This window comes from Sphaerodactylus townsendi, linkage group LG15 (genome assembly GCF_021028975.2).
Source record: "Sphaerodactylus townsendi isolate TG3544 linkage group LG15, MPM_Stown_v2.3, whole genome shotgun sequence".
NCBI classification, from domain to species: domain Eukaryota; kingdom Metazoa; phylum Chordata; class Lepidosauria; order Squamata; family Sphaerodactylidae; genus Sphaerodactylus; species Sphaerodactylus townsendi.
Genome location: NC_059439.1, coordinates 1,200,777 through 1,271,025, shown reverse-complemented (window position 1 = coordinate 1,271,025; position 70,249 = coordinate 1,200,777). Strand labels below are relative to the sequence as shown.

The window sequence follows — 70,249 nt, the reverse complement described above, 5'->3', positions numbered from 1 at the left end:
TGGGGTGCTGTGTGGTTTCCGGGCTGCATGGCCGTGTTCCTGTAGCATTTTCTCCTGACGTTTTGCCTGCATCTGTGGCTGGCATCTTCAGAGGATCTTCAGATGCCAGCCACAGATGCAGGAGAAACGTCAGGAGAAAATGCTACTGGAACACGGCCATGCAGCCTGAAAACCCCACAACAGCCCACCTTCGTAGTAATCGATTTCTTGGCAAGTTGAGCGGGTATGATCTGCCCCAGAAGCAAACTCACAGAATGGTACAAATTCACACGAGGATGCATCCAATTCTGCTCACAGCCAATTCTACACCATTTTAAAAAGCCCTCTTCTATAAGGTGGTTTGACAGTATCCTCACCCCCAGGCAAGAGGCTGTGTACTCATTACCATAATCTCTGCCCTGCAGCTGTTCCTCTTGCTGGTGGCTTGTTTGTTTTTGAGGGGCAGAATGAGAAAGTTTGACTTTTATCCTAGAAGCACATAGTTGGTTTAGACAGCTGTCTTCCTCCCACTGCTAACCACCACCACCACCCCCAAATACACACTTCCGTGTGCATTTGGGTTTTTGAAACTTACCTTTTAAGGCTTATCTGTGTTTTGAGACGCTGATGTGAGTGGGCAGCTGCTTGGGTCGGTCCAATGTGTGATGCACCGCAGAGATCCAGCTGGCTCCCAGCCCTCAATAACCAGACGCTAGAGGTCTGGCTTGGACTCAGACTGGGCGGAGTGGGTCCAGCTGGAGATTGTTAGGGTATTTGGCATCCAATGAGTGTTTGAGTTGTGTAGGAGCGTCCTTGGGTGAATGCTGAGCAGCTGTCTAATTGGAGTGACCTCTGCCAGCTGTTTAATTGGGGCTGGGCTTCTACATTCTTTCTACCTACTGCTGCTATTGCTACCTCTCTCTCTATTCATGCACTTTACTGTGTATGATTCTTCTTCCTAATATTGCTGTGTATGTTTTATGCTAGTGCTTGTGCACTCACGTTTTTTTTTTTACTATTTTAAGAACATAAGAACTAGCCTGCTGGATCAGACCAGAGTCCATCTAGTCCAGCTCTCTGCTACTCGCAGTGGCCCACCAGGTGCCTTTGGGAGCTCACCTGCAGGAGGTGAAAGCAGTGGCCTTCTGCGGCTGTTGCTCCCGATCACCTGGTCTGTTAAGGCATTTGCAATCTCAGATCAAAGAGGATCAAGATTGGTAGCCATAGATCGACTTCTCCTCCATAAATCTGTCCAAGCCCCTTTTAAAGCGATCCAGGTGAGTGGCCATCACCACCTCCTGTGGCAGCATATTCCAAACACCAATCACACGTTGCGTGAAGAAGTGTTTCCTTTTCTTGGTCCTAATTCTTCCCCCCAGCATTTTTAATGTATATTTTCTTTTGGTATATATGTTTTGTAGCCTGCTTTATCTATTTAAACTCTACATAAAAAGAAGCAACTTTCTTAACAACTCTGCTGTGTGCATTATCCGACTCTGCTAAGAATAGGTTACGTGAGCAAGCCTTCAATCAGGTTTTGCACCCAGGTCCTATCAGAGATGGCTACACCTTGCTGGGGCAACCGAGTACCTTGATCCCGTCCCTGCACATCTGGTTCCAAGTCAGAGCCACTTAGCTGTTTCCAGACAAACCTTTGTAATGACAGCCTCAAAGAACTCAACTGGGACTCCTAGTTAAGTAGAAGGGTAAACTTGGGGAGAGTGGGGGAGCAGGAGCAAGGTCTGGTGTGCACAAAGAAGCGGGAAGGGATAAAGAAGTCATGGACAAACTGGAAGGTCTAGTTGCTGCTCTGATGAACCCTGGTTCAGTGGTGGGATCCAAAAATTTTAGTAACAGGTTCCCTCGCCAGCCCCCCCCCCCTCAGCAAAGGGGGCAGAGGCGTACCTAGGCAAACCTGAGCCCTGGGCAAAACCTGAGTTGGATGCCCCCCCCATGGGCAGCCACCCCACCACGACCCCCCCCCATTTTTTTTGCACCAGGTCATTTCTAAATCATTATCACATTATAGAAAATGCCCCAACTCACAAATCTGAGCACAGCAATGGTGAAACACACAGGTTCTTTGATAGAGACTGGTGAGATAAAAGGTACGAAAGGCTGAGAATCAATGAATTGCAGTACCTGGAAGGGATTAACCAAGTTCAAGGAGTTACATTATTAGTTGCAATTGCTGTATGGAACCTTCACGTTCGAAGGCAGGATGCCTCTCGGGGAGGCGAGGGCGTGGAGGTGGAAAAGCGGACCCAATTAGTAACCCCCTCTCGGCACACACAAATAATTAGTAACCCCCTCTCGGGAACTGGTGGGAACCTGCTGGATCCCATCTCTGCCCTGGTTTCCCTGAAGCCAATCCACACTCTCTTTCTCCAAAGACCACCTGGGGCCACTGCAGGCAGGGCTGTATTGCAAAAAGTAACGTGTGAGTGCGGCCAACTAGTGTTTGCAAATGTAGATCACACCAAGTGCACCACCAGGCAGCCGCCTCTCCCTGAGTGTGCACAGACTGACAAACCTACGTTTGCTGCCCCTGAATATAGCAAATGATCTTTGTGGCCTTCTTGTTCATCATCACAGCTTCACCATCCAGATGTGTGTTGGAGTGTCGGGGAGAAACATACCTGCCCAAATGGGTGAGTGTTTTCCTTGTAACTGGGGGAGAGAGTTGGGTGGGGCTGTCTGGTGGCTGCCACGTTGGGGCTGATCGGGTGGGTGAGGTTTGCCAATAGTAAGACCTTTTCTGTTCCTGGAATTGGGCAATATATGGAGGAGAGGTTTTTCCAAGTGCTCAGACTGGGGGGACAACTTTGCCTGCAGGCCCCCGGCTGCTGTGTCTGTCCTTCTGAGCTCTCTGATCAGTGTTGTTTTTCAGGATTCAGTGGCTCTTCTAGTGTCACCGGGAGAATGATGGAAGGTGGTTTCCACGTGGGGCTGGTGGGATGGTTTCCCTGTTGCTCCTACTGCAGCTGATTCAATCAACACGGAGACCACAGGGCTTCCACTTGGCAGTTTTCACCACTTTTCCTCCAGTGCCTTCCTTCTGTATCACTGGCCTTTGATGCACAGAGCTTACCGTGAGGAGGAGGAGAAGGAGGAGGAGGAGGAGGAGGAGGAGGGACATTGACCTCACAGACTTTGCTTCGGGGTACTGCTGTTGTCGCCCATTGCCCTCTTCCCCTGCACTTCTCACCCTGTCTGCAGTGGGCAGGTGCAGAGGCGTAGCTTTAAGGGGACACAGGGTGCGCAATGCACTAGGGGCGCTCCCCTGTGGGGGTGCGGCGAGGGTGTTCCAGGGGCATGGCGGGGGTGGGACAGGGGTGTTCCCGGGGCAGGGCAGGGGCAGAGCATGCACCAGGCACTCCCCCCCCCTTGCTACATCTCTGGGCAGGCATTACCTTTTACCCTGGGGTTTGGTGGGGTTTCTTATTGCAGGGCTAAGGCATCTGAGAGCGTTTTCATTTTTTTAAAGTTAGCAATTGAATATTGTAGTAGTGTTATACCAACTTCTTCATTGGGCTCTCTGAATTCCAGGTTTCATTTTTTTTTTTTAAAGTAAGTTGGTAGCCCTTTCTGCTGTGGAGATTTATGTGGAAAAGCATGCCTCCACAACAAAATGGCAAGGCTTAAATGGGCCCTGCAGAGGACCGGGCAGCGAAGGTGGCCATCCATAAAGTAGCCTCTCCAGTTTTGCTGCCATCTTTCTCAAAATCCCAGCAGAGCAGGTTGGGGAAAGATTGCAGGAAAGACAGGGAAACGTACGATACGCTTGGAAGCACAGCGGTGTTCAAGGGAAGTGTGGAGGGGGGGGGAGAGATGCTTCCAATCAGCATCCAAGCAGAGCAAAGAACCCCACAATCCCGCACTGCTGTCGTAAATGTATATATCATTTTTAGTTAAACCATCATTAACGGGGTCGCATCTCCCCCTCCGCTCCCATCTTCAGAACGGTTTTAGAATTATCTTTCACTTATTGCAAATTGTATTGTTAAATATCTAAAGCAGTGGTGGCGAACCTTTGGCACTCCAGATGTTATGGACTACAATTCCCATCAGCCCCTGCCAGCATGGCCAATTGGCCATGCTGGCAGGGGCTGATGGGAATTGTAGTCCATAACATCTGGAGTGCCAAAGGTTCGCCACCACTGATCTAAAGGCATAGATGAATCCACTTATCTGCCTTTCCACGTAGCCCTTTAAAGTGAAGGAAAACAATTGTGTAGTGATTTGTTAATCTATCCATCGTCTCTTCCTGTGAAAGAATGTTTGTTTTCTCATTTTTCTTTATGTTTTCCTTATCTCGAACAGCAGTGGCTTGTGCCTGGTCTAGCGGACTTCACCAGTCTGCTGCCTTGCTTAGGAGAAAGCTTTTGCCGTTATGAGAGCATAAGAACATAAGAACGAGCCTTCTGGATCAAACCCGAGTCCATCTAGTTCAGCACTCTGCTACTCGCAGTGGCCCACCAGGTGCCTTTGGGAGCTCACCTGCAGGAGGTGAAAGCAATGGCCTGCTGCTGCTGCTGCTGCTGCTCCCGAGCACCTGGTCTGCTCAGGCATTTGCAATCTCAGATCAAGGAGGATCAAGATGGGAGCCAGAGATCGACTTCTCCTCCATAAATCTGTCCAAGCCCCTTTTAAAGCTTTTAAAACCTTTTAAAAACCTTTTTAAAGAGCAATTAGCCAACTTCTAGCCCCAAGAAGAATTTTACACACAGGAGTCTGTTTATTACTTCTCTGTTCCTGAGCCCCAGGTCTGGTGGCTTGGGGCTGAGGGGAGGTTCACCACCGCTGGTCTATAGATAAGATAACTTGGAGTGGGTCTCTGAGCAAGAATCTGAGAATTCAGCTGCCGCTCTTGGTTGCTCTCAGGGCGACTGAACATGGAAGTTGTCCGCAACAGCAGCAAATTACGGGCCTGCACACAGCCAAATCTCGGTTGACATGTCAAAGGTCTTAATGTGTTTTAACCAGTGGAAGGATGAGGATGGCGTGGGAGGTGGAGCCCGTGGCCGTGGCTTGTTGGGAGAACATCTTCTGGGCTTGCAGAAGGCTCCCACTTCAGGTCCAGCTAAAAGCGGCCAGTGATGTGAAAGGCCCCAGAGAGCGGCTACCGGTCTGAGTAGGCAAGACTAGATGGAGGGATGCCCGGTTCATCCTCGGGCAGCTCCCGGTGCGTCTTCACGAGTGAGCTTGTAGGCACAGAAGGCATAAGAGGAATATACTCTGAAAAAGCAAAGGTTTTCTTTTTGCCCCCCATTACTTTCTTTCTGTAATGGGTAGTTGGCAACCATGATGCAGCTGAACAAAGAAAAATGCAAGCTTGAAAATCTATCCTTTTTCTGTTACTAGGCAAGCTTGATAGCCCAGCAGAATGCCCCTTGTTCAGAGTTATACAGAATGTGCAAATTCAACTGTTTTTAAGGTCTTACTGCTCCCAGACAGATACCTTGGATTTGCCCTTCTTCTAGTGACAGAAGAGAGAAACATAAAAATGTTTAGGCTCTTTGTTTAAAGAAAAGGGCAACAAAAGACAATATAGATTAGAAAGAAACAGGGCTCTAGTTCATCTTGTGTCAAAGAACCAGCTGCTGACATCTTCCAATAAGGGTCTTGGACAACTCCAAATGTTTTGGGGAAAGGGAAAATCTCCACCTTCCTTTGTGATTGATTGATGATGATGAACTTTGGGGTGGATTCTTTTTACTGCTATTCTGACGTAACCTATAAAAGTAAGAACACACTGTCATTTCTTTGGTTCCCGATGCTGTTCTTGTCTGTCTGTTGGCGTGAATAAAATATTTATCTGATTTTATTCCTTTGTCGGCTTAAGCTTTTTGGCTTAAATATTTTGAACCCGTTACCCTGTTGTAACAAGCTGAGTGAAAGACCCCCGAGTGAGCCTCAGTTGGCCCTTTGCCGTCTCACCTTGTTGCTTTCCTAGGCCTGGAAACAGAGCTACAGCTGGACAGCATGAAGCAGAAATTTTGGCGACGCGTTTTCCTGGAGCAAACCGGCCAGTCGAGCCAAGTGTTCCCCCTGGAACTGTCGGGAAAAGTGTCCCAAGCCTGCCGAAACATCACTGCCTACCTGCGGGTATGAGGCTGAGGGGCGGGCAGGAGGGGGCGGGAGGGGTGCTGAGAACCTGAGTGGACCAAGGGACCTATCCATCCATCCATCCATCCATCCATCCACCCACCCACCCACCCACCCACCCACCCATCCATCCATCCATCCATCCATCCATCCATCCATCCATCCATCCATCCATCCATCCATCCATCCATCCATCCATCCATCCATCCATCCATCCATCCATCCATCCATCCATCCATCCATCCATCCATCCATCCATCCATTTCTAAACCGTCCACCCCCGAAGGGCTCTGGGCGGTGTACACTAGGCCATGCTGGCAGAGGCTGATGGGATTTGTAGTCCATGAACATCTGGAGAGCCGCAGGTTGCAGACCCCTGGGAGCTGAATCCCCCCACTGCGGTAGAGGCTTTGCCGGGTGGCCTTGGGCTGACCCCCACCCTGTCCGCTTAACCTTCTTGACAGGGTCGTTGTGCGGATAGAATAGTGGAGAGGAGAATGTTATGCAAGCTGGTTTGGGTCCCCAATGGGGGAGCTGTAGGCGCTGCAGGCAAAACACACTTCCATGAGTTTTACTTGTGGGAGAGAAATGCTTCCTTCTGCTCCCAATTCTGTGGGTTTTCTTTCTGTCCCTGTCTGTGAAGAGCACGGTTCTGCTTTTGCTTCAGCGTCTCCTGGCCTGGCTGCCTCCAGAGCCTCGCAGGCAAAAATCACGGCACTCCCAAGTTTGGGCGGACGGCTGAATTCCTGCTTTTGGGATGCAGCTGTTGCAGGAGGGAGGGGGCACCCACCATGCGGAGGAGCTTGGGGGCGGGGAGTCGTTCTTTGTTCAACTGACTTCTTGTGAATAGGCGGGGGTTGGCTGAATTGCCGCTGCCGGGCAGAGTCTGAAGCTGGTGGTGTTTGGGTGTGTGAATAAATGGATGCGGAGGGCGAGAAAGAGTGGGCATTTTGCAGCATGCTGAGATTGGACAGGAAGCAGAGGCTGCCAGCAGCCAGCGTACTCTAATCTGGAGAATCAGGTTTAGTTTCCCGCTCCACCACATGAGTGGCAGCAGTGGCGTAGGAGGTTAAGAGCTCGTGTATCTAATCTGGAGGAACCGGGTTTGATTCCCAGCTCTGCCGCCTGAGCTGTGGAGGCTTATCTGGGGAATTCAGATTGGCCTGTGCACTCCCACACACGCCAGCTGGGTGACCTTGGGCTAGTCACAGCTTCTCAGAGCTCTCTCAGCCCCACCCACCTCACATGGTGTTTGTTGTGAGGGGGGAAGGGCAAGGAGATTGTCAGCCCCTTTGAGTCTCCTGCAGGAGAGAAAGGGGGGATATAAATCCAAACTCCTCCTCCTCCTCCTCCTCTTCTTCTTCTTCTTCTTCTTCTTCTCCTCCTCCTCCTCCTCCTCCTCCTCCTCCTCCTCCTCCTCCTCCTCCTCTTCTTCTTCTCCTCCTCCTCCTCCTCCTCCTCCTCCTCCTCTGGTGAACTGAGTTTCCCCCCCCACTCCTACACATGAAACCTGCTTTTTAGTTACACAGGAATGAAAAGCTGGCTGGCAGGTGAAACGTCTCTTCCCCTGCGGTGGACTCTAATCCGGTGAACTGGATTCATTTTCCCACTCCTCCACATGCAGTTAGCTGGGTGACCTTGGGCCACTCACGGTTCTCTCAGGACTCTCTCAGCCCCACCTTACCTCCACAAGGGGCCTGCTGCGTGGAGAAGCAGGGAAGGAGTTTATAAGCCCCTTCGAGGCTCCGTGAAGTCGAGAAAAGCAGGGCTTAAATCCAAACACGTCTTTTCTTCTATAGGACGAGGGAGATTTCAAGGACAAGTTGAGCCCCATCGTGGTCACCTTCAGCTTCGGTTTGGGATCTGCATCCGGCGCGGGGGAGCTGGATCCTGTGCTGTCCGGCCAAACAGTGATCCGGGAGCAGGTGCGATTCCTCATTTCCCTCAAAAGGACCACTCTGCACCGTCGGTTACTTGGGCCCCCCATGTGCAAAAGGTGAAAGAGGGAGGGAGAGTCAGACACCCCCCCCCCCGCCAAGCAGTGACCAGAAGCTCTGCTGCTTGGCCTTGATTAAAGAGAGACCCCCCGGCATGGGTGGGGGGTCCCTTGCAGAGCCTTCTGGGGAGTGGGCTGTGACCTGCCCTGTGCAGAGGGGCCTCTCAGCCCTGGAGTGCAAAAGCCCACCAGTCCTGCCTTGGGCAGCGTCAAGCTTTAATCAGGCTTAACCTTTGACCTGAGAGTGAGCATGGGGGAATTGTTCTCTGCACATGCTCAGATGCCTGTTTCTTTGAGGTAAAATTAGCAAAAGTATGCAGGTGGGCATTGTGTGTTGTGTGCGCGTGTGCGTGTGTGTGTGTGGGATTGGATTCCATTCCCCCTATTCCCAGCATGGTGTTGTGGTTAAGAGCAGTGGACTCTAATCTGGAGAGGCGGGTTCACTTCTTCCTTCCTCTGCAGGCGGCCTGCTGGGTGGCCGTGAGCCTGTCACAGTTCTCTCTAAACTCTCTCAGCCCATTAGATGCCCGTTGTGTGTGTGTGCGTGTGGGGGGTGGGAAGGCAATGGTATGCTGCTTTGAGATTCCCTAAAGATAGAGAAAAGCAGGAAGAAAAAGTAGCCGTTCTCCTTCTCTGGCTGCTGTTAGACGCCCCGTGGAGGCCGAGCAAGTCTGAGTGACCAGAAAAAGTATTTTCTCCTGACTGTGTTAAATTTTCTTTAAAGTGCAGGACAGAGAGAGAGAGAGAGAGAGAGAGAGAGAGAGAGAGAGAGAGAGAGAGAGAGTATATGCATATATACACACACACACATATATACACATATATACACATATATACACACACATACACACACACATATATATACATATACACACAAATATATACACATATATACACACACATACACACACATATATACATATACACACAAATATACACACACACATATATATACATATATACACACACATACGCACATATATATATACACACACATATATATACATATATACACACACACATACACACACACATAAACATATACACACACATACACACACATATACACACATACATATATATACATGTACACACACATACACACACATATATACACACATACACACACACATATACATATACACACACATATACACACACATATACACACACATATACACACACACATATATATACACACACATACGCACATATACATATACACACATACATATATGTGTGTGTGTGTATGTATGTATGTATGTATCGCATATTTATCGCATCAGTATCGCATGTATGTATGTATGTGTATACCTACCTACCTACCTACCTACCTACCTACCTACCTACCTACCTACCTACCTACCTACCTACCTACCTACCTACCTACCTACCTACCTACTTATATGAGTTCTGAATGCAGTTCGCTGGGACCAGTGGAACGGTCACTTATGCGCCCAGTGCGGTGCCGCTTGCCCCCCAGACATCTAACGGGGGAGGGGCTCTTCCCTAGATGCCCTCTATTTCAGCCCTGCTCTGTAGGGCTGTGAGTAATAAGGAAGCTGCAGGATCCAGGCCGTCCTCATCCAGTCACGGCTTTAGTCTCTGTTCATTCTAATCCACAGACCCGCATCGTTTTGGATTGTGGAGAGGACAGCGTTTGTGTCCCGGATCTCAAACTGTTTGCTTGCACGTAAGCACCTGTTCCTTTGACCCTCCGGGGACACGCATGCTTATAGGGTTTCATATCACCCCACTGGTCTCAGCTGATGCCGCGGTGCCAACAGACCAGTTCCTGTGGGCAGATCTCCCCAGGGTCTCAAGCTGCTACTTCCGGGAATCATCCAGCTGTTTTTTCTTTAAGACCCATCTTTGAAAGGATTCCCAGCAGCAGCAGCTGACATGAAGACTTAACAAAGCAAAACAAGCAAACTAAACAAAGAACAGGATCCGTTCCAAACCAGTCTAAGTCCCAAAACTATCACCAGTTAAAAGTAGCTGAAAAATTTAACCCAAATCCAGAAACTAAGAAAGAATCGGGGTGGGGGGTCCATCTAGGGCAGAGGTGGCGAACCTACGGCACGCATACCAGAGGGGGCGCTCCAGGCCCCTCTCAAGGGGCACGCACGCCATCGCCCCAGTTTGGGCACTCGGCAGAGATGTAGCACCAAGGGGACTGGGGTGTGTGCGATTCACCAGGTGTGCACCCCTGTGGGGGCGTGGCAAGGGCATTCCAGGGCTGGATGGGGGCAAGGCAGGGGCGCAGGGCACACACATGCCCCGGGCATAGTTCCCCTTCCCTCTGCCCCTGGCACTCCAAAATCCAAATCCAAAGCCTTTATTAGGCATATAAACCGGTGTGTGTCCAGAATTCCAGATACAATAAGAAGATCATTATTGCACAACTTGCAGTACACAGAGGTGGAATATAGCAAATAGCTTCAGTGAGATTTCCAAATATTAGAGTTATTTTGTGAAGTTTAGCCATTTTTATCTTCCTCAGAAAGGAGCATAAACTCCTGTTGGTAGTACAGTTCTCAAATCAGTTCTGATGTTGTTGTATTTTGAGCAGTGAAGCGGAATATGAGAAAGTGAATCAGTTGTACTGTGGACAAAAAATCGGCGAGTCACGCCAATTGGCCATTTTGTGGAATACTCAGAGAAGCCTACCCTGAAGATGTGTACTGATCGGAAAAGAGTTGCACTTTGCTCTAGTCAGTGACCCATCTGTAATTGTGGCTAAATACATGTTCCAGGTATATAGCAGGGCTAGATTTCTGAGGGATAATCCCAAAGAATATTGGAGAGCAAGAGCTTTGCGCTTTGCTCAGGAGAAATTGCCCTGGCACTCGATCTCTAAAAGGTTCGGCATCTCTGATCTAGACAAAAGCCCACCGGTCATCTCTGATCTAGACAAAGCCCACCAGTCATGCACTTCCAGATGCCCTTCCCTTCATGTCCCCCTCGGCTGGGTCCTGAGGTTGAGGGCCGTGTCCTGCTGTGGGCCATCATGCAAACGCCCAGATCTTTTTAGCTCGTACAAGTGCAGTTTTGTTGAGCAGCGCAGCAGCTGTTTGTGTCTGGCCGGGCAGTTGTTCTGAACTGGAACCCTGGAGATTTGTGCTAGAGCTGATCATAAGGGATACGAAGGCAGTCCTTCACGAGGGTCTTTGATGGTTCGTATCCTATTAATATTATATAGCATATCCCCATGAGAATAGGCTACGCCAGTGTAAAATTGCTGCTGTCGAGACTGTCCAACATGAACTTTTAGAGCATCCTATCTATGATTTTCCCCGCTCCACGTATATTCATCCCTTGATAGAGAGGTTAAATATTGACATGTCATCATCTGTTATGAACTTCCTACTCAATGGTTCTTGCGATCTTATCTGTGAAAATGTTGCGAGGTTTCTGAAGCATTACCTGGCTAAGCGTAATTATTCTCCACAAAACAGTCCTGGTTGTTTTAGCTCTCTTTGTGTTCTGTATACAGGGTCTGTATTTAGATATTTAATGCATATTTTAAAGTATTTTACTGGGTTCAGTTAATAGATAAACGTTCCCCTTTTTGTTTTTAAGATTGAAATTTATAATGCCAATAAAGGCTTCTGTTTAATGCAATATTATATAGTGCTATTTTAGAATGGAATTATGTGGTAAGAGGAACGCCCAGGGACAAATCTGGCTTCTCAATATCTTACCACATTCAAAAAGATTCTGTGAGGTTTGGGAGAAGTTTCTTTCATTGTATCAACACCCCCACCCACCCATCCCCCCCCCAACCCCCAGAACTATGAGTCTTACCCAATGGCTTTAGTTTTTTAGAAAGTAAAAGAGTCAAATAATAAGCCGATCTGGCCGAATCACAACGTAAGGATACTTCAGAAATAAATCGAGTCTTCAGACTTTTTACTTGCGTAGCTTTTGGGTTGAGGTGAATCAGTCTGATTCAGGACTCCAGCTCAGATACATTAGGGCCGAATTTCCATCAGTTTCTCACCAGCATGGCCATATTGGCCATGCTGACAGAGGCTGATGGGAATTGTAGTTCCTGAACATCTGAGAGCCGCGAGGGTTCCTCTACCATGGCCAGGTGTCAACTACAGCCTTCTCCAGGAGGCTAAGTTAGGGACTATGTTCCTTATCATCCCCTGCCAGCATCATGCTGGCAGGAGATGATGGGAACTGTAGTCCATAACATCTGGAGGGATGCAAATTTGACACCTGTTGCTCTAATTGGAATCTGTCAGGGTGGGCATTCAGAGTGGTGGGAGTGATGGCCGGTTTTCCCCTTTATGCCTACAGTTCAAGAGAGGGGCTGTCACTCCCTCGGCTCCTCTGGGTGCCTCTGAGCATGGAAGAGCATCCTTGAGATCCTTTGCCAAATCCCACAAAGCACCACAGCTCTGTTTCTCTGGAACCATCCCGGATGGCCCTTCGTAATTGCTGATGTCTCCCAATTTTGACCACTGTCCTTGTCCTCGATGGTTGTGTCTTAGGGAAGACCACCTCCTTATCGGGGCAGAGAACGTGGTCCTCATCCAGGCAACAGCGGTGAATGCTGGCGAAGGGGCCTACGAGGCTGAACTGGTCGTGGAGCTGCCCAGGGGAGCGTACTTCCAAACGGCTCACAGCAACTCACAGGTAAGACTGCCGACCTCCAAATGAGGAGACCGGAGATCTACCACTCTTTAGGCAATAAAGAGGAGATCACGGCTGTTTTGGAGGGTGGAATTATATCCTCCTGAAGCCCATCCCCAATTCCCACCCCAAAAAAAATGTCCAGGTATTTCCCCACCCAAATCTGGCAAACTTGGGTCAGAAATGGGCCTGGCATCCAGAGAGAAGTCTTCACACAGCAGGCTGAACGTTGCACGGCAGAGCTGAGCCAGGAAAAACTGGGCACGTTTGAGTCCTTTCCTTGCAAGCGTGGAACTCCTGCGGAATCTGTTGTCTGGGAGCTGAAATTTAGCAGTCTTTTATATTTCGCTTAGCTGGCAAAGAAGCTTGGGATCCGAGCGGGGCTGTCCTAGCAACAGCTTGATATGCGCCATGTCCACTGAATATCGCACTGGTTTCAGAACGCCAGATGCAGATGGCACACATATGGCCAGAAGAGCCTCACTCCGCAGCTCCGTTATGCGTAGGAACATCTGTGTGATGCCTCGGAGCAGTCTTGACATTTGCTGGACCAGCCACCCCTCCCATCCTGTCGAGACCTTGTCATGTTCCTTCTCTGAGCCAACTCCCCCACTGTCTTGCCTACAGAAGCTGATTTGCACCTCAGAGAAGAAAATCGAGATCTCGCCATGGCTGCATGCAACAAGCAATCCCTATGAAATCCAGCTGAGGTAAAGTTTAGCCGTAGGCTTTCGTTGCCCTGGAAGCCACATCCTTTGGTCTTCGAACCCTGCCCCAGCTTGCAAGGAGGGCCAACTGTGGGTATTCCATCACGAATGGATGCACTCTGCCCATGGTCGGGGGCACTATTATTTAGACTTCAGAACTGATCCTAGAATAGCTTCTTCTAAATAAATCCCTACAAGATGACTGTTGTGTTCATGGGAATGTTAGTACACACTGAAATCTCATTAGCTTTGTAAGTGCCTCTGCACCCAAGGACATCCTCACCACTGCGGAGAGATCTATTTTTGGTTCTTCCATCTCCAGCCAGTCCCATATTTATCTGAGTAAATTATCTTCAATTGTCAAGGTGTCAAATGTCAGCAGGGCAAAACTGTATCAGAATATTTATTTATTTATTTATTTATTTATTTATTTATTCATTCATTCATTCATTCATTCATTCATTCATTCATTCATTCATTCATTCATTCATTCATTCATTCATTCAACTATTCAATACTATATCGCCCAACCCCCAAAGGGCTCTAAATGCCAGAACAACATAACATTCAAATAACAGATAAACATATAAAAATCAAAGTTAACCTCTAAATAATATAAATTAAAATGCAGCAATTAATACATAACATAACAATGCCTGCAATATCCCTCTTAAACCCTCCTCAGAGGGGAAAAGAAAGGGTGGGTCCAACAGATGGTAAATTCCAACAGAATTTTCCCTCTGTGAGATGCAACCTGTTACCTTGCAATTTTGTTTGAAAATAAGCACCCACGTTTGTGGATTACAGCAAACGATTTCTGTGCCTTCCCTGCTAGGTGGGGACTGTGCCGTTCTCAAGACCGGAGATAGATGTCTGGCTTTTGCATCCTTTGGTGAACCACCGGGTGTCAATTAAGTGATAGCGATAGCTTAGTGATCGCTGACTATAGTTGAGACAAAAATCTCTAATAATATGGTGTTGTCCGCATCTGGGCCTGGGCAAGTCTCCAAAAAAATCACTCCAATAGAGCACTCAAATGTTGACTTCCCAAAGATTGGGCCAAGTTGTTGGCTGGCAATTTCCCTGGTCCGCCATTCAGGATCAGGGACTGTTGGGGTTATTCCTCTGCTTCTGTCCTCTGCGAAGGAAAGAATTAAAGTTGGATCCACTAATTTTTATTTCTTTTAGAGCAGAGGTCTGCAAGCTGTGGCTCTCCAGATGTTCATGAACTACAATTCCTATCAGCCCCTGCCCAAGCATGGCCAATTGGACTATTATAGTTATCGTGGACTGATACCTTCTGAGCTGGGGCTCCTGCCAGCATGGCCAATTGGCCATGCTGGCAGGGGCTGATGGGAATTGTAGTCCATGAACATCTGGAGAGCCACAGCTTGCAGACCCCTGTTTTAGAGGATCCTGAACAGAGTAGGCAGGGGAGCTTGAAGGCTAGGTTGCTGCACTGGTTAAGATCAGCTGGGTATTCTTCTGTGGTAAACTGTTCACCCTTTCCCTCACAGAGAACTGTTGAATCTTAATGTACCGACCTTGTTACATTACAAACAGCACCAAGTGACTCTTTTCATATTTACAGTTTCCAGGTTTCAAGTTTCAAGCAGAACAATAAACAGTTTCTGTGGCGACAGGAATACATGCACAGAAAGAGAGAGATTTTAGTCAACACACAGTGACATGCAGAGGTGGGATCCAGCAGGTTCTCACAGGTTCCCGAGAGTAGGTTACTAATTATTTAGGTGCCAGAGAGGGTGATTTGGCCTCAGGTGATTTTTTTGCCTCGTGGACTTCTTTGCCTTAGTTACGCCTCCCTCCTCAGCAGTAGCTGCAGAACTGGAAGCAGTCTACAGTGAGACAGTGCACCTGGCGGCGCCTTCCACTGCTCGCGCATCTGCTTCCGGGCACTAAGGATCTGGCAAGCAGTGGCTGCCCTGCCACAGCCCTGCCCAGGGAATGCCCTCTGCCTCTCGAATGCCCGGCCACTTCGCCATGCCCTCGGGCCCCAGCCCCATTGGCGCTACGCCACAGTTTGAATCCCACCACCATGGGAACCTGTTACTAAAATTTTTGGATCCCACCACTGGTGACATGCCCCAGGACACTGTGTTCAGATGATTTGTTTATTATGAAACAGCATCAGGAATCAGCATTTAGACTTCCGTTGCCAGAACTAAACCTAGCCAGTATTTCAAGCGCTATTATACCCTTTGTCACACAACCCCACCCCTGACCACCAGTGCCCAAGGTGGGATGGCATCCCGCCTGTCCCACGGTCCAGAAACAAGGCAGCCCCCCCCCCTCTCTGGGGTCATAACAACCTGCGTTCCACACTACTGCAAGAACTGCACCAACAAGTATCTTGCTGAAAAGGCAGTGCTCAAAAGTGGAAGTAGAAAGACCGAGCAAATGCAACCCTCGTAATTAAGAGGGAGGGGAAATGAGGAGAGAAAGGAGAGACATGGCAGGATCAGACCAGAAATCATGACTGTATGTAGGAGTTGTATGGTAGCCTCGAGCACCACCGGTTGGGGCGTTACCTGTAGGAAAGGAGGTCATTTCTTGAATGAAAACACCTGAGGGTTGGATTATAATGGCAATGTATTTATATAACAAGCACCACCTGCGGGCTAAGGAAGTCAGGTAACTGAGGACGACAACGAGACTGGGGAATCTTTTCTAAAATGTGCTCAAAGATTTGGCTTCTTAAGAATTAGGGTTTTTTTGGTATCATTTGAATATTCCATTTTATATTAATACTCTTCTTCATTCGTTTTCAAACAATACATTTTCCCCCTTTTCCCCCTCCCTCCTGTATTTTTTTTCTTCTATAGTTTTATCAAACAAACAGCAGTAAGTTCATTCTTTGTAATCTCTTCTCCCATATCTCCTCATTGACTCCAGCTTTAGCCAAATATCTTGAAGCTAGCTAAATATCTTGAATTATTAACCGAACCCCAACAGAGATGGATTATTACAAGGGCCAGATCCAATACCTTCCCATTGGCCATTACAAAGGGTCGCTACTTCTATCCATACTCCCTCTCCAGGACTCGGGGTTTTATTGTCCACACTGTAAAAATCCTCAAGTGGAGACTCTTGCTCAAGCATTATTCTTGACTGTCCTGGGAGATATGTGGGCATTAGGAATTTCTCTCCCAGGCTGGCCCTAGGACAAAATCTGAAAGCCACTCTGGACTGTTCTGTTGTGGAGCTTCTGTTAAAACAAACACAGAGGCCATGCTCTTTGGAAAAGTAGCAAAATTTCTTTTACAAGTGACAGAACTTTCTAAGTAAATGTATACTGCTATAAGGTCTTCCTGTTCATGCTTTGAATGTGTACTTCGATTTGTATTTCAAAAATGTCTGGGCAATGCTCTAGAACCTATTTCTTTAAAATGCCAAATAAAGGTATAGTTGTTGTTGTTGTTGACTTCCAGCTTCTTTCATCCAGTCCGCATATATTGTCCATATCTTCAAAATTTCTCCCTGTTTATCTTGCCACAGTTTATTTTTTGTTCTTATATCGAAAATGTCCAGTGTCCCTTGTTCCCAGATATATTCCAACCATTTCTGGATTGTCCATTTTTTTTCTTTTCTTTCCAGCCTAAAGCTTACATTGTTGCATGTGCTGCTTTGATCATTATTTTATACATATAGCTGTATTTTTAATCTACCCTTCTATCCTGCTTCTTAAGAGTTGGTATCCATCCTCTCTTGATTACCTAAAGACACTTCCTCTGTCTGGTTCCTGAATAAAAAGGCTATTGGGCTTTCTTATCATCTTGCAGCCAGGAGCTTTCCTGTGTTGTATTATTCTGTCTGGGGGAGGAAACTCCTACACAGGAGGTTATTTCTTTGGGAGCCTGGGAGAAAAGTTTGCTGGAGAAATCGGCAGGCCGCTTGTTCCCTCTGGGCCTGTAAGTTGTTGAAAGTTTAGAACAGAGACCTTTGCTTTCCAGATAGCCTGAACTGTTTCATCAGCCTTCGCCAGCATGGCCACCATGCTGGATAGCTGATGGGAATTGTAGTTCCTGAACATCTGGAGAGCCGCAGGTTCCCCTACCCCTGCTGTCTAGAAACAACATCAGCGAGGCTCCATACAATGACGCTAAAGAGTTTGTGGGAGAGACCTTCAGTCAGCTGGACATAACTGTTGCAGGTGGAACGCTCCCCTTTGAAAATCTCTGTCCGCATGTGGGGCTCGTGGAGCCTCGAATGCAACAAACCCAACACTCTGGGCCTTCGTTCCTTAACTTCTCTTCCTGTCCCTCATAGATCCAGGTGGGACATGATGGAAGTCAGAAGTGTCAGCCAACTGGAAGAGGGCCGGGTGACAACGCTGCTTTCAGGATGCAGCTGAGGGAGGTGGGGGTCAGCTCGGCCTCCTGCAAAGCCCCCACACTCCAACCCATGAGGAATGAAACTTCACTCCTGAGTCAAGGGCCCCTGCTCCCCCCCTGCCCAATCTGGAGTATCGCGAGGGATGCCACGCCTCTGGAAGCCTCATGAGCTAGGAGTTCCTGTGAGGTGCTCCAGGGCTGGGCTTCTTGAGGCTGTGAAGAGGAGCCGGGCTGAGAAAGGAGCCTCCCTCCCGGTGGTTTCACTGCAAACTTTTCCTGCAGCAAAAACAGAGACAACCCCAACAGCTTAATTTTGACGCTGCTGCAGCACGCGGCTGGTCAAGGCCACGTGCAAGGATGGAGCTCGGGTAAGTGTGGGCCGCAGGCAGGTGCTTGTGAGAGGAGGCCGCTGGGAGTGGGTTCAGCTGGAGCCTCCCCTCTGGATCACATAAGCAGCCCGGCTGTGGGCATAGCCCAGTGGCATGGCGTAACCTTTCGAGACCGTAGCGCCCCCCCAATTGCAAACCCAAAACCCACTTTCTATTTATCACCAAGCGCCAAATACACGCAATTTAACCTGGAATACTCGAGGTTTTAGACAAAACGGTTGGTCTCCGCTGGTACGCATGCTACTGGGAGTAAGCTTATGGTAGCTCCGATGGTTTTGCTCTTTGAAGCAACCATGCAACCTCTTTTCCAACGGGTGAATCTACAGCCCTAGGGAGGGCGTTTACATCAGAAGCAAGCCCCATTGCCAGCAACTGAGCTTTTACTCCCCAGGTAAAGGGATTGTGATTTTAGTTCTTCACATGGAAAATCAGTGGGGCTTCAACATGCTTTCAACAGGGGGTTACCTGCTACACTGCTTCCCTGCAAAATTAGGGTCTTGTAGGCTTCCACGCTAATAATCGAGCCCAGTGGTCCAGGCCAGCCTAGATGTGTGTGTGTGGGGGCGATTGTTTCCATGTGCCCACAGAGAGGGCTCTGAGTGCCACCTCTGGCACCCGTGCCATAGGTTTGCCTCCACTGGCATAGCCTGTGTTTTCTGAGGAAAAACCTTTAAATACACTGGCCTGGTAGGTGCACATACAGCCTATGGCAGTGGTGGCGGGTTCTTTGAGCACTCCAGATACAGGACTACATTCTTTCATCAGCCTTCGCCAGCATGGCCAATTGGCCATGCTGGAAGGGGCTGATGGGAATTGTAGTTCATAACATCTGGAGTGCCAAAGGTTCGCCACCATGGGCCTATGGTCTGTGAGAAGCACTTTCTTGTGGTTCTGTCCACAAATAAGACACAGCTCAATGGGGGGTGGCCTTGTGGGGAGAGGAGAGAGAAGGGCAAGGCATTTCCTCCGGAGGCAAGAGGGAAAGAGGGACCGTGGATGCCCACTTTCATTTGGCTTCTCCCCCAGGAATTCTGCCCCAGCCAGTATTCTGCTCCCACTGGTCACCGGGGACCCCAAGAACGAGAGCAAGAGAGCGGATGACCATGGGCTCCAAGTGGAGCACATTTATCAGGTACAGAGAAACTCTTGCTGGTAATGGGACATAGTGGGTGGGAGCAGATCCCCAACTAAGAGCTGATATTTACCCCCAGTTGATCCCTCTGTCTCTCCCATCTCTCCTAACCCAGTTGCAGAATGAAGGTCCGAGTTCCGTTTCCGGGGCTGAGCTCCTGGTGAACTTTCCCAGTTGCTTTCAGGGAAGCTTCCGACTCGACATCACAAACGCGGGGACTCACAGAAGGCTGCGACCAGCTGCTCTCTTTTTCCCCTTAACGAGAATTCAGTCCCCTGAAGGTGAGAGCGGCCCAGAGGAGCCAGGCCAAAGCACAGGCCGGACGACGAGCACCCGGCTTCTTATTGGCTTGTTTAGAAATGCGTTTGTCTGCCTTTCTCTTAAATAGGAGCCCCCCCGCAGGTTAAAGCTTCATTTTCCCCTCCTCCATTGTATCTTCACAACAACAGCCGTGCCAAGCATTGGGAGAGAGATAGAGACTGGGTCAGAATTGTCTGGCAAGGGCAGAAGAGATTTGTCTTTAAACTTAATGTAGGCCTTTTCCTTGCGGCGGCTCATTTCTTTTCCACACCCAGGTAAATTCCTGATTTTGGAGAAGGGTAGTGAGTTTGCCTCCATTGTATTCCCCTCTGTTATCAGATCAGATTCCACTTTATTTCAGAGAAAATGGTATACTTGGATCTTTAGAAAGGGGTTGAAGCTATTGGTTTCCCCTTGAATCACCTCCTCATGCCTCACAAAGGTGGAAGCCTTCAGACTAGTCAAGAATAGGCTCTGATCTTTGATTTTCATAATTTGACCTCGTAAGGCTGCCAAGAGACAACCTAAGTTCCTCCTAATTACATTATTAATCTCCATGCGAAAGCAGAATTACATGGCAGCATATCTTCATGCCTGGTTGACTAATCCTTCCCACCCAGAGGAGAGACTCAAGCAATGCAAGATGTAATGTGCTGCCACTGGGGCTCTGCTGGAGGGAAGATTTTAAGAATATGGAACGCTCTAAAAGAGTTTTGTCTCTCATGGATGGATGACTAACGGGTTGAAACACTTTGACCATTTTCCTCTCGTTTGTATGCCCCAACATACAGATACGATGAGACATTATGGTTACATGAATTCCATTTCTTATGCAAAGTTCTCCGCGTGGCATGAGTAAGAGACCTAACTCCCTGAACAGCTCTGATGTGCTCTTTTGTAGAAACTGTTGCAAATTTTATACTGGAAATTAGTAGTTTTAACTGGTATTTCTTAACCTTGTTTTGTTTTAAAATTTTGTCCTGTTTTATATGCCAATAAAGGCTTGTGTTGTTGTGTTGTTGTTGTTGCTCCCCTATTGGTTGATTCGATGTCAACGTAGGTTTGTGTCCTGCGTAAAAAGCTGTACCTGTAAACTGCAGGTTTTTATGCCAGACACAAACCTGCATGATATCAAATCAACCACTAGAGGCAGCGAACACGGGCAGAAAAGGAAACTCCCAAGAATCAGGAACATACAAGCAAGGAAAATAAGAATGCAGAAAAGCCCTTTGTCAATTAGACTGTTATTGTTATCCTTGCGATGTGGTTCCTGCATTGTTTGCCACCTTGAATGTAAAGAGATGAGTTGAGAAAGAAATATGCCAGACACAAACCTGCATGATATTTTTAAATTGTACCTTGTTCTTCCAGCCTTTCTCCACTTTGCAACAAACAAAACATTTTTTACACAACCAATATAAAATGGCCTCCAAATTCTGAAATCCGCCCAAAGGTAAAAGCCAGCATCCCAAAACCAGCAAACCACCAAATCTGAATAGCATCCAACTGGCTGGTGGATTTTGATTCACAACCCTTCCGAACAAAGCCATGTAGATAGCTGGCAGGAAATGTGGGTGGATGAGACCCCGGAAGGGACCATTCCTAAGTTCTGGAGCCATCGTTCCAAGTCCTGGAACGAGCAGCCGGGAGGCCCTTTCTTATGGGAGGGGATGGAAGGGAAATGTGGGCATCAGGAATGCCCCTGGTGTTCAGGCTGGTGAAGAGTCTTTTGGATATGTAGACCACAGGTCTGGTAAGACCTGAACATTAAAAACCTGCCCTTTAACCTCAGCTTGGAAACAAACAGAGGTGGTGATCGAGGTGGTGATTGGAGGCGGTGATGGCCCCTAACCTGGATCACTTTAAAAGGGGCTTGGATAGTTTATGGAGGAGAAGTCGATTTATGGCTACCAATCTTGATCCTCTTTGATCTGAGATTGCAAATGCCTTAGCAGACCAGGTGATCAGGAGCAACAGCCGCAGAAGGCCATTGCTTTCACCTCCTGCACGTGAGCTCCCAAAGGCACCTGGTGGGCCACTGTGAGTAGCAGAGAGCTGGACTAGATGGACTCTGGTCTGATCCAGCTGGCTTGTTCTTATGTTCTTATGTTCTTAAACAGGCAGCAGCCAGTGACCACATTCCACGATCAGTGTTTTCCCCGCCTTATATCTCCAGGGTACCCTAAAACAAGAGCTCTTGTAAGGGCAAGAGCTCTTGGTCACGATCGCCCTCCGGAACTCAAACTCCACCTAGGCATGGAGGTTCTAAACGAACAATTGATAGACGTATTGTCGAAGGCTTTCACTGCCGGATTCAATTGAAGTTAGGTTATTTTCCGGTTGGTATTGTGGTTCGTGGGTCTTGTTCTATTGAAGCTGCTTGCAGCCTGTGGTTGGTATCTTCAGAGGTAGAATGACAAAAGGGAAGTCTGTTACGCACTGTGTTTGGTGACAGACTTCTCTCTGTGATAAACCTCTGAAAATGCCACCACAGATGCAGGCAAAACGTTAGGAACAAGATCCACCAGACCACGGCCACAACAGCCCGGAAAACCCAATTGATGTATAATTTTATTTACTTTTTAAAAAACGTTACTGTGGGGAAGTTGGTCCAATCCTCTGGAGAGGCAACAAACTGCCTTTCACCTGAGTTTTATCCTTTCCTTGTAGCTGGAGGTGGTGGGGCCCACAGCCGCTCACAACCACAACGAGACACTTCGGCCTGTAAAATGGTGCGAGAAACATGATGTGATTGCAGAGGCTGACCCAGCAATGCTACAGGGACCTGTGGTGGTGGTGAGACTGGGGGAAATCTGGGAAACAGGAGAGTATCGTCCATCCTATATATATAGCGTGTTTCCCCGAATATAAGACAGTGTCTTATACCCTTTGCTCCCAAAGATGCTTATGTCTTATTTCTTTCTTAGGAATGTGTCTTGTCACATCCTGCATCTGAGCTCCCAAAGGCACCTGGTGGGCCACTACGAGTAGCAGAGAGCTGGACTAGATGGACTTTGGTCTGATCCAGCTGGCTTGTTCTTATGTTCTTATGTTCTTACAGCTTTTTCAGTGTTCTGTCTGGTTACATGCTTCCAAACAAAAAACTTGGCTACGCCTTTACTTTCGGGGATCCCCATATTTCACACTTCAGCAAACCTACCATGTCTTATTTTTAGGGATGTCTTTATATCTGGGAAACAGGGTCACATAGCTTGTTATTATACATGTCTCCAGTCTAGGTCAATTGGGTTAATAGAGTGTAGACTGGAATTATATGGCATAAATGTTTCCTAAAATACATTGTATCTTATATTAATTTTGCTCCAAAAAGATGCATGAGGGCTTGTTTTCAGGGGATGTCTTAATTTTTTCCATGATTTTGCGCCCACAAGTGATCCGAGAAGGCTTGGGAAATCTGTAACTAAGGCTTATTTTTGGAGTAGGGCTTATATTTCAAGCATCCTCCAAAAATCTTGATAAATCATGCTAGGGCTTATTTTCGGTGCTGAGCAAGAGGGGAAGGTACACACCAAGGTGAAAATGAAGAAAAATTGTACCAACAGGCTACAATAATGACTTCAAAAAAATTAGTTCTCCCACTGAGGGACATTTCGAGAGGCATAAGAACAAACCAATTGCAGAGCGTTGTCCTCCCTGATTGTAACCATTATTATACTTTGAAAAACCCTGACCTGCCTTTAACAGCCGTGAAGTTTAACGAGGCCAGTTGGTTTAATTATCTAGAATCTGGCTAGCTGTTCTATTTACATTGAGATTACACTGCCGTGCCGTTCTAACTTATGTTTATATATATTACTCCAATGGGAGAATGTAAACAATTTTTTCCAAAACATTTGGTTACTGTTTGTAAAATTATAAAATTACTTTGGTTACTTAAAAGCAAATTGCTACTCCAGTGGGAGAACTAATTTTTTTGGAAGTCATTATTGTAGCCTGTTGGTACAAGTTTTCTTCATTTAGGGCTTATTTTCGGGGCAGGACTTATTTGGGGGGAAACAGGGTATGAATAAATGTCCTCCCAAATGTCCTCTTGTTCAGGTCTCGCTGACTCAGGGTCATGGCTTCCATCTCTTCGTGGTTCTTCCTCCTGCCTTCAACTTTTCCTAGTATTATTGTCTTTTCCAGTGACTCTTCTCTTCTCATAATGTGACCAAAGTACAATAGCTTCAGTTTAGTCGTTTTAGCTTCTAGGGAGAGTTTAGGCTTGACTTGATCTAGAACTCAGTGATCTGTCTTTTCATCCGTTCTTGGTACCCATAATACTCTCCTCCAACACCACATGGCAAAGGAATCTACTTTCTTCCTGCCAGCTTTCTACACTGTCCAACTTTCACACCCATACATAGCAACGGGGAATGCTACGGCATGAATTATGTCGATCGTGGTCAGCAGGAACATATCCCTGTACAAGTCTTCTCGTAATCCTGTTTTGGCAAAGTATACTGAAGACAAAACATTTATTATTACTTTATGAAAATATGCATATCCCATTAGGGCCTGCAAGGGGACTGATGGAACAAGAATAAAATGGAGCGCAGCCCCCCCCATAAGTTTTTTTAAAATCCATCTAGTGAACTTAAATTGAAATGTAATCGATTGAAATCTGATCTCCCTGCAGAACTGTAGCAGTTGGGCTTGTGCTGCCATCCTCTGCCAGGTGGGGGCGCTGGAGAGAGGGCAAGGCGCTTCGGTCACGATCCATGCCGTGCTGGGGCCACAGAGTTTCCAGGAGGTAAGCATGGGGGGCGGGGGGAGGGACTCACCTGCTTCCCTCCTTTGCTACACCACACCCTGCTCTGCTCAGGCTCCACCTCCAAAATCTCTAGGTCTTTCGCAGATCCTTTCTAGGTTCACCTGCTTCTCTGATAGCCGATGGATCTTACTGCCTGCCAGCATGGCCAATTGGCCATGCTGGCAGGGGCTGGTGGGATTTGTAGTCCATGAACATCTGGAGAGCCGCAGGTTGCAGACCCCTGCTCTAGGTCTATCCCATCCTGAAACTGGTAGCCCTACCTGGTGAGCAGTCGTCCAGTAATCTCTCCTGCTGTCCATTTCCCCCTCCTGCCTTTTCTGCTCTTCCTTGTGTTCGGCCAACAACAATCTGCTGGCGGTCCCTGGCCCCAAAGATGTCCAGCTGTCTCCACCAGGATGAGGGCATTCTTGGTCTGGGTCCCAGCCTGTTGGGATACTCTGTCCACTGAGACCAGGGACCTGTGGGGTCTGATCACAGAATCTTAGAGTTGGAAGGGACCCCAAAGGCCATCAAGTCCAACCCCCCTGCCGTGCAGGAAGACACAATCAAAGCGCCCATCCAGCCTCTGTTGAAAAATTTCCAAAGAAGGAGACTCAACCATGCTCTGAGGCAGCATATTCCACTGCTGGACAACCCTGACTGGAAGTTCTTCCTAAAATTTGGGGAACTTCTGGAAGTTCTTCCTAAAATTTGGGGCCAGGAATGAATTTTCCTCCAGTCCAGATTGGCCGGGGATCTTGAAGCTTTCTGCCCTCCTCTGGGCACAGAGTAGGGGTCAGTGCGGGAATGGGGGGAGGTAATTGGGAATGCCCGGAGTTGTGCAGAGGGTTGGACCAGATGACCTTGAAGGTCCTTTTCTACATTCCTCTGAGTTACGAGGCTGAACTGACATGTTCCTTCCCCTCTATATATACATAAGAACATAAGAACGAGCCTGCTGGATCAGACCAGAGTCCATCTAGTCCAGCCCTCTGCTACTCGCAGTGGCCCACCAGGTGCCTTTGGGAGCTCATGTGCGGGAGGTGAAAGCAATGGCCTTCTGCGGCTGCTGCTGCTCCCGAGCACCTGGCCTGCTCAGGCATTTGCAACCTCAGATTATACCCTAATCATGAGACTCGTGTGATGTTTGTCCCTCCTCCTCTCACAGCGCCCACTGGAGCACTTCCTCATCCAGTCGCAGGCCTGGTTCCGCACTTTGGGAATGCCCTACAAGATACAGCAGGAAGTTCTACCCAACGGGACCTCCCTGGTATGTCTGGAAATCCACACTGCTGCCATGAATTTTTCTACAGATTCCCAAAGCGTTGGAATGCTTATGTTTTTTTTTTAAAAAAACCACTTTAAATTTATTTAAAACATTTCTATGCAGCTTCCCCACCTAAATAGGGTCCCTGGCAGCCCCACCCAACAGGTCAGTCGGCTGGCCAGGTGCCAAGCTGCCCTGCCCTGCCCCTCCCATCGAGGCTTCCCAGCAGCACAGGCAGGATTGAAAAGCACCCACTGGTGCTGAGAACCCTAACCCCGCTGGACCTAATAGCCGGTGGCGCAAGCCAAAGCCCCCGATGACCGGCGTAATGGGGCTAATGGCCGGGAGGAAGATGACTAACGTTGGCTCCTCTCCAGCCTGCCCCCCATGCCAGCAGTGGGGGAGGGGCGTGGGGCGCTGACGTGGCTTCCAGCACCACATCCCAGCGTGGCGGGGGGGAGGGTGATGGCAGCTGCAAGCCAGCGGAACGCCCCTCTGCCAGGACAAGTGTCCCAGGGAGGGCAAATGCACCGGTGACACACTGTTTGCACAAGTGGATTCGCCCAGAGGTGGGATCCAACCAGTTCTAATCTAATCTGGAGGAACCGGGTTTGATTCCCCGCTCTGCCGCCTGAGCTGTGGAGGCTTATCTGGGGAATTCAGATTGGCCTGTGCACTCCCACACACACCAGCTGGATGACCTTGGGCTAGTCACAGTTCTTCTGAGCTCTCTCTTCTGAGCATTCTCTCTCCTACCTCACAGGGTGTTTGTTGTGGGGGGGGGGAGGGCAAGGAGATTGTCAGCCCCTTTGAGTCTCCTGCAGGAGAGAAAGGGGGGGGTATAAATCCAAACTCTTCCAAACTCTTCTTCTCACCACTTCTCTAGAAGTGGTTACTAATTTTTTCTGAGTGCCGAGAAGGGGTTACTGAAGCAGCCTCCCTGCCCAATAGGGACTGGAGGGGCGTGTGTGCGGCGCCGCCACTGTTTGAACCCCACCACCATCGGAACCTGTTGTTAAAATTTTTTGGATCCCACCACTGGATTTGCCCCCACTTTTGAATGGGTCCGTGAGACGACGAGCATTTAAATATTAAAGCGGCATTTAAAATAAAACATATATTAACCAATTCAATAAAAACATGTAAACACACATAACACCACAGCCAGGGAGGACAGCCAATAATAGTGCTTGGGGGCATGCCGAAACAGACAAACAGCAAAGACTTCACTTGCTGATGACGGAAGAACGCAATAGAGCCGTGGTGGTGAACCTTTGGCACTCCAGATGTTATGGACTACAATTCCCATCAGCCCCTGCCAGCGTGGCCAATTGTAGTCCATGACATCTGGAGTGCCAAAGGTTCGCCACCACTGCAATAGAGGGATTCCGCAGAATAATTTTTGGCACCATAAAGTTTACAAAGTTTTGGCACCACAAAGTTACAAAGTTTTGGCACCACAACCAAAAAAGGCCCTCTTCCGGATTGTCATCTTCTAGTCTCAAATAGCGCAAGGGGGGTGGGGGGTGGGGTGGCCAAAGCAGAGTCTCCCAAAATGACCAAAGTAAATGTGTGGGTTCATATGGGAGAAAGCAGGCCTTAAGTTAGGCTGCCCCCCACCCCCACCCCCACCCCCACCCCGCTGTATAGGGCTTTTATAGTCAATACCAGAACCTTGAATTTGGCCCCAAAGCTAATGAAATTGGGGGGGAGGGGGCCTATTTTAACTTTGAAATGCCAACTTGATTGACACCTACATCATGGCTCTTTCCAATGGCCTTAAATTAATGTAATCCTTTTTTTTCCAGCATACCTCATTCTACCAGCAGCCATAAGGGGGAATGTGGCCGGGGTGGGGAGCGAAGGGAGAGAAAGGGTTAATACTTGCGCATGGGCCTGTTGGTTTGACAGGCTGCCTCCCCTGGGTGGCTTTCATTGATTGATGGCTGTTCCTGTCCTCTCCTTGTTTACCTGGGTGGCCGTGCGAATGCTGAAATAGGGCATGAATTTGAATCAAGAATCCCTCCCAACCAAGCCCCGTGTTCCAGCAGAGTCTACCTTCCACAGCCACCATTTTTTCAGGGGACCTGCTCGTTGTAGTTCAGGAGATCAGCTGTAATCTCCTGCCTCCACCTGGAGATTGGCATCCTTAGGGCCGGAAACAGCACTCTGACCCAGCAAAGACATTCACTGGCAAGACATCATGTGCTTGGGGGGGGGGGGGGCATGGCTCTCACCGGCCTGTTGTGGCTTTGATCTGTTGTGGGGAGAGGCAGGAAGCAAACAGAGGTGGTGGAGGTATTCTAAAAAGATAATTGGGCTGTTCCAAATTCTCATTTTATATGCTTGTAAACTCCTTTTCCTGGGGGTGGGGTGGGGGGGGGGTCCTGTTCTGTATGGGTTTCCCCCCCTCTAGTGGTCATTTTGATATTACACAGGTTTCTGTCCAGCAAAACTTCCTGCTGGTTTAAACCAGGCATTTGGCCAGCTGGAGTAACATCGATATCGCGCTATATGGTAAACATCTGGTCTCCCGTGGGCACAAGAAAGGGGGAGGGGTGGGAGTTTGAAGCCACCTGCCATTATATACGGTTCTTTTAATTATGGGTAGTAATTGTTTTAATTGATTGTAATGTTATGAATGATGTTGGACACCGCCCTGAGCCCTTCAGGGGAGGGCGGTATATAAATTCGAATTAATAATAATAATAATAATAATAATAATAATAATAATAATAATAATAATAATAATAATAATAATAATAATAAACTATTTTTAATTGATACAAAAACAGTAATACACAGCAAACAAGATCAATTTGCTGGATTTTGTATTATATCACACGTCGGACACTTCCCAAGCGTGTAGGACTGTGTGATGTATCAACGAATAATGTGTGCATTATTGTTATTGTTGTTGTTGTTGTTATTGTTGTTATTATTATGGTAGATTTCACAGCTGCCAGATCTTTAGCTGGTTGTTGGCCTTCATTACAATTCGAGCCTCACCCAGAGGCCTAGGAAGTTGTAGTGTATCGGCGTAGTATTCGTGCGGATCCCAGCAGGGCTGCCTTCTGAATTTGACAGATGTTAATTTTGTCAATTCGAAGATGTCTTGTGGTCAGGATCACTTTGAGGGGGGTCAGTTCGTGAGCAGTCTCTCAAACTTGCCCCCACTCCCAGGCAGAGACGTTGGTGGAGAGGCTGAATCCTGCTGCAGAGAGGAACATCCCCGTCTGGTGGATCGTGGCAGCGGTCTTGGCTGGCCTTTTCCTTCTTGCTGCCTTCATTATTCTGTTTTGGAAGGTGAGTGACTTGGGCTGGCCCAGAGGTCTGCAACCTGTGGCTCTCCAGATGTTCGTGGACTACAAATCCCATCAGCCCCTGCCAGCATGGCCAATTGGCTGATGGGATTTGTAGTCCATGAACATCTGGAGAGCCACAGGTTGCAGACCCCTTGGCTGGCCCAGCCCAAGGACCCAAAGAAAGGACAGCATTAATCCACACAGGCGTTCCTAAGACAGAAAGCACACACCTGTGGGAATTTAAAATTAAAATATTGTGGAAATTTGGACAGGCTTTTAGAATTTTGATTTAAAATTACATTTTAAGTCTTCAGATTTCATCTTTGATTTTTGAAGGACAAAACTAAAAATGTCCTCTTGATACCCTTCCAGGTAACAGTATTAGATATGAACTCTCCAAAATCAGTATTTCATACCGTGTTTTTCTGGGTTTTTTTAAAAATACAAATATGGTAAAACCTACAATTTAAAAAAACCATTAGGCTAAAAAATGCATGTGTGTGTGTATTGGAATTCAGTTTAGCTTTTTTTGGTGTGTGTTGCCAACTCACAGCTGAGTTATGGCGACCCCTGGTGGGATTTTCAAGAAAGGAGACATTTGGAGGTGGTTTGCCATTGCCGGCCTCCGCATCACGCCCCTGGTATTTCTTGGAGGCCTCCCATCCAAATACTTGCCAGGGCTGAGGGTGAGAGAGTGTGTCTGGTCCAAGGTCCGCCAGCAAGTTTCAAACCTCCAACATCTTAACTCCTACACCCATGGTGGTGAACCTATGGCACTCCAGATGTTCATAGACTACAATTCCCATCAGCCCCTGCCAGCATGGCCAATTGGCCATGCTGGCAAGGGCTGATGAGAATTGTCGTCCATGAACATCTGGAGTGCCATAGGTTCACCACCACATTCCTACAGCATGCTGGCTCTCCCAGATCAGTTGTTGTGCCTAAACCTCCGCCCCATCTATTCCAGCTCTAGTTTTGGCAATGTATGGACAGCCAGATGTGCTGGGCGCATTTGAATGGAGGATGTTTTCTAACACATCTGTGGCAGCTTAAATCCATATGCAGCTGCTGCAATAGTTTGCATGGGTATATCTTTCACTTGCTTGTTGGTTTCTGCTGGCTTGACAGATTATGTTTTTCACCACCACCATTTTATCCTTCCTTCCTCCCTCTTTCCCTTCCCAGACTGGTTTTTTCAAAAGAACACGCCCTCCCACAGAGGACGAGGAGTTGCTGGCAAATGACCCCCAAACATAATCTGTGGTCCCGTCATTCTGTACATCCAGGATCGCCTTACGTCGGATCTCATTCCCTCTTGGATCCCTCCTATGTCGGTGCCAGGGAGATGCCGGCCCAGCCCTGCAGTTGCCTTTCTCCTGTTGCTCCTGGGCCCGCCCTCTTCGTTGGGTCCCTTTCTCTTCATGCCACCCATCAGCACCAGCTGCGTCCAGGACTTGGGGAGGGAGAAGGTTATAATTCCACTGTGCACCCTGAGGACAGGAGGAACGACTTCTTTCTTCCCCCATCCATCCTAAAAGGCCAGCCATGACTGGGAGGTGTTTGACTCCTGTAAAGTGCTCCCAGCCAGCCTTTCACCAAGCAGAAAAAATGGGGGCTGATGGGAATTGTAGTTCATAACATCTGGAGTGCCAAAGGTTCGCCACCACAGGACTATCGGAAATGGAGTCTGCAAAATCATGCCATTTCTATTAGATGCCTGTGAAAATAATCTCACGCCACCACTGAAATCACCAGCAGTCGAGTCAAAGAAAGTATAATGCGTTTGTTGGATTGTCGATTCCATCGCAGCTTACGCTTTTCCAGTCTTTGGTTTGTTTCATTTGTCGTCTTCCGATCGGCACGTGCTGCTTTGAACTTCACAAAGACAGATTATAGCATTTTAAATAAATACAGCAAAACTGTTTCCAAATGACCTCTTCAGTAGAAGTCCTCTCCTGCAGGCCATTTGTGCAACAAACAATGTGTATTCATTCCTCATCCATCTCCAAATGGTTCCCCACCTATCAGGATTTCCTCCAGTATTCAAGGATGAGTCTTCCTCCCACAGTTAGATATTTCTGGCTTTGAATGTTCTCCAGTAAGCCCGAGTTCAATGGTGTCTCCACCAACCATCCCCGTGTACCTTTAGCTCTGTCTGACCAAGGGATGTTAGATCATTTTGGAGTCACTTCCAAGCTAGGACTCGGGGGTGGAAAAACAGGCTGGTTATACACACAGTGGGTCTGCTGTGGAGGATACTGAAACCATCTTAAATGGTGGTAACTTAAGAACATAAGAACAAGCCAGCTGGATCAGACCAGAGTCCATCTAGTCCAACTCTCTGCTACTCGCAGTGGCCCACCAGGTGCCTTTGGGAGCTCACCTGCACGATGTGAAAGCAATGGCCTTCTGCTGCTGCTGTTGCTCCCGAGCACCTGGACTGTTAAGGCCTTTGCAATCTCAGATCAAAGAGGATCAAGATTGGTAGTCATAAATCGACTTCTCCATAAATCTGTCCAAGCCCCTTTTAAAGCTATCCAGGTTAGTGGCCATCACCACCATCTTGTTGGTGGTTCCTTGTTGAAGGGGGCATCTCACCTTGATGGTGAAGCATTTTTCTATTTCATAAGCAGAAGTTGCCATTTGCTCTTGAAATAAACCACTAGTTTGGCTGTTCAGTTTATTCTGAAATATGAAGTATTCTCTACCATTGGAAGCCAAAACTGCTTGCAAATGTTCGGCTCAAGGCCCCATCGGTGTTGTGCAAGGTACATACTTTTGTTTTTTATTTACTCTTATTTAAATTTGCATTCCACTACGTTTCTCACTTGGACTTGTGGCAGATTGCACAGAGTGAGCCAATACAGTGGGCAGGATGGGACATTCAGTAGGGTTGTAGAACCAACCAGAAGTTTAAAAAACAGAACGGAAGTAAATCACAAGTATGGATGTGACTTCTGTTTTCTTGCTGTCAAGTCTCATCGGACTGACGGTGACCCCTAGCTCTCAAGGCAAGGAACGTTCAGAGGTGGTTTGCCACTGCCTGTCTCCACCTCATGACCTTGGTATTTTTGGAGATCTCTCATGCAAACAGCCACGGAGGCAAGACAGCCAGAGAACCAGCCCTGCCTGCAGTTGCAAAGAAGGAGGAGCAACTATAAAGGGAGAGCCAGGGCAGGGGTCTGCAACCTACAGCTCTCCAATTGGCAGTGGCGTGTCTACCTAGGGACAAGGGGTAACCCTTGTCCCCGGGCGCCACTCTTCTGGTCACGTGGGGGGTGCAAAATCAGCCCCCCACGTGTCCTGCTGCCTCGTCGTTTTTGTGTGCCTCAACCCCGGACTTCCTACTGCCTCCAAGCGCCCTCAACCCCCCTGGACTCCCCCCTCCCTTCCTCCCCCCCCTCCGGCTGGGGTCCCAGCTGGCAGCCTGCAGTCTCTTCTGACCTCCCCTCCGGGCCTGGAGGGGAGGTCAAAAGAGATTGCAGGCTGCCGGCTGGGAGTCCAGCTGGCGGTGGGCACCCTAGACCTTGCCCATGTCCATGGTGACATGGGTGGGGTCGAGGGCAGTGCGGAGGTGGAGCCTGGGGGCATCAGGGGCAGAGCTGGGGTGGTGAGGGGGCAGAGCCTGGGGGAGCATCCTGGAGACAATTTGTCTCCGGGCGCCATTTACCCCCAGTACGCCTTTGCCAATCGGCCATGCTGGCAGTGGCTGATGGGGATTGTAGTCCATGAACATCTGGAGAGCCACAGGTTGCAGACCCCTGCGCCAGGGGAAAGGACGGGGGGGGGGGAAATCTGGTGAGAAGGGATAAAAGGGGCAGCAGGGGCCTGGATGGCCTAAAACCCAGTAAGCGGTTGCCGGGCACTGGGACCGTGTCTTGCCCCTGGACTGTTCAAGAACAAGACTCTGCGTTCAGATGATTTCTTTATTATGAATCAGCATCAGGAATAAGCATTCAGTCGTCCAGGTCCACAACCAGAGCATGAGCAATAAATTGCCCTCCATGATACACTCCACATCACCTAACCCTACCCCTGACTACCAATTCCCAAAGAGGGAGGGGATGGGAGCCCACCAGGGTCCTGAGACAAGGCAGTCTGTCCTGGGGTGAGAGCGACCTACATTCCCCGCCACCGGCAGAACCACGACAGCAGGTGTCTCATGGGCTGAGAAGGCCAGGTTTGGAAAGCCAAAATACAAAGCGAGAAAGTACAACCAACCACCGTAAGTAAGAGGGAGGGGGAATAAGGAGAGAAAGGATCTCACGTCCCGGGTGGGAGACATGGCAGGAGCAACCCATAAAGGGGCTGTTCATGACATACTGCCCCCCTAACAATAATCTAGGGGACCCCAGGATGGTGAGGGTATTTGTGATGGAACTCAGATGCCAGGCAGGGGGCCTGAACATCAGAAGCATCAGCCCACTCATTCTCCGCCCACCCCCCCAAGAGAAGAGTTTTCAAGGGACCAAGCGCTACAGGTGGCCACAATACAAAGGTGAGTCCAAGATATGGGTAACTTCATGGTGGCGCTCCTGCTGATCCACACGTGGAGGAGGAGAAGGAGGAGGCACATCCACTTCTGGGGGCCACCGGTCTGCAGGAGGCTGGAATGAAACACCGGATGTACGCTGCCCAAAGTTTTAGGCAATTTCACCTCTCTAGTCAGCAGCTGGGAAGGGCTCACAGGGGTCTGCAACCTGCGGCTCTCCAGATGTTCATGGACCAAAGAGTTCATGAACACAGAGTCTTGTTCTTGAACGTCCAGGCCTGCAACCTGCGGCTCTGCAGATGTTCATGGAATACAAATCCCATCAGCCCCTGCCACCATGGCCAATTGGGGCTGATGGGAATTGTAGTCCATGAACATCTGGAGAGCCGCCGGTTGCAGACCCCAAAGGCACCTCAGGACCTCTGTGGGCAGTGTAGGCTTTTGGGGAAGGGGGGGGGGTTGACTGACAACATATGTGAAGCAGTAGCTGGTTGTACTGGACGCACGACAGGTGCTGCGAATTCCACTCTCCTGCTCCTCCAAAGTCACAGAAGGTCACATTGTGGCCAGATGTGGTGGGAGGGGTAGACCATGATGGTGCAAAGATGGGCCTGTGCAAAATGATATGGATCGCACAGACCAAGGAAGCCTTTTTCTGTGATCCCTGTTTGTCAACCACTGACTGGATCACTCAGAGCAGCGCGATGGCAGCAGGTTGGCGGGGAGCCCCTGGGACTTCCCTTTGTGCTGGGTGGCAATGCGCAGGTGTGGGGCGCATGGGGCAGGTTGTGGCTGCCGACAGCCCAGCAGCTGCTTGTGTGTGTGTGCGCGCGTGACCTCAAGAGTGAATTGTGTGATGGTGGTGTTTTACAAACCACAGATGAGACCTGGTGCCAGAGGTCTTGGGGGGGGGGGCACCCTGTTGGGTGAAAAGGGCAGGGGGGGGGGCTCCCAAGCAGGCTGGCTCTTGAAGGGGGCCGAGTTGAGGCCGGATGAACTGCGCCCCCTCCCATCCCGGCTCCTTCTAGCCCCCCCACCCTGGGGGGGGAGTGTTTCAGGCGCGCTGGGCAAAAGGGCCGTGGGGCAGAGCTGAGCGCCCCCCCCCCCCGCCTGCTGCCCCCATCCATCCAGGCCCACCTGAGGCTAGGGCGCGTCGGGCGCGCGCGTCCTGTTGCCAGGCGGAGATCGGCGGCGCGCAGCCTCGCCTCGCCTGGGCGCGCGGAGGTGCCGCCGGGAGCCTGCAGGTGGAGCCGCCGCCGCGTCTGCGGGGCCGCGCACCGGGCCGGCGGCGCTGCTGGCGAGCGGGCGGGCGGGCGGCTCCGTGGCCGGAGCGCTGGGGCGGATGGGCGGGCGCGCCATGGGCGGCTAGTGGCGGCGGCGGCGGCGGCGGCGGGAGGAAGAGGAGGAGGAGGAGGAGGAGGATGCCGCGGCGGCTGCTGGCGCTGGTGCTGCGGGGGGGGGCGCCGTCGGCGGCCCTGCGCCTGGCCCTGCTGCTGCCGCTGCTGCTGGGCCCGGGCTGGCAGGCGCACGGCAAGGCGCAGCCCGGGGAGCTCCGCAGCCCGCAGGGTGAGTGTGAGTGCGGGGGCCGGGGGGGGGGTCTTCCGTGATGACATCATCCCTCCCCCCTCCCGGAGTGCCCCCCGCCCCCCTCCACGGGGACAGGCTTCCCTCGGCCGCCCTCCCCCGACGGGGAGCCCCATTGTCTGCTTGGAGGGCGCGCCTTCTGGGCCCGGGCGGCTCCAGGAGTTGGGGGGGGGGGGCGCCCCGCGAGCCCCCTCCTCCTGCCTTGGCCCCCTGGCCTTGGGGCGAGCTGGGACCTCCCTCCGCCTTTCTCCCTTCCGCCCCCCTCCCCGCTCAGAGCCGAGCCGCCCCCTGGGCACGCCCGTCGGTTTTGCGCGCCGCCGGGGCCCGTTTCCCGGGCCAGGTTGCGCCCCCGACGGGGATGGAAGCTCAGATTCGGCCCCCCGTTCCCCCCCCCCCCACGCCAGCTTTGCAGATTTGCCCCCTCTCGCCTGCCTGGCTTGCCGCCGCCTGCCAGCCCCCCTGCTCACTCCCCCCCCCTTGCAGGGAGTTGCATTGGGGGTGGGGGTGGGGGTGGGGGTGGAGGCCCTGATCCATGACACCTCTGTTAGGAACTGTGCAGATGCGGTCCCTGCAGTGCCGGTCATAAGATCTCGCCAGTGGATCTCATGCTTTGAAAAAAAAAAGGTGATCAAAGAAGGCCCCTGAATCAGATCGGGAAATGATGCTGGGACTGACTCGGGTGGGTTGTTCAATCCGCCCACCCAGCAGTTTCCCCAGTCCAGATCTTTTTGACCCGAGGGGTGGGGGTGGGGAAGCACAGATCGGGGTCATTGTGCCCCCTCTTAGGGTGGGTGCGATTTAGTTCCGGAGGGAGGATGGAAACTCCTCTGGCTGGCCGGCCTGATCACTCCCTTCTCCTTTTGCTTTGGAAACAAAGGAAAGATGGCAGATCCCAGGGACGGATCTCCCAGGTCACCGGCAGCCTGACCCAAACTTCATCATCTGTCTCTTCCTGACGTTTCCCACCCATCCCTTACCCTGCTCCTTTTCCCTTACTGAGTGCCTTCCTCCCAAGACCGTTTCCACACTGACTTAATTCCCATCCTTGGCACCTTCTCGGCGCCACACACCTTCGTGGCACGGGCCCTGGAGGAGCATTGGCCCCCAACCTTCTTGGCGCAGGGACCCACAAGTCCCTGGTGACCCATTGATTTATTGACTGCCACGTTTGGACCTGAGGTTTTGGGCAACAATTGTTTTCACGTATTTGTCCCGCAACACATCTCAACGACTGGCTGCCGCTGCTGTTTTATGTTGGTCGCTTTCCGCTCGGGTTTTGCAACGGGTTTCTTTCTGCTTGACCAGTTGTGTGACGGTGGCTTCCCAGCCTTAGCTGGAGCCTCTGAACAAAGTGCGCCCTGTGGTTTGTTGTCCTGTTGCAGTACTAACAAAAGTTGACTTGGGATAAGATCCATCATATTTGTGGTTTGCACCCTTGAGGCAATGTAGACACCTTTTTTTGGCTAGTTTGGCACCCAAATCTTTGCCATCTTCAGAACCTGAACAAATGCTGACAGAAGCAGTTTCTTCCAGAGGAGTTTTGCATGTCAAATATATATCCGTTATCAGCTACCTGTTATACTGTGTTTTCCCAAAAATAAGACAGTGCCTTATATTAATTTTTGCTCCCAAAGATGCGCTATGTCTTATTTTCAGGGGATGTCTTATTTTTCTGTGTCTGTTCGTTGGGCATGCTTCCAAACAAAAACTTTGCTATGTCTTACTTTCAGGGGATGCCTTATATTGCGCACTTCAGCAAAACCTCGACTACGTCTTATTTTCCGGGGATGTCTTATTATTATTATTATTATTTATTATATTTATAAACCGCCCTCCCCCGAAGGGCTCGGGGAAACAGGATAGTACTAAAGATGTTACCCAAGCAGAGTTTGACACAGCAAAAGCAGTGTGTCGAACCTTGAGGGCTGTTTTTCTCTTTGGCTGTTAAAATTTTAATTTTAAACAGCACTAAGTATCAATTCATCTCTTACACACGCACGCACGCACGCACGCACGCACGCACGCACACACACAGCAGAATGCACAACCCTGTATATGTCCACTCAGAAGTAAGGCTCTGTCTTCAACAGGGCTTACTCTCAGGTAAGGGGCATAGGTCAGTAAATAGGATTGACTTCAGAGAAAACACACAGAAGTAGAGAGGGTGGAAGATTGGCCAATTCCTCACCTGGATATACAGTACCACAGGGCCTTCTTACTTCTGTAAAGTGGAGGCTGAAAAAGTAGTTGAGACTTACTGGGCTGCTGTGTGGTTTCCGGGCTGCATGGCCGTGTTCTAGGACAGTGGTGGCTAACCTATGGCATGGGTGCCAGAGGTGACACTCAGAGCCCTCTCTGTGGGCACATGCAAACAGAATCGTCCCCCGCCCCATACACATGTAGGCTGGCCTGGGTTGCTGGGCTCGATTATTAGCATTAAACCTAAGACCTAGTTTTGGAGAAGCAGTGTAGGTAACCCTGTTAAGCGCTGTTAAACCCCACTGATTTTCATGCGAAGAACTAAAGTGCGATCCTTTACCTGGGAGTAAGCTCAGTTGCTGGCAATGGGGCTTGCTTCTGAGTAAACCCTCCTAGGGCTGTGATTCACCCATTGGAAGAGTTGCACGGTTGCTTCAAAACAAAGCCACCAACTACCACCAAGCTTACTCCCAAGTAACGCATGCCTCTGAGCCACCCTTTTTTTCTAAACTAAAACCTCAGTCTTTGGGTTACATTGTAGTGTAGGCACTTTGCGATAAATAAGTTGGTTTTGGGTTGCAATTTGGGCACTCGGTCTCGAAAAGGTTCGCCATCACTATTCTAGGAGCATTCTCTCCTGACGTTTCGCCTGCATCTGTGGCTCGCAGCATCTTCAGAGGATCTGATGGTAGGATCTGATGCCAGCCACAGATGCAGGCGAAATGTCAGGAGAGAATGCTGCTAGAACACGGCCCTACAGCCCGGAAACCCCACAGCGCCCCAGTGATTCTGGCTGTGAAAGCCTTCAATAATAAGTTGAGATTTACTTGGCCTGCTTCCTATTTAACCGAATTTTCAGATTCCCAACTTGAAGCTCCTCTGTATTATTACGCTGTTTCAGAATTGAAGAGTCCCTCTCCCACCCCTGATATTCCACTGGACTTCCAGTGGCAGATTTCTCCTTTTGGGAAATGCATCTGTTCTGTTTTCTTCGGCTCATCACCATCTAGGATCCCTTTCAGACACATCCTGTCTCTTTCAGTGACTGCCGTAAGGAAAAGAATGAGGCAGGTGTGTTGCGCTGGTGAGATACAGGCGGGGGGTGGGGGTGGGGGTGGGCACATCAAGACGATCCTGATTGTATGAGAGGGAGGGGCAAGCAGCAGCATTCTGTCATCGTGTCACCAACCCCACCCAGTGAGATGGCAGCTGTCAGAAGCTAACAGTGCTAGTTGGTCGCTCATGAATCAACAGCGCAGACTTAGTTATCTTTTAAAATGAAATGGGGCATTAGTGTCACTCCTGACAACTGCTAAGTATGCGTCGCCTTCGTGGAGCAGCACCCAGCAGAACTCCAGAGTGCCCCCCCGCCCCGGGTCTGCATCGGCTATCCCTTTGCAGAAAACTGCAGGTGTAGATTTTGATAAACGGTGATCATCACGAGCCAAGGAGAGCTCCTCGGTCTTGATGTTTCTCTCCTGTAAACAAGCAAAGTATAATCACCTCCTTGCTGTTGGCGTGAGCCCCTCCCTACAGCAAGCGCACAAGTGCTCTCCTGTACACACACAGAGCCGCTCTGGGTTGCCAACCTCAAGTGGGGGCAGAATCAGTCTCCCGCTATTAGGATTGATTGATCTTCCGACAACAGAGATCAGAGTCCATTTGGAGAAGCTGACTGCTTTGGAGAGGGGGCCCGCCCCGATCGTGACATCATACCTGAGCCCTCCAGGGGAAGGCAGTATACAAGTATAATAAATAAATAAATAAATAAATACATACATACATACATACATACATACATACATACATACATACATACATACCCTGTTGAAGTCGCTTCCCACCCCAAACTGTGTCCCCTTTCCAGCCCCTACCCCACCCCCCCAGTCTCTGGCAGTTTCCCCACCCAGCTCTGGCAATTGCTGCAGTCCCAAAGTTTACCTTGTCTCTCCTCCAAGGAGGACCCCAGCAGAGTGGCTGTTCTGAGCTAGGCGAACCGGCATGGCTGCTCCAGTGGCGTAGTGGCGTAGGCGGTTAAGAGCTCGTGTATCTAATCTGGAGGAACCGGGTTTGATTCCCAGCTCTGCCGCCTGAGCTGTGGAGGCTTATCTGGGGAATTCAGATTAGCCTGTGCACTCCCACACACGCCAGCTGGGTGACCTTGGGCTAGTCACAGCTTCTTGGAGCTCTCTCAGCCCCGCCCACCTCACAGGGTGTTTGTTGTGAGGGGGGAAGGGCAAGGAGATTGTAAGCCCCTTTGAGTCTCCTGCAGGAGAGAAAGGGGGGATATAAATCCAAACTCTTCTTCTTCCTTCCCTGGCCTGCCAGCACAAGGGCCGCTTCAGCCTGGCTCGCGACAGACGGCTGGCTGACTGGTTTGCTAGGCCCTACCTCACCCACCCCGGAGATGAGGAGAGGCTGCAGCGTTTGGGACTCTTTAGTTTGGAGAGGAGACGTCTGAGGGGGGATATGATTGAAGTCTACAAAATTATGCATGGGGTAGAAAATGTTGACAGAGAGAAATTTTTCTCTCTTTCTCACAATACTAGAACCAGGGGGCATCCATTGAAAATGCTGGGGGGAAGAATTAGGACTAATAAAAGAAGGAAACACTTCTTCACGCAATGTGTGATCGGTGTTTGGAATATTCTGCCACAGGAGGTGGTGATGGCCTCTCACCTGGATAGTTTTAAAAGGGGCTTGGACAGATTGATGGAGAAGTCGATCTATGGCTACCCATCTTGATCCTCCTTGATCTGAGATTGCAAATGCCTTAGCAGACCAGGTGCTCGGGAGCAGCAGCAGCAGCAGAAGGCCATTGCTTTCACCTCCTGCCTGTGAGCTCCCAAAGGCACCTGGTGGGCCACTGCGAGTAGCAGAGAGCTGGACTAGATGGACTCTGGTCTGATCCAGCTGGCTCTTTCTGATGTATTATGTTCTTAGATTCAGCATGGGTTGGGCTGGGCATCCAGGCAAGGTGGGGGAGGGCGTGGCTGCCAAAGGCTTACTAGGACCTGCAAACCAATTTCACAGGCTTTGCTACCTGCTTGTGGGTTGCGACCCACAGGTTTGGTAACCTAACGTCTCCCTCCTGAGGTGGCCGATGGCAGCCAGGGTGGGGGTGTGTGGGTGTGCCAGCCAATCCCTGCGTGCTTCTGACAATAGATCTTCCTCCCGGTTGAATTTTTCACGGATCCTTGGTGTTTCTCTTCCGGGGTCTGTGTGGCAGAACACAGACCGTGAGCCTCTTTCTCCTGCGCAGCTGCCGAGTGACGGGTGGGAATTCTTGGGGCAGATTGTGGCAGGAGAGAGTTTGAAGCAGCAGCAGCAGCAGCCCTCCCTGCCTGTCACCCAAAGGATGTCACTTCCTTTTGCTTCCCTGAAGGCCTGGGCAGACTCTGATGCTTCTAGACACTTGTGTGCCTCCTCTGAAATGATCACTCTGGTGTCAGCCTTCCTCGCTCGGTTGTGCAGGGTGTGTGTGTGTGCGCGTTTTTGCCGCTCTTTGCTTCTGTGAACCTTTGCATCAGCAGGTAGAAAATGGGAATTGACTTGGCACAGAGAGCCAGAGGCTCTTTTGCACAACTACATTTTTGGAAAACCTGCCTGTCCGTTGTGCTTACGGCTCACAGTAGCCATTCTGACGAGAGACGCTGTATTAAAGACCTCTTTGGTGGGACCATCTGGTCCATAAGGTGGGTGTTGGATCGCAGCAGGCCTCTTTGCAAGGAAGGAGCCTTCCTGACCAAGCGTGGCACCAGCTGTGGATGGCGGTGTCTTCTGGATGTTTGGGAGGTCATTTTCCTGTTAATATTTTAATCCCTGGCCTGTTATATAATTGCTTCTTTGGCACTTACGACGTTTTACTTGCTGAGGGTTTGACTTGGAGGCTCCTTCCACCGAGATGCAGCACCCCGTGGCCAACTTCCATGATGGCCCAAATTTATTTGCTAAGGCAGTAACCCTAGCAATGCTGGTGTTGTGTTGTCCCTTCATCTTTTCGTTTTCTGCAGACTGTTACATAGCTCCTAGCTTCAGATGAAATGTCATTTCAAAGGGTTGTGTTTCTGTATCGCCCCCTGGGCCTCTGAGATTGTCCCTTCTGACCTCTGGTCTGGGACCTTTGCCACCCACCTTGAAGAAGAAGAAGAGGAGGAGGAGGAGGAGGAGGAGGAGGAGGAGGAGGAGGAGGAGGAGGAGTTTGGATTTATATCCCCCCTTTCTCTCCTGCAGGAGACTCAAAGGGGCTGACAATCTCCTTGCCCTTCCCCCCTCACAACAAACACCCTGTGAGGTAGGTGGGGCTGAGAGAGCTCCAAGAAGCTGTGACTAGCCCAAGGTCACCCAGCTGGCGTGTGTGGGAGTGCACAGGCTAATCTGAATCCCCCAGAGAAGCCTCCACAGCTCAGGCGGCAGAGCTGGGAATCAAACCCGGTTCCTCCAGATTAGATACACGAGCTCTTAACCTCCTACGCCACTGCTGTTCCTTGGAAGTCTTGGGCCCTACACGAGTGGACTTGGTGACGGTGGACTTGGTGTGTGTCCCTTTTCATCACTGTCCACCTGAGCGTCATTGCAGGAGCTCGGTTCTTCCCACAGGCTGAGATGCGCTTTGGAGAAACGGTGCGGGCCCAACTGCCGATTCTCTGCCTGGAAAACAAGGAGTCGTCGGGATCCGTCTCTGACCATTACTGGTGGGAACTGCAGAACTGGGAATTAGGAGTACTTGTAAATAGTCAGTTTGCAACAGTTTGAATTGGCTGCAGGATTTGGGCTTCCAAGATGAAGAACCACCTGAGAGCCACCCGGAGGGAGGTTCTTCCCAAGCTCATGGGGGTGGAAAAGGGGGTCTCAGGTCTCCTTCGTTCAGGCCGGAGCCGCTGCTTGGACCCCCAAGTGACAGATTCCACCTCAAGGAATGAGCCAAGTCAGGAGCAGAGGGATCGCCAATTCTGCTGGCCTCCCTTCTCTCTCCGTTTTTGTCCAGGTATTCCTTTGTGCTCCACACTTGAATCTGCTTTTTGTGCCAGGGCAGTGTTGGAATAATAATTGTGTGTGTGTGTGTGCGTGCGTGTGTTTGCATTCTGGAAAAATGTGCGTTTCCTCTCCCGGTGTGACTACAGCCTTTGTGACAAACTGGGGGAGGGCTGCTGCGTCAGCCTGTTCCTCACTGAACATGAGTCTGTTCTCCTTGGGTTTTCCTTTGAGTTGGCCACTTTCCAGGGAGGGGTCAGTTTGTGTGAGGTGCCCGGGCAGTGGTCCAGCCCAGGCCCGGGGGCTTGCTTAGCTACGTCCAGCGGTTTCAGACCATACTCTGACTTCTCCGTGGCGCTTTTTGAACAGCGTGATTCATGACGTGTCTTTTTCGCCTTTGCCTAGAGCTGGACCCCAGAGGGTGTCCAAATGTCCCCCTGATCTGTTTAGAGAGATCCTGTCTCTGGGATTTCTCACATTCCTCTGTGATTACAGGCAGGGGTGGAGATTTGGAGCTGGTTGATTCAGTACTGGTGTGGATGGTGGATCTCTTCTTCCCAACAAAGAGTTTTCTAGTGTTGGATTGGAGTGCCTTCTTTTAGGGTGCGGGTGTATATTGACGACACTGATCGTGTGTCTGTTAATCCAATCAGTTATGATGTGTTGAACTTCTACATCGCCAGTTTCGTTGCCCCTCCTTAAGTGTAGTTACTATTAGGTGTATAGGCTATTAGGAAATGTTAGTGAATTAGTTAGGCTATTTAGTTAGGGACTGTAGTTTTCCCTATGTTAGTTGGAGTAGTGTAGGTACTAAGTAATTCAATAAAGTTATTCTTGTAGCAGTTATAGGGCAGTTTAGTTTCTCAGGGTAGTTTTTAGTTATTGGAAATGTATGTCTTGTATTGTTATTGGTTGTCTTGTTAAAGTAGCTTATTGGTTATGTACAGTTACGAAGTTTTATATTGTGGTATGTTGATGCGTTGATAACATTGTTGAGACGTATCAATATACTTCTATTGGTTGTTGTGTATTACTGCTGTGATGTTAAATTATTGATCCATTGTATGTATTGATTTATTTTTAAGATACTAGGTGTTGTATGGATTTAGCTGCATCTTTGTTAATGCTGCTGTCTGATTTTTGAAGTTATATAGCCTGTATTATCAAGTCACCATCTGGAATTAGCTTATTTAGTCATATGTATTTATTATTGTTATTATGTATTTCGTTATATTGTTGGAATGTATTGTTTACTGTGTTGTTAGCTGCTCTGAGCCCCTCGGGGACAGGGCGGGGTACAAATACAATTGAATTGGGGGAAAAATGATGTCAGAGGAATTGAGCTGTGAGCAGACATACAGCTGCTGTTTTCTCTATTCTTATTGAAAATATTTGCAAGCCTGCCTTTCTTCTGAGCACCTCAGTTGATAAGGACCTGAAGGGCCAGACCAGATATGGGAGCCCAGTGGTTAGAGCCCCACCATATTCTTGAAAACTAAGCGTGCCCTGATTGTGGAGTTCCCAGAGCACATCTGGTCTGGCCCAGACTTAGCTTCGCACAATTGGCTGCTGTTGGCCGGCTAAGAGCAGAGCTGCATATGCAGCAAACCAACTGATGGAAATCTTTTGCGCCCACTGGGACGTGGGAGGGAATATGAAGAGGGTTCGAAGCAGAGAGCGAGCAAACATTGAGCATTGTGAGGAACCCAAAATTAATGCCATCAGCCTTCCACCGATCCAGCCTGAAAGCGGCACACGCACAAACATTTCCGCAAAGGCAGACAGCTGAGAAAGGGTCGTACAACCCCCACAAACCCCAGACCCCAGAATTGTAGCGACGGGCGCTGATTTTGTACTGATCACGGCAGCGTTATTCCTGCCTTGGCTGTTGGTTTCTGTGGGCTTAGACTGGAGCAGGGGTCTGCAACCTGTGGCTCTCCAGATGTTCATGGCCAATTGGACATTTCGAGAGGCATAAGAACAAACCAATTGCAGAGCATTGTCCTCCCTGATTGTAACCATTATTGTATTTTGAAAAACCCTGACCTGCCTTTAACAGCCGTGAAGTTTAACGAGGCCAGTTGGTTAATTATCTAGAATCTGGCTAGCTGTTCTATTTACATTGAGATTACATTGATGTGACGTTCTAACTTATGTTTATATATATATTACTCCAATGGGAGAATGAAAACAATTTTTCCAAAACTTTTGGTTACTGTTTGTAAAATTGTAAATTTATTTTGGTTACTTAAAAGTAAATTGCTACTCCAGTGGGAGAACTAATTTTTTGAAGTCTTCATTGTAGCCTGTTGGTACAAGTTTTCTTCATTTTCACAATTGGCCATGCTGGCAGGGACTGATGGGATTTGCAGTCCATGAATATCTGGAGAGCCGCAGGTTGCAGACCCCTGGACTGGAGTAACTCCGCCCACCCTGAGCTCAATGGCCTTGGTGGGCCACCCCAGTCTTTTCACATCTTGGGGCGAAGTAGCGTTGGCCCAGGTGAGCCCTTGGACGGGAGACCACCCGTGATGTTCAGGGTTGCTGTGCAGAGGCAGGGAATGGCAAACCACCTCTGTTTATCTTCTGACTGGGAAACCAGAAATTGGTTGTGACTTGACGGCACTTCCCACCACTAACTCTGCACGGAATCGCACTGCTGGACTCCTCCACGATTTTTCACAGCTATGCTCAGAACGTTTACGAGCCTGCAAACATTATTGCCAGGCTGCGTAGCCTTTGTTTTACGTCATCAGTGAAATGAAAGGGAAAGCAGATCCTTTTGTAAAGGTTCCCAATCTAGTAATCTTTGGTTGTGTCTTGCTGCGTGGCAGCGGGTTGGACTGGACGGCCCTTGTGGTCTCTTCAAACTCTATGATTCTATGATTCTAGTCCAGGGGTCTGCAACCTGCGGCTCTCCAGATGTTCATGGACTACAAATCCCATCAGCCATGCTGGCAGGGGCTGATGGGATTTGTAGTCCATGATCATCTGGAGAGCCACAAGTTGCAAACCCCTGTTCTAGTCCCTTGGCTGAGGATACATATGTTCCATCCTTGTTTGTGCTGCTTGACCCTGTCTAAATTCTGCACCAAGGAAGCTACGTTTTTACAGCACGGTCAGATTAATCCATCTGGGATATCTTTGCTTGTTTTCTATAATTTTTTTGTACTTCTGCCAATTATGGGAAAGGACAAAGAGATCTGCAGGGCCCCGACTCCCCTGAATGCCGGCTTCCACGATTTCACAAATGATTGCACCTTTGTGTTCAAACCTCTTTTACGGACTGAAGACTTCAGAGAATGAAAGCTGAGATCCTCACAGTCAAATTCATATATTTGCCTGGTCGTTTGCAAAATAGATAGACCTCTGCTCGCGAGGGGTTCTGGAAAGTCGGCTGGAGGAAGTACTTGTTTGGTTTGTTTTCATACCAAGCGGATTGAAGTCCGCTTTGCTCTTTCCTCTCTTGTAATATCACAGATGATGTCATGGATTTCTTGTTCCACACCTCTCAAATTGCCGAGGAGTCGAGGACCTCTGCCTTGTTTTAATAACTCGGGTTTTGCAGCTTTGCTGAACTTCTGGTAACCCTTGGAAAGGAGACCTTGGGGAACGCATCAGCGTTCAGTAGCTCCTCAGATGGAATTGAGAAGAACGAGAAGAAAGTGCGATTCAGACAAAGAGAAGAAAGTGCGATTCAGACAAAGCCGTGGGGCTCAGGGTAGTGGTTTCTTACAGGGTGTTTGTTGTGAGGGGGGAAGGGCAAGGAGATTGTCAGCCCCTTTGAGTCTCCTGCAGGAGAGAAAGGGGGATATAAATCCAAACTCCTCCTCCTCCTCCTCCTCCTCCTCTTCTTCTTCTTCTTCTTCTTCTTCTTCGTTGTCGTCGTCGTCTTCGTCGTCTTCGTCTTCTTCTTCTTCTTAAACATTCTATCAGTTATAGCTATCGTTTCAGGAGGCAACTTTGCTCCCATCTGTCTCCGGAGTGTTAGGTTGCGAGCAAGTTTTGATGAGATCTCACTTGGCAGACAAGGAGGGTTGAACAGAAGGGTGGGGCTGTTGCAGTCTTTCTGTGTATACAATTATGATCACTTTACCATCATGTGTCTGAGATCCACTACCTCTTATCTAGCAAAGGAGGAGGTAGCTGGACCTTCTTGTAAGAAGACACACTGAGATCTGATTTTGCCTTGTCTGAGGGCTGGTTTGAGAAGGGGACATATATGGCCATACCTGCCGGGCTTGTTTAAGCAAAATATCATTCCTCCTCAAGGTCACTCAGGGTCAGACTCCCAGAGTCTATCTGGCCTGTGTCCTGAAGCTTTCCAGATGTTCATGAACTACAATTGGCCATGCTAGCAGGGGCTGATGGGAATTGTAGTTCATGAACATCTGGAGAGCCGCAGGTTGCAGACCCCTGTGTGGAATGTATCCAACCAGCAGTGCATTGTTGGTGATTTTCTGGTTGTTTGATTTTCAGCCCAATTTTTTGTAGCTGGTAGCAAATTGAAAAGATGTGCAGGGAGTCTATTGGTTCTGTGAATTCAGTTGTGTGAGGCAAAAGTTCTACTGGTCAGCTATACAGCCTGCCTTCATTCCTGGGCAAATGGGGAGAGACAGAGGGCAGAAAAGGCTTTTCCTAAAAGTTCTGTGTAGTCCACCAACCTCTGACTATTCCTCATTTCCCCTCCAGCCTGTGGATGTGTGTGTGTGTGTGTGTGTGTGATCAGAACATGTGTGTGGGGGGTGGGGTGGGGGGGTGAGTATCCTCCTGCCCACCCACAGGGGGGCTTCTGGCTCAGGGAGTGGGCTTTACGCCCGTTTTGCTCACTCCCAGTATTCCTCATGTCTAGGGAGTGGATGAACATCTGGCCAGCATCTGGATCCAACAACATTCCTTAGCTGCCTGCAAGAATCCTTGCGCTGAGTAGTTTGTAAGTGTGCCTGCTGGGAGGGACTCTTGAGTTTGCTCCTGTTCTTTCAGCCACATGGTCCGTGGTGCGTGACATCTTCCTTGGCTGTCTAGGAGTAGTAGATAGTAGGTTGTCTAGTAGTAGTATAAAAATTCACGACACTTTTCTTGGCTGTCTAGAAACAGTGGTAGCGTTGCAGGACCTCCAACAGCCGCTGTTCCCTCCCAAGGACCTGTCTGTGGGGGTGCAGAGGCCCCCGCTGTTGTTCAGTGTCGAATTTTGCACAGTTGCTTGGCATGTTCTGATCACACACTCACACACACACCCCACACACTCCTCTCTGAGGCAGCTGTGGGCCAAACTGTGCTCTACTGGAGGGTTTTATGACCTGAGCTCCCAAAATGTGTGTATGTGGCGTTTAGCTTTTAGAGGCAGCTGCTGGGGCCTGGTTTGGATCAGGGTCAGTCCTCCAGCTAAGCAACCCAAGTGGCTGCTCGAGGAGGCAGCACAGCAAGCAGGCCGCCAGCACTCCCCAGGGGCTCAGCTCGCTTTCAGCCCCCCCCCCCCCCAGTGGCTTTCCCCCTCAAAACTTCCTCTGCTCCCAACTCCTGAGAAAAGGTGGGCACTTTTCCAAGACCTTTTCCTTTGGAGTTCTTGGTGGGAAAATCACACCCGAAGCAGGGGGACGAGAGCGTAGGAGTGTGACCGTGGTAAGAGTTTGTAGGTGCTGAGATAGCCCAGCTCACCACTTTTTTGTTCCTGTTCCAACTGGAGAGAGTCTGTCTTGCTCCTCGAAGCCTTGAATTGGGGACAGTGGCTAGAACAGTGTTTCCCAACCTTTTCAACATCGTGGTACCCTCAACCTCACTCTTCATATCTCAGGGTACCCTTGAGGTTCGTTTGATTTTTTTTTTTTCATTTTTAAAGGTTTTTCCCATTTTTGGCCTGTAGGTGGGGGGAGTGGCAGGGGAAGCCGCGTTAACAGCCGCGTTGTTTGTTTGCCGAAATTCGGCATGGATTGGGGGGATTTAAAGGGAGAGCTCCCTTAAATCTACCCCCCCCCCATCCACGCCGAATTTAGGCAAATAAAACAATGCTGTTTTTCAGTGTTGTTTAAAGGGAGCCCATGAGGCTTCCACCCCCCCCTTTCAAAATCCATTTGATTCCGGTGTGGGAGGGGCAGGCGGTAGCATTGTCATGGTACCCCTGGGACGTGCTCATGGCACCCCAGGGTACCATGGAACTCTGGTTGGGAATCACTGAGCTAGAAGGATCCTCCACTCCTGTGAGAAGGGCTGTGCCCTTAATTCCAGACGAGGTCATGCATCATGTGCCCTATATGCTCAGTCGTGGAAGATGGTCCTCTGCTGTTCCTCAGAGGGGTGTCCATCATTGTTTTAGCACGTGTTTTGTGGGGCTAAGCAGGCCTTAGGCCCAGAGGTGGGATCCAGCAGGTTCTCACCAGTTCCCCTGCACTAAGTCATTTAAATGTGTCGAAAGTGGGTTACTCATTGGCCTGTTCCACTTTTTCCGTTAGCCCCACAGGTCCAAAAATCATAAAGTCCTGTTGTTTCCTATGTGACTGGTTAGCGAAGGTAGAAAACGGGATAATTCTCCCTGTTGGGAGTTGTTTTAGAAATATGGTAAAGTTCCTTGTTTAAGGAAAGTATCCTTCTTTTGATTTCTAGAAACAAAATTAAGTATTTGAAAGTATTAAGTATTTGACAGGCAGTCAATGAGAGGAGAAGTAGTTGTTTCTGTTGGCAGTAGACGATAGAATCAGCAGTGGCGTAGGAGGTTAAGAGCTCGTGTATCTAATGTGGAGGAACCGGGTTTGATTCCCAGCAATGCCACCTGAGCTGTGGAGGCTTATCTGGGGAATTCAGATAAGCCTGTACACTCCCACACACGCAGCTGGGTGACCTTGGGCTAGTCACAGCTTCTCGGAGCTCTCTCAGCCCCACCTACCTCACAGGGTGTTTGTTGTGAGGGGGGAAGGGCAAGGAGATTGTCAGCCCCTTTGAGTCTCCTGCAGGAGAGAAAGGGGGGATATAAATCCAAACTCCTCCTCCTCCTCCTCCTATAATGAGTTTAAATTATGGACAGAAAGATACCAGCTGGAAATTGAAGAACTTCTTTTTGCCAGTGTTAGCTTTTTACAGGTGAAAACAGAGAAATTATTAATGCTCCAGCCCCCTGAATGCCCGGCCACGCCCCGGTCATTGTCTCCTGCTCCAGCCCCCCATTGGCTATCTCCACGCCCACTGTTTCCTGTAGATCCCACCTCACCATGGGAACCTGTTACTAAGGCACCTTGGATCCCATCACTGTTTATGGGCCGTGGGTACAGGCAGCAGACTCTAATCCTGGAGGAACTAGGTTTGCTTCCCCACTCCTCCACACATGGAAGCCTGCTGCAGGTGACCCGGGTATCCTGATTCCTCTCTCAGACTCGCCACCTCAACCCCTCTCCCACACTCGGACTCCAGTTTGTCTCCAGTCAAGGTGCCCTTACTGGGGCCACGTCAGGGAACAAGCTGTGTCCCCAGCCCAGATTTCATTCTTAACGAACTTTTAAAGAGTGACATCTTGGGATGGAGTGAGATTTTCGCCCCTTTTCCCTCAAATATCTGTAATGCTGGCGGGAGCCGTGCAACTGTGCTGGGTGACCGTGATCCAGTCACACACTCTCGGGCTGACCCACCTCACAGGATTGTTGTGAAAAATAAAATGGAGTTGAGAAGAATTGGTCTGTCCTCCTGTTTTTGCCAATTAAGGAAGCTACGTTTGATGGCTGAATATTGCCGTCTGTGGAGTCATGCCCTGATTAAGATGTATATAGCACATACCTCTCTCTACACCACAGGTGTCAGACTCGCGGCCCTCCAGATGTTATGAACTACTGTACCCATCATCCCTGCCAGCATCATGCAGGGGATGGGCTCTGCTGTCGCCAGAAACGCTCTTTGCTGGATAGTGCCTTCATATCAGTACTGTATTCCAGTGGTGGGATCCAAAAATTTTAGTAACAGGTTCCCTCGCCAGCCCCCCCTCAGCAAAGGGGGCAGAGGCGTACCTAGGCAAACCTGAGCCCTAGGCTACAAATTAAAACCTGAGTTGCACTGTCCCCCATGGGCTCGTAATTCGCCAACCACCACCACCCTGATTCCCCATTTTTTTTTGCACCAGGTCATTTCTAAATCATCATCACATTATAGAAAATGCCCCAACTCACAAATCTGAGCACAGCAATGGTGAAACACACAGGTTCTTTGACAGAGACTGGTGAGATAAAAGGGACAAAAGGCTGAGAATCAATGAATTGCAGTAGCTGAAAGGGATTAGCCCAGTTCAGGGAGTTACATTATTAGTCGCAATTGCCATATGGGACCTTCACGTTCAAAGGCAGGATGCCTCTCGGGGAGGCAAGGGCGTGGAGGCGGAAAAGCGGACCCAATTAGTAACCCCCTCTCGGCACACACAAATAAGTAGTAACCCACTCTCGGGAACTGGTGAGAACCTGCTGGATCCTACCTCTGCTGTATTCTCTGTCTGTCAATTGAATTAAATCAGATCCATTTTTCTGTGGACCCATCGAAGCACCTGAGACTGAACCAAAAGAGAAGGATTTGGGCCCTGTGTGAGGTAGAAAGGGAGGGCGTGAATGAAGACAGTAAATAAACCGAAACTGCTGTGTGTGTTTGACTGGAAGTGACCTTGGAGCACGCCCACCATTGGAACCCAAACCTCTCTTCAGTGGTCTCCACACACAGTTGGACGGTTTAGTCACAAGTGGTTCCACAATATCCAACAATGCGTGGGGGCAGCATCAGTTAAAATCATTCTCTTGTCTGAACATGCAGAATCACATCCATGTGAGTCATAGGTCGAATCCCCACTACCGCCTTAGCCAGGTTTCAAGAAACCAACAAAATCTAATCCAGGTTTGAGGGAGGCTGACCTTCCCCCATGAAGCTTGCGCGTATCAGATCTCTACTTCACGTGGCTTCGTTCTCCCCGTTATGGAATCAGAGTGCAATTCTGGCAAGACCTGGTTGCAAGTGGCACAGACCCCATTAACACGGTTCAGAGCTGATCCGAGGGAGAGGGATGAGGAGTTTTGCAAACCCTGACTCGCTTTCCCGCCTGGGAGTGTAGATCGGAATTCGAGGCAACCAATCCCAGCACTGCGATGCACACACACAGCCTTTCCTTGGGTTTCCTCTTCATTTTCTGCTTTTGCGATCGGCCAGCCAGAAGGGGACTGCAAACGTTCAAACAGCAATGAAGCAAACGCTGTGAACTTTGAATCTTTCATGGTTTACACAGGTAACGATGAACTGTTTGCACAGTTAAACAGTTCAACGTTAAACTTTTACATGCTGGTTTTTTTGATCATGCCCCTACAATCATGCCTTCTGCAAGTAGTGTTAAGGTCCCACTGCTACATCAAGGCACGCCATAATCAAGAGGAGACCAAATGCGAAGTGAGCTAGCCCACTGGTGGTGAAGTGCGGGGTTATAAAGAGTTCCTGCAACCGGGTGCGTATCCTACCTAATAGTGCTTAAGCTTGGCCGGGTGGGGAGAGGAGAAACTCCGATGGAAAGAAAAGGACACAGTTTCACAACGCAGACAGGTTTGGGATCTGTGTACCAAATTTCAAGAATTTAGAGGGATTTCCGGCCATAGTTGGGATTCATAAAATCATAGAGGTGGAAGAGAACATGAAGGCCATCCAGTCCACCCCCCTGCCATGCAGGAACATATGATCCAAGAACCCTTGACAGATGGCCACCCAGTCTCTGCTTAAAAACCTCCACCTGTAAGAAGGAGACTCCACCACCCTCCGAGGCCGTGAAGTCCACTCTGGAACAGTTCTTGCTGTCTGGAAGTTCTTCCTGGTGTTTAGGTGGAATCTCTTTTCCTGCATTGTGAATCCATTCCCCCTTGCTCTGGTCTCCGGAGCAGAAGCAAACGAGCTTGCTCCCTCTTCTCAAGTTCAATAAGCCTTTATTGGCATATACACGATAATATAAAAATACAGTTCCAGTTAAAAAGTGAATAGTAAAAAACTTCGCGTTCGTCATACATTCAGTTTACAAACTTCTGACAAAAAAAAAACTTTTACTTGCCACTATATAAAAGGCAACAATGAAGAAATCCTGAAAGCAATTTAAAAGCATGACTACTTTATCTGATTCAGTATAATCAATCATAGGGTCTATAGCTTGGGATAGCAGGCTGGATCGGAGTTCTTGGTATAATACGCAGTTCAGGAGAATGTGTGGGATGGAATCCAGCTGTCCTATGCTACAGGTACAGAACCTCTACCGCTTGGAAGACCTGCTTTAAGTCTTCCTGCCTCTGTGTGCTTGGCGGAGATGGCATGATGTTAAATCTAGCCTCAGCCATCCTCGTGTAATTCCTCCTGTGTACAGGGATTTGTGATGCTATGTAATATAATAGGCTGGGTATGTCCCTGCGTAAAAGAAATAGGAATTCGACTTGTATTTGTTGGTGAACAAGATTTATTTGCCAAGCTCTGCAGTTGTTGATAGTCCATTGCTAACAGCCTCTCTTTAATGAGGGCAAAAGTTTCAGTAAAGGTTAGCATATTGAAGGCTCCCTCTTCTTCTTTTGGATTCTTCTAGGGAAGGAGAGGATGCTGAGGAGTCACACAGCATCTGTCCTGGAAGACATTAATTGTTTGGAGGTCCTTAAGGCTGATATTGAGAGTAGGGCCAGAGGGATATTGCCCACTTTGTCCCCTGAGTGTGAATAAAGTAGGAAGGTTCTAAATGGGTGAAAGGATCTCCAAAATTAAGTTGCACTTGGTGTGCACGAGAGAGTGAGTTCTGGTCAGCACAGTTGCCGTGGCAACCCCGGGACGTGGCTGAGGGACGTGGCCCAGGCTTTGCTCTGTGGACGGTCCCCATGGTAACAAGCTGGGGCGGAGGGAGACTCAGCGTATGTCTACATCTGCTTTTGGAGTGGGAATGTTAACGCCTCCTTCTAGACCTAAATAGAGCTTGTGGTGTGTGGGGCGGGGGGGAGGGGGCTTTGTGGGCAAATGAGGCCGTTGCCACAGTGACCGGCCAGCTCTCCCAGGAATGGGAACAGGCCTGGGAAATGGCCAGTGGGAAATGGCCAGATTTTGCTGTGGAAGGGGGGGGGGTAATCTCAGGTGGGGGTGCTAAGAAGACGACAAGGAGACAAAAGGTTTGCTCTGGGGGCAGCATCAGTGACTACTAGTTGCTGGTTGCTCTCAGTTCGGGGGTTGACTTTTTTAAATGGGGTGGTGGTGGTGTGTGCTCATTGAGCTGAGAATTGGGAGATGGGTGCACCGTGGAAACTGAGGTGCAGGCGAGGAAGGGGCTCCTGAACCCCCTTGAGTATTTTAAATGAATGAATGACCCCCTGGCTAGAGTTGCCAGCCTCTGTTTGGGGCCGGGAGTTCTCCTGGAGGCAGAGGACATCTGCTTGGGTGATTCTCCACCCCTTCACCGGGAGGCAGGAACTTTTTAAATCCACTTCCTGTGCTGAGTCCTGGCGCCATTTTGGTCAGTATTTTTTCCTGCCTCTCAGGGTAGCCCTATTTCTTGCTGCCCCATTTCTTGCTGTTTTATTGCTTCCTGTATCTTCAGCCTTCCTAATGCCGCGACCCTTTAATACAGTTCCACATGTTGTGGTGACCCCCAACCATAAAATTATTTGTGTCTCGGTTCCTAAGACGATCAGAAATATGTGTTTTCTGCCTGTGAAGGGGTCTTTTGACCCCCAAAGGGGTCGCGACCCACAGGTTGAGAACTGCTGTTCTAGCCACTTTTGTTGGGTTGTGGTATTTTATTATGGTTGCTGTTATTGTTGTTCTGGTTGTCCCTCACAGTTTTCTGAGTAGGATGCAGTCTTGAAGGAAGAGTGGGAATAACTCTTGATGGAGGCATCGTGGTCTCCGTCTAGCAGCTGAAGCAACCTTTCCACCAGGGAACTAAACTCTGGGGCCAAACAGAGCTGGATGCGTCCCAGCCTCCGTCTCTCTGCTTTGCACTCAGACTGGAGAGAACAGAGCAAGCCAGGAGATGTTTGCCATGTATGGCTGATCCTCGTGTCTGCATGTTGCCAGAATGAATGAATGGGAGCCAGTTCTGCCTGGGGGCTGAAAGGGGGCCAGAGAAAAACTGGCAAACACATGGAGGGGGCCTGGGGAGAATGAAAGGACGCAGCCTCCCCCTCCCTCCTGGAGCCGCTGAGGGTCAGTTGAGGCCTCCGGAGCCCTTTCCCTCGCCCCACTCGTACTGGTTCTGGTCAGCATTGGCTCTTCTCCCGTGTCTCAGGTTGCCAAAAGGTGTCCGGTTTTGAACTGGGCAGTCCAGTATTTGTAAATGGCTTTGGGCTCCTTTTTGGGAGAGAAGTACAGGATAAATGAAGTAATCAAAAAATGATTAGTGTTGTCTTTGCCATTCTTGTACACCGCCCAGAGCCCTTCGGGGGTGGGTGGCATAGCCAATTTGAAATAAAATAAAATAAATAAGTTCCAACTTATGGCGACCCCAGAAAGGGGATGTCAAAGCAAGCGGGAGGTTTGCAATTGACGTCCTCTGCATAGCCAATTTGAAATAAAATAAAATAAATAAGTTCCAACTTATGGCGACCCCAGAAAGGGGATGTCAAAGCAAGCGGGAGGTTTGCAATTGACGTCCTCTGCAGAGTTTTCTCTGGTGGTCTCCCTTGCTTGGCTTCTGAGATCTTACAAGATCGGGCAATACCATTCTGCCTCCCCCCCTCCTTTTGTCCTACTAGTAGAGGCTTAATAGGATCTTATTTGTCTCCACACCATTAAGAGTTTCAGTGACTCATTTCCATATATGCTGGGGTAGTGGTTCAGAGCAGGTGCACTCTAATCTAGAGAATCGGGTTTGATTCCCTGCTCTGTCACTTGAGCTGTGGAGGCTTATCTGGTGAATCAGATTAGCTGGGAAACAGTGCTAGGGGGGCACTGAAGAGCCAGGTGAGTCCCTTCCAGGTAAAGAAACATCTGAATCCCGGCAAGGCTGCTGAATCAACAGGTCTCCTCCCTCTTCCAATGCCTTTTTGTGTTTTTTTGCTCCTACAGAGGTGGTAATCAAAGTCCAGGTGTATGAGAATGGTGATTTGTCCCCACTGCCTCAGGCTGCTGTGGAGGTCTACGGGAACCAAACCTCACTGGCTTCAGGTGTGACTGACCACGACGGGATCAGTATGTTGCCCATCAACTATCGCCTGGGAACCTGGGTCCTCGTCACGGCCTCCAAGCGTGGCTTCGTCACAAACTCTGTTCCTTGGCGTGTCAGCAAGCTGCCACGTGAGTTGTGGGTCTCCGTGGATTAAGGGCCTATTTAGGGGGCAGGCACTTCAGAAGATCTGAAAAAGGGGGAAATGTGTCATCTTTAATGAGGGTGACTTCTGCTGGTTTTGAATAATACACAATACTTGAGACTCATTCCACACATGCAGAATAATGCACTTTCAAACTGCTTTCAATGCTCTTTGAAGCTGTGCGGAATAGCAAAATCCACTTGCAAACAGTTGTGAAAGTGGTTTGAAAACGCATTATTTTGCATGTGCGGAAGGGGCCTGAGAGTCGAGGAGAGGTGGGGTCGCTTATTTGCTAGAATGGCACAGTGGCGAATGTCAGATTGGGAGAACTAGGTTTGAATTCCTTCTTCACTGTGATTGACCTTGGGCTAGTCACACACTAACCTATTATTATTATTATTATTATTATTATTATTATTATTATTATTCCCCCCACCCCCCCCCCCCCCCACCCCCCCCCCCCCCCACCCCCCCCCCCCCCCACCCCCCCCCCCCCCCACCCCCCCCCCCCCCCACCCCCCCCCCCCCCCACCCCCCCCCCCCCCCACCCCCCCCCCCCCCCACCCCCCCCCCCCCCCACCCCCCCCCCCCCCCACCCCCCCCCCCCCCCACCCCCCCCCCCCCCCACCCCCCCCCCCCCCCACCCCCCCCCCCCCCCACCCCCCCCCCCCCCCACCCCCCCCCCCCCCCACCCCCCCCCCCCCCCACCCCCCCCCCCCCCCACCCCCCCCCCCCCCCACCCCCCCCCCCCCCCACCCCCCCCCCCCCCCACCCCCCCCCCCCCCCACCCCCCCCCCCCCCCACCCCCCCCCCCCCCCACCCCCCCCCCCCCCCACCCCCCCCCCCCCCCACCCCCCCCCCCCCCCACCCCCCCCCCCCCCCACCCCCCCCCCCCCCCACCCCCCCCCCCCCCCACCCCCCCCCCCCCCCACCCCCCCCCCCCCCCACCCCCCCCCCCCCCCACCCCCCCCCCCCCCCACCCCCCCCCCCCCCCACCCCCCCCCCCCCCCACCCCCCCCCCCCCCCACCCCCCCCCCCCCCCACCCCCCCCCCCCCCCACCCCCCCCCCCCCCCACCCCCCCCCCCCCCCACCCCCCCCCCCCCCCACCCCCCCCCCCCCCCACCCCCCCCCCCCCCCACCCCCCCCCCCCCCCACCCCCCCCCCCCCCCACCCCCCCCCCCCCCCACCCCCCCCCCCCCCCACCCCCCCCCCCCCCCACCCCCCCCCCCCCCCACCCCCCCCCCCCCCCACCCCCCCCCCCCCCCACCCCCCCCCCCCCCCACCCCCCCCCCCCCCCACCCCCCCCCCCCCCCACCCCCCCCCCCCCCCACCCCCCCCCCCCCCCACCCCCCCCCCCCCCCACCCCCCCCCCCCCCCACCCCCCCCCCCCCCCACCCCCCCCCCCCCCCACCCCCCCCCCCCCCCACCCCCCCCCCCCCCCACCCCCCCCCCCCCCCACCCCCCCCCCCCCCCACCCCCCCCCCCCCCCACCCCCCCCCCCCCCCACCCCCCCCCCCCCCCACCCCCCCCCCCCCCCACCCCCCCCCCCCCCCACCCCCCCCCCCCCCCACCCCCCCCCCCCCCCACCCCCCCCCCCCCCCACCCCCCCCCCCCCCCACCCCCCCCCCCCCCCACCCCCCCCCCCCCCCACCCCCCCCCCCCCCCACCCCCCCCCCCCCCCACCCCCCCCCCCCCCCACCCCCCCCCCCCCCCACCCCCCCCCCCCCCCACCCCCCCCCCCCCCCACCCCCCCCCCCCCCCACCCCCCCCCCCCCCCACCCCCCCCCCCCCCCACCCCCCCCCCCCCCCACCCCCCCCCCCCCCCACCCCCCCCCCCCCCCACCCCCCCCCCCCCCCACCCCCCCCCCCCCCCACCCCCCCCCCCCCCCACCCCCCCCCCCCCCCACCCCCCCCCCCCCCCACCCCCCCCCCCCCCCACCCCCCCCCCCCCCCACCCCCCCCCCCCCCCACCCCCCCCCCCCCCCACCCCCCCCCCCCCCCACCCCCCCCCCCCCCCACCCCCCCCCCCCCCCACCCCCCCCCCCCCCCACCCCCCCCCCCCCCCACCCCCCCCCCCCCCCACCCCCCCCCCCCCCCACCCCCCCCCCCCCCCACCCCCCCCCCCCCCCACCCCCCCCCCCCCCCACCCCCCCCCCCCCCCACCCCCCCCCCCCCCCACCCCCCCCCCCCCCCACCCCCCCCCCCCCCCACCCCCCCCCCCCCCCACCCCCCCCCCCCCCCACCCCCCCCCCCCCCCACCCCCCCCCCCCCCCACCCCCCCCCCCCCCCACCCCCCCCCCCCCCCACCCCCCCCCCCCCCCACCCCCCCCCCCCCCCACCCCCCCCCCCCCCCACCCCCCCCCCCCCCCACCCCCCCCCCCCCCCACCCCCCCCCCCCCCCACCCCCCCCCCCCCCCACCCCCCCCCCCCCCCACCCCCCCCCCCCCCCACCCCCCCCCCCCCCCACCCCCCCCCCCCCCCACCCCCCCCCCCCCCCACCCCCCCCCCCCCCCACCCCCCCCCCCCCCCACCCCCCCCCCCCCCCACCCCCCCCCCCCCCCACCCCCCCCCCCCCCCACCCCCCCCCCCCCCCACCCCCCCCCCCCCCCACCCCCCCCCCCCCCCACCCCCCCCCCCCCCCACCCCCCCCCCCCCCCACCCCCCCCCCCCCCCACCCCCCCCCCCCCCCACCCCCCCCCCCCCCCACCCCCCCCCCCCCCCACCCCCCCCCCCCCCCACCCCCCCCCCCCCCCACCCCCCCCCCCCCCCACCCCCCCCCCCCCCCACCCCCCCCCCCCCCCACCCCCCCCCCCCCCCACCCCCCCCCCCCCCCACCCCCCCCCCCCCCCACCCCCCCCCCCCCCCACCCCCCCCCCCCCCCACCCCCCCCCCCCCCCACCCCCCCCCCCCCCCACCCCCCCCCCCCCCCACCCCCCCCCCCCCCCACCCCCCCCCCCCCCCACCCCCCCCCCCCCCCACCCCCCCCCCCCCCCACCCCCCCCCCCCCCCACCCCCCCCCCCCCCCACCCCCCCCCCCCCCCACCCCCCCCCCCCCCCACCCCCCCCCCCCCCCACCCCCCCCCCCCCCCACCCCCCCCCCCCCCCACCCCCCCCCCCCCCCACCCCCCCCCCCCCCCACCCCCCCCCCCCCCCACCCCCCCCCCCCCCCACCCCCCCCCCCCCCCACCCCCCCCCCCCCCCACCCCCCCCCCCCCCCACCCCCCCCCCCCCCCACCCCCCCCCCCCCCCACCCCCCCCCCCCCCCACCCCCCCCCCCCCCCACCCCCCCCCCCCCCCACCCCCCCCCCCCCCCACCCCCCCCCCCCCCCACCCCCCCCCCCCCCCACCCCCCCCCCCCCCCACCCCCCCCCCCCCCCACCCCCCCCCCCCCCCACCCCCCCCCCCCCCCACCCCCCCCCCCCCCCACAGGCTGCTGGGAATTGTAGTCCATGAACATCTGGAGTGCCAATTGGCCGTGCTGGCAGGGGCTGCTGGGAATTGTAGTCCATGAACATCTGGAGTGCCAATTGGCCGTGCTGGCAGGGGCTGCTGGGAATTGTAGTCCATGAACATCTGGAGTGCCAATTGGCCGTGCTGGAAGGGGCTGCTGGGAATTGTAGTCCATGAACATCTGGAGTGCCACAGGTGGCAGACCCCTGAACTAGAGAGAATGTTCTGGTACATTTGCAGGGGGGCTGCGTCGGGAGGCATAGGTCAGAGGAGTGAAGCTGTCCCAGCAGGGCATACTGGTGGAGGTGGTCGTACGGACGCTTGGGGCCAAGGCCGTGAAGGGCTTTGCAGGGTAGAAACCAGGACCACGAATTGAAGCCAGTAACTGACAGGTAACCCGGATATTGAAGGCAGAATAAGCCTGATGGTTCCAAAATGGCACCGTAGTTCTCTGGGTCAGAGTGTGTAGCTTCCGGGGGAGGGGAAAGAGTGATTGTCCACAGGCTAATAAGAGTTGCCTTCCTTACAGGGCTGGCGGGCGGAACAGCGGGCATGAAGGACCTTGTCACTTACCACACCCTCATTCTGCTAACTATCCTGGGCGCCCTGGCGTTGCTGGTTCTCATTCTTCTGTGCCTACTCATTTACTACTGTCGGTGAGTGCTGCCCGTCCCCTGCAGCCCTTTCCCCCGTTCCGTCTCTCAAACGGCCTTTGGTCATGCCTGGTTTGTGTCTAAAGTTGTCCCCCGTTGCCTTTGCTGCCTTATTTTGTTTGATTTTTTCAATCACGTCGTGGCTTACGTGTGTGCTCCTGGCGGAATGGTGACAGAACCGGTCTTGGGTTTAGGACACTCGGCTTCAGGGTTCAACTGTGACACGGACTCCGTTTCAAAAAGGAGCGACAGAATCGGAACTGGCGTGGGCGGGGAAGGAACCGGGCTGCACAAATGTCGGCGTTCTTCCATGGGCTCAGCTGCAGCAGGAGTTCTGGGTGGGGAGAGGCAGCTGAGCAGAGGATTGCCGGCACCGGCCCTGGAATTTGACAGCTGTTGCAGGCATTCTTAAGCCAGCTGTTGCCAAATGTCAGGCAAACACTGTGTTTTGATTAGTCACAGAGCTGCTCCTTGGCCCTCTGCCACTCTTCCCGCAATGGATGTTTCTCTGTAATCAAGGGGACAGAGCTCCTGAGCATGCTCAGAGTGCCTTCACCATGGAGGGAACCAGCCACATTCCTAACTATTGACCATGGATGGGAAGCAGGAGCAGGCGTCTCTGGGCAGAAACTTCGGCTTCCAGGGGATTTTAGCACAATCCTTTTTTCGTTTTGAATATTTTAGGCTGTCTGTGACTGGTGGTGGGATTAAGGGCCCAAGAAGGGGGTTTGTTTTCCTCAGATGTGAGTGCTTTAAGATTCCTTAGCAGAAGAGGGTGTAGGAATGAGTAATGTACTACTACTACTACTACTACTACTACTACTACTACTACTACTACTAGTAGTAGTAGTAGTAGTAGTAGTAGTAGTAGTAGTAGTAGTAGTGAAATGTATTGCAGTCAGTCAAAGGCCAATCAGCACAAAACAAAAACTGAAGCTTTTGAGTACAATCTATTACAGTGACAAAGTTTTCTTTGCAAGCACTTTGAGTCTGATCTTTTTGGTCGTAAGGGCAAAAGGAGCCACTCTGTTCAGTACATAAAGATTGATATCAGTTAACAAATAAATTAGTTTCTCAGAGCCTGAAACACTGGGGAACTTCAGAATTATCATTTCAATAAATTTATTCCTGGGTTCTACATATCAGGGGCAGTTTAGAATATAAGATGGGAGATCCTCCACACCTAAGTTGATCTGTTAGGATTTGATGATGTTATCCTGTAAAAACAGTGGAAGGCATTGCCTGGAACCTTTGGGGTGTTAAGGGCCACCCTGAGCTTATACAGTGATATTTACCAGATAGGAGGATACTCTTCTGTGATCCCTTTCTATCATGGTGTACCCTGGTGCAAACCACAGTTATGAGACTGTCAACACTGTCAAACGTGACCCACTCCTGCAACTCAGCATTTCCCCCCCGTGTTATAGTGCAAGTGACGAGGTATGGTGTAACACTCAGAAACTGACCCTAAATAATCTGAAAAGGTCTCGTCAGTTTTCAAACAGAGGTTGAAACACTGGTGACAAAAGGAGTCCCATCTTAGACGTACTATGAATAATATGGAGGCAGCGTCCTTGCTGGACTTCACTGAACCATAGTCCCAGACGAGGCCACCCCGTCCAGCCCCACCCGTAGTGGCGCACCCAGTCCACTCTTCCAAATCCTACAGAGGACAGGCTTGCGCTGTTCACGCAAGCAAGCTATGCTAAGCAACAAAGGCTTCACAGTAGGTAGAAGGTGGCCAGTTCCATTGAGGGTCATTCATTCAGCCATATCCGTTGCTCCCCAAAATCTAGCACCCCCTGTGTGCTCCAGATGACGAGGCAAACAGGCAGAACAATTGTTATCAAGAAGTGAGAGAAAAATGACAAGACCCTACAACCTGGGCTGGCAACTTATTTTTTGCCAGCAGCCATGTTTTCAACAGAGCAAGAGCCAAGATCCATTAAGACTGGCGTCACCCGCGGATCCAGTCCCTCAGAGGGCTACAGACAGCTGGGCAGAGCACTTTCCCTTTGCCCCTCAGCTGGGAGTGCCTTGGCTCCCCCTGGGAGTAAGCAGCTGACAGCACAGAAGGGGAGAACTCTTTTAACTCTGCTGTTGTTGTTCACATTGGATTGGACTGACTGAATCGAGTCCTTCCTTATATAAAACATAGGTGTCAAACTTGCAGCCCTCCAGATGTTATGGACTACAGTTCCCATCATTCCCTGCCATCTGGAGGGCCGCAAGTTTGACACCTGTGCTCTAAAAACAACTGCGGTGCACAAACACTGATAGCCAGAGGAAGAGGGAGGATTTCTGGGGCCCAGGGCTGTGCTCCAGTCTCTGAACTCCAACTTGCCCATTCTGCATCTAAGGTATTTTTTAAATATATATTTGTTGCTTGTTACTTCACAGAATAACTAAACAACATTTTTATCATGCATATAACACACAAAACACAGAACATTTACCTCCTCTAAAAGACTTAAGAACCTTATAAATTCTTTCCAATCATTCACAAAGAACAAACTTAGTTTTACAGTTACTCCTTCTCTCTATTCTAATTTCCACTTTGTTGTTGTTGTTGTTGTTGTTGTTATTTATTCAATTTATTAAACCGCCCTACCCCCGAAGGGCTCAGGACAGTTTACAGGCAACCAGACACAATACATTGCAACTTAAACAATTGAATAATCCCAATAAAAACAATAAAAACAATAAAAACAGTAGCAGCAATAACCTTGCCAAAGTGTGGTGTCATGGTTAAGAGCAGGTGGATTCTAATCTGGAGAATCGGGTTTGATTCTCCACTCCTACACCTGAGTGGTGGAGGCTTATCTGGTGAACCAGATGAGTTTTTGCACTCCTACATTCCTGCTAGTCACAGTTCTTCAGAGCTTTCTCAGCCCCACTTACCTCACAGGGTGTCTCCTTGCAGGAGAGAAAGGTGGGATATAAATCCAAACTCCTCCTCCTCCTCCTCCTCCTCTTCTTCTCCTTCTCCTTCTCCTTCTCCTTCTCCTTCTCCTTCTCCTTCTCCTTCTCCTTCTCCTTCTCCTTCTCCTTCTCCTTCTCCTTCTCCTTCTTCTTCTTCTTCTTCTTCTTCTTCTTCTTCTTCTTCTTCTTCTTCTTCTTCTTCTTCTTCTTCACACTTTTCCAAATCTTCATAGCCAGTGAGATCTCCAATGACCGATGATAGTTCCTTCTAGTCAAAAACCTGATCTGACCTCACTTGCTTTCTAAAAACACTTGGCAGCCCCTTGGAAAGATGTCCCATGCCGCCATGCTGCGGAGTCCTGCTCAAGGGTTGGGAGCCCAGCTCCTCTGCCTGAGGCCCAAACCCAACTACTACAGAACACAAGGCCAGACCCCAACTTGACTCTCATTCCCAGCAGTAGAAAGACTCTGTAGGGAATATATTTCCCAAGTTCCTTGGGGCCGAATTCCAACTGGGACCACAGGGAGAGGCACCTTCCGTCTCCTTCCCAGAGCCATTTTCTCCACCTGAAACAGTCCTATCGGGGGCCATTATTTGCCACACTGGGAAATTTGTTTGTGCACTAAGTACTGCAAAATGTCATGCAAATAACGTACCCTTGAGGCTGTTTCGGGTCAGGAAAACATCCCAGGTGGGAACAGCACCTCTTCCAATTATACAGTCCTGTTCTGAATGAGACGCTGGGGAAACACGTCCCACACAACTGTTCTCTCCCTGCAGGGAATACAAGTTGGCTCAGGAAACCCTGACTCAATTTGTGTCACATCTTTATCAAGCAGTTTCTGCCTCAGAACCTTCACATAGAGAATGAATCCAAGGCAGTGGTAGGATCCCAAAATTTTAGTAACAGGTTCCCATGGTGGTAGGATTCAAACAGTGGCGTAGCGCCAATGGGGCTGGGCGGGGCACGACGGGGTCGTGGCCAGGCATTCCGGGGGCAGGGCATTCCTGAGCGGTGCTGTGGCAAGGACGCAGCCGCTGCGCTGGTCCTTGGGCGGGAAACGAATGCACGCAGGCGCAGGCTGTCATGCACGCCGGCGCACCTCCTGCTAGACTGCTTTAAGTTCTGCGCGCTACTGCTGAGAGGAGGGGCGTAAATAAGGCAAAAATCACATGGCAAAATCACCAATGAGTAACCCCCTCTCGGCACACACAAATAATGAGTAACCTACTCTCGGGAACCGGTGAGAACCTGCGGGATCCCACCTCTGATCCAAGGCCTTTGTGCTCTGCCTCTGCAGGGTGATAATTCTGCTTCTGTCTTCTAACTTCCTTCCTTTCCTCCCTTTCCAGGAGGCTGTGTCTGAAGCCACGGCAGCCGCATCGCAAGCTGCAGCTCTCTGGTGCGCTGGATGCCTCCAAGAAGGACCAGGCCACCTCCATGTCCCAGATCAACCTCATCTGCACGAGTCACATGGAGACCGCCTCGTCCAACGGGGACATGGACGTCCACACGCCCATCCTCAAGTCAGCCTTCTCCTCCTCCCGCGAGTTCGAGAGCTCTCGAGAGGAGTTCTTCAAGCAAGTCACCAGCCAGAAGGCGCGCCACGCGAGCAAGGCCTCTGCAGCCGACACCCTCAGCCAGCAGGGGGCCTCCAAGGATGACTACCCCCGAGTGACAGAGGGGTACTCTCTCAAGGCAGCCCGCTCCATGGACGTCCCCGGCCCACTGGAGCCCCCGCTCTTGGAGGACTACAAGCGCAGCTATTCCCACCAGCGCATGGAGGACAAGAGCACCGACACACATGGCAAGCAAGGGCGCGGCGACGGCAAGGCCTACCTGCAAGAGCCCCCCTCGCCACCCCCCCTCCCACCACCCTTTGATCACTACGTCGGCCACAAAGGGGATCCCAAGCCCCCCGACTACATGCTGTCCCAGTCGGTCGACCACCTGGCCCGCCCCACCTCCCTGAGCCAACCCGGGCAGTTAATCTTCTGCGGTTCAATCGACCACATGAAGGACACCATGTATCGCAACGTCATGCCGACTCTCGTCATCCCTGCCCACTACATGCGCTTGGCGCCGTCAGAGCAGCCTCCCGGGAGTTCTGAGAACCCGCCAGACATGGACCCAGCCGGCCTGGGGCTGCCTCACCAGTTTGGCCCCCAGGAGCAGCAGCGGCAGCAGTTCCTGCAACAGCAGCTGCGGCACCCCCAGTTCCAGCTGCAGCAGCCACACTCGTTGGAAGAGGCGGAGGGGAAGGGGTGGGGCCCCCACGCCCAGTCTGTCAGTGGCTCCGTGACCATCCCTGTCTTGCTGAACGAGTCCACCATGGCCCAGCTGAACGGGGAACTGCAGGCCCTGACTGAGAAGAAGCTGCTGGAGCTGGGGGTGAAGCAGCACCCCCGCGCCTGGTTCGTGTCCTTGGACGGGCGCTCCTCGCAGGTCCGCCACTCTTACATCGACCTCCAGGGCAACGAGAGGAGCCGCAGCACCGACGCGAGCCTCGACTCGGGGGTGGACGTCAACGAAGCCAAACCGCCCAAGCGCCACAAGGAGGAGCGCCTGGGCTCTGCCACGGCCCCGGCCTACTCCAAGCTGGTCTTTGCCGACGCCGACACGGAGCAGAGCAGCAGCGAGAGCCGCACGGCCATCTGCTCCCCTGAGGACAACTCGCTGACCCCCCTGCTGGACGAGAACGCCGACCACCGTGCCGCTACCATCCCTCGGCGCGGGCGCAGCCGTGGCAACAGCTCTCGCAGCAGTAACAGCAACAGCGAGCTGCGGCGTGACTCCATGACCAGTCCTGAAGATGACAGCAACGACCCCTCGGAAGGGACGGATGACCAGGGGGACAAGAAGAGCCCCTGGCAGAAACGGGAGGAGAGGCCCCTCATGGTTTTCAACGTGAAGTAGCCAGCGGGTGAATGGGATGGCCCTCGTGGTGCAGTGAGGGGAGCTAGAGGTTATGGAGCCCATGGAGGACAGATTTCGCACGTGGGTCCGGCACGCCTCCTCTTTCTTTCCATATGTTCAAGGCTTGGCAGAGCAGAAGCCCCAGACGTCCGGCAGCAGAGAGAAGCAGACTGAACGAGAAAACAGGGTGGGGAGCGTGGCCCAGCTTTTCACAGACGTCCCAGCATTCCCTGCGGTCACTCGTGACACTTGTCCTGCCTGAAGCAGGTTCGAAGCACTGCGCCCACCACCTTTTGGCCTTTCCCCCGTTTTTCCACCAACACCAGCCAGTCTGAGCCGGGCGAGGACTGCCGAGGAAACGGGGAGGTCTCGCTGCCCTCGATGCTCCGCTTCCGCCAGGAGGAGGGCCCAGCCCAGCCCGTCTCGCCCTCGAGCCGCTTCCCAGAATCCCTTGCTCTTCACCACACTTGGCATGGCCAGGATTAGGACTGGCCCCACTCCCTGGTACTCTGGGAAGTGAAGTCGAAGGCGTCGCTGGGACCTACCCTGACCCCCGCGGGGGTTTGTACAGTTCCTTTAAAAAAAACTCAAGTTCTGTGGATTTTCCAAGCCACAGCACACGGTTCAGGGTGGGGGGCGGGGGGAAGGGGCAGGTGCCCGAGGGCCGTAGGCCGGTGATGCCCCATCTTTGCCTGTTGTGCCTGAATGCCCCAGCACAGAGTAATGGCACAGAGCCCAGGCAAGCGTGGCGGGTTTGGGTGGGAATGTGGGGGCACTGGTGTGACTATTTGTACATATATGTGTGCATGCGTGTGTGTGGTGGGGGAGGGGGGTGGGGGGTATCTCAGCCATGGGTCTGTACGTGTGGGTAGAGTGTGTTGGTTGTGCCTGACCTCGCTGCCAAACCAGCGCAGTCGTGGAATCGCCTCTGTGCCCCGCCCCCTTTCTTGCCTCGTGCCTCAACTCCTCCATGTCCTCCAAGTGCCTTCCTGCCCCGATGTGGCCTCCCCAGCCCTCCCCCAGCAGCTGCAGGGGCTGCCTGGGGGTCCTTGGAGGGGGGGTGCAGATGCGCCATCTGTTCAGAGCTGCTGCAGCTGTGGCGGGGAGGGGGAGGGACGGCCGAAGGAAAATCCTCCTCGGTCTATAATCCCTTCCCTCTGTGGTGGGGGCAGCGCCAGGGCGAATATTCGGTCAGCGTTGCCTCCCAGCCCCCTCCTCCCTGAGCCATCAGCAGACAGAGTGTCGGAGGGGAGCTCCTAATCCCTCTGTGGTGCCCCCCCACCCTCCCAGACAAAAAGTGCTCAGAGAATGGGGGGGGGGGCTGAAGTCATTGCTGGAGGGGAGTTTTGCCCTGTAGATGGGGGAAGAGGTAAAGTGCCTCCAAAGACAGCCCCTAGTAGGTTCAAGGAAGGCATTTTTGGAGGTTTTTTGGGCCGTGGGGGGGGGGGTTCCTTTGGGAATGAGGAAGAGGACTTACTGGCCAACCCCACACAGTAGTACTCGAACCAGCCCCTAACATAGGAGGAGAGCAAGGGTGGGCGGCAGCTGCCAAGATGGACGTAAATGTCTTTGGAGGCTTTTAGTATTTTCTTTTTACAGATGGTGAACCACTTGAACCGATCCCAGGCCTTTGTAGCTGGGGGGAGGACAAGTTTGGATCGGTCAGACATTTCCTCATCTTATTCCTGAACCACTGAAAACACTTCATAGAACACCCCCCCCCACCCCCCCCACGCACTTCCTGCTCAGACCTGCCATGCTCCAGTTCGGAAGCCTTTTTGGTCTCTGTTGCATTTCAGAGCTCTTCCTTCCTTCCTTCCTTCCTTCCTTCCTTCCTTCCTTCCTTCCTTCCTTCCTTCCTTCCTTCCTTCCTTCCTTCCTTCCTTCCTTCCTTCCTTCCTTCCTTCCTTCCTTCCTTCCTTCCTTCCTTCCTTCCTTCCTTCCTTCCTTCCGATCTTCGGATCTTCCGTTCGTTCGTTCGTTCGTTCGTTCGTTCGTTCGTTCTTTCTTTCTTTCTTTCTTTCTTTCTTTCTTTCTTTCTTTCTTTCTTTCTTTCTTTCGAAAAACTGCAGCCAGAGCCCTGTTGGATGCTGTCCAGACAGGAAGGGGTGCGTTTCTGCAGGGCCCACCTCCATGGGTCCCCTTTTCTTCTTTCAGCCTCGTGGCCTCTATTTTCCATCGCCAAAGGTGTTTTTAAAAATTGTGGACAGATTGTGGTGTTGTAATGTTGTGGTGATGCACCACATTCCTTCACAAGGATTCCCAGCTTTCATTTTTTTTTAAAGGTAACAGGCAGCCTGCTCTTTCCCTTTAACTGCAGCAAAAAGGCCTAAATGATTATATTTTTAAATGAAAGCTGGGAATTTGCAGAGTTCTGCAATAGATTGTTATAATGACAGCCAGCCGGGTGTGGTGGCAAAGAGTGGCGGACTCTAATCTGGAGTGCCCGGTTTGATTCTTCACTCCTCCACATGAGTGGCGGACTCTAATCTAGTGAACCGGATTTGTTTCCCTGCTCCTCCACATGAAGCCTGCTGGGTGACCTTGGGCCAGTCACAGTTCTCTCTGAACTCTCTCAGCCCCACCTACCTCACAATGTGTCTGTTGTAGGGAGAGGAAGGGACGGCCGCTTTGAGACAGGAGAGGAAGGTGAGGTATAAATCCAAACTCTTTTCTTCTGCTTCTGCTAGGGAGCAATCTGTCAGTTACCCGTTTGCTGAAAAGTCTTCTGGGGGCGTGGTGGAAAACAGCAGCTGTGGGGAGCTGGGGCAAGAAAAGCGCCGTGAAAATCGTTGTGAAGGTGGCTTCGTTGCTAGCGTGGATACCTCTGCATTCACAGCAGCAAGAGTTCCGCAGAGGATTGTGGCTGTGTGGAAATAGTCCACGTTGCCAGGCTTGCAATGAAGCTGCTGAAAGCGCCGCCTTCCCCACCGCCAGCTCCTTCCTTTTCTTTTCTTGAATTGTTCCCATTTCTTGCCTTCTCCCTTGTTTGGTCATCCCACACGCACTGTTGGGGGGAACTGGCGTGTGGCTAATTCCCCGCAGGTTGATGCAGCTGGTGGCAAAACCTAGACATTCCAAGAGTGGGCACCATAAAAGTCCGTGTAGAAAACTGGAGAGATCCCATGCGTGGATTGTCCACCTGTGATGAACTGTGTGTCTCTCGATCACAACACTTGCATGCAGCGACGTCAATGTAGGAAACGTTTATCTTCCCTGCACTCGACTTCTCCAGTTGGAGAAACTGTTCCCCAGTGAAGCACAGGTGTGTGGTGTGGGCCGTTCTCCGAAGAGAAGCACGCCGTCCGCTTGAGTCCGCTTCGCTGATGTCTTGCCGTATCAGTGTGCCACAAAAGGTGCTTCGTGCGCTTGAAACCAGCTCGGCAGGGGCCAGTGGTGGCCCAGATGGGCCCGGTGGGAGTCCAGTGAGCCATGATGGGCTTTCCCTGGGGTGGATCTTTGCTAACCTTAATGGCCAGTCAAAAAAGCATTTCAGATATGCATACATCAGCCCTATTCTACTGCATCCCTGAATATCATTTAGCATACAAAAAAAAGCAACTCGACATAAAAATGGCAGTGCTGTGGTCAGACCCAGGGGGAGCTTGGTTTTTTTTAGAACAGGGGTCTGCAACCTGCAGCTCTCCAGATGTTCATGGACTACAATTCCCATCAGGAATTGTAGTCCATGAACATCTGGAGAGCTGCAGGCACCACGCCCCCAGAAGAGTTGCAGACCCCTGTTTTAGAAGGTGAGGCCTGAGCGGAGCCACACACAAGTAGCGCTGTGGGACGGGATCGCTCTCCCCTTCCAGTCCACAATGCTGGTTTCCACGCTTTTTATAGTTGCGGGTCCCTCGGGCACACAACAGGGAAGGGGGCTATCGAGGGAGTCCGTGATCCTGATGCATCGTTAACCCTCCTGCAAAAAACAACAACACCTATTTGTGAAATGAACATTGGACTTTTTTTAAAAAAAATTAAACTTGGGGGAAAGTTGGCAAAACTGGAGGCTTGCTGGTTACTGTTTTTGAAACCTCATACTTGTTCTTTAGACTAGTATTGATATATAAAACCTCTGACTTTAGCAAGGCATCTGTGCATGAGTTGTTTTCTTTCTCAGGGTAACTTTCGCCGTTCCTGCTGAGCTGGGAGCGGGGAGCTCGCGGCCTTCCTCCTCCGAGTTCGTGTCGCGCTCTAACAACAACACGATGGGAGTTCTAGCAGCTGCAGCTTTTCCCGACAGCCGCTTCGACTTATTTACTTCCTTATAGCCTCCTTTTCTTGCGGATTACAAAATTCAATCAAAATGCCTGAAATCTCCCCTAAGCTGTGTAGCAGGGCCAGAGTCCGAGAACGGGGAAACTGGTGCAGACAGACGCGTGAGCAAAAGGAGAAGAGCCGCTCAGAAGTCAAATGGCAAAGGCAGAAGACAACGCAGTAAAGTCAACCGAGATCCTGCTTCCTTTGAAAAGTGACACACGGAGCTGTTCTGTTGTATTTCAGTTCTTATGCAGCTGCCTGCCATGGCAGTGACGTGCTCAGCTGAGTGCCGGGTGAAGGTTCAAAAGCTGGCAAGCTCTGATGGCTCCCCCTCCCCGCCCCCCACACACACCAGTGTTCAGCTAGGGGTCTGCCACCTGCGGCTCTGCAGATGTTCATGGACGACAAATCCCGTCAGCCCCTGCCAGCATGGCCAATTGGCTGAAGGGATTTGTCGTCCATGAACATCTGGAGAGACGCAGGTTGCAGACCCCATGGCCAATTGGCCATGCTGGCAGGGGCTGATGGGGATTGTAGTCCATGAACATCTGAAGAGCTGCAGGTTGCACGAGCAGGGTCACTTTTCTGCCCAC

The 70,249-nt window shown here is 51.9% G+C and overlaps 2 protein-coding genes and 1 long non-coding RNA gene across 4 annotated transcripts in view; all 3 read left to right on the top strand.

The window, feature by feature from the left end:
• The window catches only part of ITGA2B (integrin subunit alpha 2b), a 52,013-nt gene extending 32,441 nt beyond the window's left edge, over positions 1-19,572 (top strand). Inside the window, exons 16-25 of one of the 2 annotated variants that reach the window (XR_007246214.1) lie at positions 2,575-2,630; positions 5,936-6,087; positions 7,887-8,012; positions 9,709-9,776; positions 12,586-12,730; positions 13,355-13,437; positions 17,722-17,808; positions 18,067-18,155; positions 19,201-19,307; positions 19,423-19,572. Coding sequence is in view for 1 of the 2 variants with exons in the window: in XM_048516421.1 (XP_048372378.1) it covers positions 2,575-2,630; positions 5,936-6,087; positions 7,887-8,012; positions 9,709-9,776; positions 12,586-12,730; positions 13,355-13,437; positions 17,722-17,806 (715 nt within the window). In the remaining variant the exon portion in view is untranslated. Of the gene's footprint in view, positions 1-2,574; positions 2,631-5,935; positions 6,088-7,886; positions 8,013-9,708; positions 9,777-12,585; positions 12,731-13,354; positions 13,438-17,721; positions 18,024-18,066; positions 18,156-19,200; positions 19,308-19,422 lie in introns of those variants that run through there. The other variant, XM_048516421.1, reaches the window with a different exon arrangement.
• Positions 19,573-34,800: 15,228 nt separating this feature from the next.
• FAM171A2 (family with sequence similarity 171 member A2) lies at positions 34,801-67,310 on the top strand. The gene is made up of 4 exons (XM_048517572.1): positions 34,801-34,990; positions 55,208-55,452; positions 59,348-59,556; positions 63,830-67,310. Exons 1-4 carry the CDS (start codon positions 34,846-34,848, stop codon positions 65,391-65,393), a joined length of 2,163 nt encoding a protein of 720 aa, XP_048373529.1. The 5' UTR covers positions 34,801-34,845; the 3' UTR covers positions 65,394-67,310.
• A 645-nt stretch (positions 67,311-67,955) lies between these two features.
• LOC125444724 lies at positions 67,956-69,486 on the top strand. The gene is made up of 2 exons (XR_007246244.1): positions 67,956-69,019; positions 69,096-69,486. It is a non-coding gene; the product is annotated as an uncharacterized LOC125444724 (long non-coding RNA).
• Positions 69,487-70,249: the final 763 nt, after the last annotated feature.

Coding starts and splice junctions, on each gene's coding strand:
- FAM171A2 (XM_048517572.1), top strand. CDS start 34,846: ATGCCGCGGCGGCTGCTGGCGCTGGTGCTGCGGGGGGGGGCGCCGTCG. Junction 34,991..55,207: donor GGAGCTCCGCAGCCCGCAGG/GTGAGTGTGAGT, acceptor TTGCTCCTACAG/AGGTGGTAATCAAAGTCCAG. Junction 55,453..59,347: donor CACGTGAGTTGTGGGTCTCC/GTGGATTAAGGG, acceptor ATGGCACCGTAG/TTCTCTGGGTCAGAGTGTGT.